The sequence below is a fragment of the Onychomys torridus genome, chromosome X (genome assembly GCF_903995425.1).
Source record: "Onychomys torridus chromosome X, mOncTor1.1, whole genome shotgun sequence".
In the NCBI taxonomy this organism is placed as follows: domain Eukaryota; kingdom Metazoa; phylum Chordata; class Mammalia; order Rodentia; family Cricetidae; genus Onychomys; species Onychomys torridus.
This window is the reverse complement of record NC_050466.1, coordinates 86,238,762-86,301,770: the sequence shown is the minus strand read 5'-3', so window position 1 is coordinate 86,301,770 and position 63,009 is coordinate 86,238,762. Positions and strand designations below refer to the sequence as shown.

The window sequence follows — 63,009 nt, the reverse complement described above, 5'->3', positions numbered from 1 at the left end:
CAGGCAAACATTGTTGCATCATCAGGAGTACAGAAACCCTGTCATGTCTAGAAGACACTATCTAGCAGCAGACATCCTGATACTCTGGGTTTTAGAGTCTTTCTACCCCCTTTTCCATAATGCTCCATAAGCTATAGGTTTAGGAGTTATGTTGTAGTTGGATCAATTGGTCCTGGGCACCACATAGTCACTATCTTTGCATTTTGGCCAGGCATAGATTTCTTTCATGTTTCCATCTTTCGCCAAAAGTGGTTTTGATGAGGGGTGAGGACTACATATATCTGTGTGTATAAAAATAAGTAGAACATAGAAACTATATTGGTTTAGGAATGTTCTAATAATAGATTATTCTCTAGGTTTTATGACCTCTTTTTGCCATAGATAGTGGGATTACTTTACTGTACCTATAAGTTCCTTCATATGAAGTGGACCATATTAATTAGAAAGCTGTGGATGACTCTCAAGGTAAAAATGCAACTGTTGTACTATTGGAGATATATTAGCAGGGCTGTTGAGGTTCATAGTCTATACAGCTGGGTAGGATTGTTTTTCTCCCTTGGCAGTTTGCGCAGCAATTCTTGAAACAATGAGAGTTAGTCTTCAGAGAGGAAGCTTATGGTTAATTTTAGCTCAATTCCTTCAAGTCCTTTTTTTCTGAACTGTTTGGTATCTTCAGCAATAGGAACTTCAGGTTCTGGGACTAAATCATGCCAACACCAGCTGACATACCAATGTGTATTGGAGAAATTTCAAAAGTTCCCATCCCTAGTAGAAGAACTACCAGCAATCAATGGCTGCCAAGAGAGGGAGAATCAGTTTTCTCTGGGGAAGAACTTATTGATAGATAATCTAACCCAAAGTGGTTATCTCTAAACACACTTACATACAATCAACACTAAATTGACTCATAGGATGTACACACACACACACACACACACACACACTCCATAGTATTGGTTGATCTTCTAATGCTGCTATCATAATCCCACATAGAGTTAATATTTTTAAAATAATGAAATTAAAAATTAAGCAGGTTTGTTTATAAAGCAATAATAACTACAGAAGAAAAGGTCATGAGCATGAGAAGATGTGGAGGAACATGGGAGGAGTTGGATGGGAGAGAGGAAGGATGGGATGGAAATAATATGAATATAGTGCTTATATATAAAATTCACAAAAATAATTTCTATCTTTATAGTACCTAATATTGAAAAACCTGGCTGAGATATAATTCTACCTTTATATCTCACTCGTTTGTGATCTTTTGCAATTTTATTTTCTCTATTTCTAATAAATTTTCTTTAATCATAAAATACTAATGATCACATCAATTTTACTGGGTTATGATAATGATTAAGTAAAATAGGCTCTGTGAAAACTGTAAAATTGTACTACAGTGGTTTAGGGATTTGAATACTTGGTTCCCCATTAGCACTGTCTGGGATGTTTTGGATATGTGGCTTTGCTGCAGGAAGGCTATCACTGGAGGCAGCATTTATGTGTTCATATATCCAGTTCATGCTCTCTGCTTCCTGCTTGAGATTGAAGACCTGAGGTCTCAGCTTCCTGCTCCTGCTACAGGGCTTTCTACTTGCTGCCATCCTTACTGCCATGATCAACTGTTATCCCTCTGGAATCATGAGCTAAAGTAAAACCTTCCATAAGTTGCTTTTGGTCAAAGCATTTTTACTACAGTAACAGAAAAGTAGCCAACACAAAAGTGGAGCATATTTTAATACTTTAGTAAAAATCATTATAATCATTATTGTTATCATCACTATTTCTTCTTATAATAATAGTACTCAGATCATAGTAAGTATTTAGTTCATGTTATTGATCATTATATCATCATACTACTAGTTTATTATTGCTTCTATAAATAACCCACATGGACTTAATAGCTTAACAGTGCTGTTTAATCAGGTTTATGATCTTTCATTTCTACTTTTGAAAAGTCATACAGGTGTTTCTAGGCTAAAATAAAAAAAACTTTTAGGTTGCATTCCTTTCTGAAGGCTTGAGGGAGAAACAATTTACCATTTCAGTCTTCTAAAGGCTGCCAACATTCCTTTGCTTGTGGCCTCTTACTGCATATTAAAAGCTAGCAACAACAGGTTGAGATCATCTTACATGGACAAGTCTGTGAGGATTGTTCTGATCATTGACATAAGAGGTCCCAGCCCACTTTCACTGTCATAATTTTTTGTGTCAATGGTCCTGGGATATTTTAAGAAAGCTGTGTTTGGGTTTAGAGAGGTGGCTTAACCGTTATGAGAGCATACTGCTCTTACAGAAGACCCAAGATTGGTTCTCAGCATGGATCATAGGTCACACTCGAAGAACTATAACTCCTGCTCCAGAGGCTCTGATGTCTCTGGCCTCCACAAGTTAGTGGTACTCACATGCACATAAACCCAGGCAGACACACAAACATACACATAATTAAAAATATAATGAGTCTTTAATATGAAGAAAGCTAGCAAAGAATTTGCCTGTGAAAGAACCAGAAAGTAAGCATCAAGAATCATTCTGTGGTTCATAATTCATGTGCTTCCATTTGTTTGGCTATTTGTCCCTGTGCTTTTTGCAATCTTGGATTCAACAATTCACGCTCTTGAAGACCCTCCTCTTTCTCGACAGCTGGACACCTGGAGCTCCACCTGGGGCCTGGCTGAGGATCTCTGCGTCCACTTCCATCAGTTATTGGATGAGAGTTCCAAGACGACTGTTAGGGTGTTTAGTCATCTGACCACCAGACTAGGTCAGATCAGGCTTTCTCTCGACCATTGCCAGCAGACTACAGAGGATATATCATTGTGGATTTCTGGGGACCTCTCCAGCACTCTGCCTATTCCTGTTCTCATGGGGTCTTCATTTATCATGGTCTGTTATTCCTCATTCTCCCTTTCTGTTCTTGATCCAGCTGGGATCTCCTGCTCCCCTAAGCTTTCTTTCCCTCAAATCTTGCCCTTCATTACTCCCACTGTCATCCAGGTTGTTCATGTAGATCTCATCCATTTCTCTGTAATTGGGTGATCCTTAGGTCTTTCCTAGGATCCCGTTTTCTAGGTATAAAATTTAAAACACATAATAATAAAGAAAAAAATTATTTATTAAAAAAAAGAATCATTCTGCCATGGTTCTCAAATCCAGATTCCTGCACTGAGTTCTGATCCTGACTTGTCTCAGTGATGGACTAATTATTAGCTGAAATAAAACCCTAAACCCTCTAAGTTGCTTTTGATCAATCTGTTTTATCACAGCAACAGAAATCAAACTAATTTGGGCTGATGCTGTGAAGGAACTAGACAAGTGGCTTTTTTTTTGTTATGTTTTGACATTCCACAAACAAATATTTATTGAGCGCCTACTAAGTGCCAGGCACTGTTCACCCTCCCCCAGTAGAAAAAAAAAAAAAAAAAACAAGATCAGGACAGAGGCAGCAGAAAGAGACTCTGAAGGAGAAAAATGGGCAGCTGAAGAAAGCTGAGGGAGCTAAGCAGCCTGAGGTGATGCAGAGCTCTGCCTTAGGCCTCTTCTTCTGCCTCCTCCCCAAAATCCTCTTCCTCCTCTGCAGTGGCATCCTGGTACTGCTGATACTTGGAGACGAGGTCATTCATGTTGCTCTCAGCTTCGGTGAACTCCATCTCGTCCATGCCCTCACCTGTGTACCAGTGGAGGAAGGCCTTCTGGTGGAACATGGTTGTGAACAGCTCTGAGATGCCGGTTGTGGTGAAGAAGTGGCTTTTTTAATCCTTTGGACTATTTTTTGGGAAAACTGTGAAGGATTATTGGGAGCTTTGGTATGTAAAAGCCATCAGATGCGCAGAGCTTAATGAGCTATTGTGTGAGAGAAATGTGAACTGCAGAGCTCTTGCTTGTGAGGCTTCAGGGGGAAGCAAAGACTTTATTAGTGCTATATATGTGGAATTTTGAATTAACAATCTGTGGTTGCTGATTAGTTGGAGCTAAAGAAAGAGCTGTCCTAACAAGCAATATGAATCATTAAGGTGAAACCTGTGCATCATTGGGACAATGGCTGCTGGTCAACTAGATTGGAAAATCTGCTGTGATTATAAGAGATCAGCAGCATTGAGGTGAAATTTTCTGGGAAGTATTTCCTTAGGGTCAGCACACAGAAGCTGATGAAGGCCAAGTACCTGCAGAGAACTTCTTAAAAGACAGTGATTGAGTTGCATCCTCAGTTGCAGTAGAGAACCCAGTATATTGGATATGCCAGAATACTTAGATGTATACCAAGGTTAGAAACAAGTGTGGAGTGGAGCTGGTCTAAGCATGAGACAAGTGTATGTGTTGCAGATGGCAGAGCTAGAGAATTTTGAATGTCCAAGGCTGTTTGAGCCAAAATACTATACAATAAGTGAGACCCAGATGCTACAGGCTACAGGCTCCTTAGCCATACTACTTGATTTTGGTTTTGCTGAAGTCTGATTATTCTTATGTAAGGACTTTCCCATGTAAAATAAGAAAGGATGCAACTTAGTTTTATTTTATAGGACTTTGGATTTGTAATGAGACTATACAGTTTCAAAACATGAGACAATTTGGAAAACAAAACCTGTGGGAACTTCATAGTTTTACAGTTTGTGATTTTTTAATAACATATTTTTATGTTTTATTTTCATTATATGTACCCTCCCACTTCTCTAAGCAACTCCCTCCAAATCCACCCAACCACCACCCATTCCTAGCATCTTATTTCCTTCCTTCCTTCCTTTCCTTCCTTCATTTATTTATTTAAGGAAAGACTATTTCTCACCAAATGTGCTGAACCTCTAGCATTTTTGGTTTTTCTTCCCCTCTTTAATGATATTCCTTTAGCCTTGACTAAAAGGGCTGTGTTGTACATGTATTAATCAGAGACCAGAACCCCATGGTCAGATGATCTTTTTATTTTGACCAGTTATGGCTTTCTGTGATGATCCCCTGTCTGATGAAAAATGAAAAGAGGCTTCTTTAATGAAAGGAAGAGAGCTACACTTATCTGAGGATATAAGGACAAGTATTTAGATGCATTTAGAAAATACACTGGTTTAGGAAATTGACAGTAGGTAAGTTCTCATCTAGGGTCCATGACATCACCACTCATGGGTAGTTGGTTAATTTTGCACTGCCAGGAATGACTTTCTTCCTATTGAGTGGAATTTAAGTCCAATTAGATGGCTGTTGGTTACCCCTAGAATTTAAATGTTACTATTTCACCTTTTGGAATATCTCATCATGCTGGTCAGTTTCGGTTCCTTGCAGATACAGATGGATAAAACTATTGATTTCTTTTCTCTTTTGGCAGCTTCATTCCAGCAGCTATTTTGAGAACTAGCCCTCAGTGAAGAGGCTTCCAGTCAAACTTAGATCTATTCTTTCCAGTCCTGTATCCCAAGTGTATTATGTCTTCAACAATAGGGACTTTATCTTCTTTTCCTAGAAGGCACAAAAAGCAATAGCAATACCCTGATTGTTTAGGGGAGTCTCTTGGATTCTCTTGATTTGAAAAGAGGTTTCCCAAAACCAGCACTGGGTTTTTGTTAGATAGTCTATGGTTTTATGGGGGAGCACTGTTACCCCAATCAATATAACTTCATTTAAAAACTATTTGCATATATATAAACATTACATATGTGTATATATATTCATGTAATTTTAAGTAATACTAACAGTATAATTCCCTGTGGCTTGTTTGAAGATCATTAATGTTGTTTCTCCTTCCTTCTCCTTTTATATTGCCTTCCCTACTACCTCCCCACGATAGTCTTCTCTACATGTCTTTCCTGTTTTGCCCTTCATAGTAATTGTGCCCAATTGTTCTCTTCTCTATTGTTCCTGTCCTCTGCCCCAGGGCACCATTTTACTTTCTTGGCATCTACAGTTGCTCCAAGTTACTTATTTGTATCTAAAAATTCAGAGATAGCATCCAAAATAAAAGAAAACATGTACTGTTTTTCCTTCTAGGTTGGGGTTACCTCAAACAATAATATTTTTTAGGCTCATCCATTTACTTCCAAATTTTATTACTTGATTTTTTTTTTTATAAACTATGAGAATGTGAGGTCTGTCTTTTGGTGTGTTCTTCAGTCTCTTCCTTCAGAGTTTTAAAGATTTCATTGTAGATCTTGCATTTCCCGGGTCTCACCTAGGTATTTCCTTTTTCTGAGGCTATTATAAATGGTGCTGTGTCCATGCTCATTTTCTCGGTTTGTTCTTGTTGGTATAAAGAAACAGAGTTTTGTAAGTTGATTTTGTTTCCTGTAACTTGCTGAAAACTTTGATCATTTTAGACATTTCCTGCTGGAAATTCTGAGACCTCTCAAGTAAAATACCTATCATCTACAAATAAGGGCTATCTGATTTATTATTTTATTATTTTCCTTTTTGTATCCCTTTTTATTCTTCTCATGTCTTGTTGCTCCAACTAGTGCTTTGACCATTCTATTGAGGAGTAAGGGTAGTAGACAGCCCTGTCTCATTATTGATTTTAATGAGATTGCTTCAGGTTTTTTTTTCTATATAGGGTAATCTTGGCTATATGTTTGTAATATACAGCCTTTATTATGTTGGGTGTGCTCCCTCCAGTCCTACTCACTGTAGGACTTTTTTATGAAGGTATATTGGATTTTGACAAACATGTTTTCTGATTCTGTTGAGATGATCATGTAATTTTTGTCTTAAGTCCATTTATATGAGTCGTTACAATTACCATCTTATTTATGTTGAACCAGCCCTGCAGATAAGCCCTTGGTTAAGTCTCACATGTTCATCATGGATATCAGCCTTTTCTTTTCTTTTTTTTGTGCTCTTGCAAGCTTTTGTTATTGGAAAGAGTTTAGGAGAGCTCTTTTTTAAAATTTATTTCTTTTAAAAAATGTCATTATCACCAACAATTTAAGTCTTGGTTGTAGATCTTCCTTGGAAATCTGAGAGAATTTTTCTGTGAAGTGAATCTGGAGCTGGACTTGCCTTGGTCTTTTTTTTTTTTTCTTTTTTTCTTTTTTTTTTTTTAGCAGTTTCAATATATTTATTTCTTTTAGGGGGTCTTTTATAGTGATATTTTATTTGTATTGAAATGTGATTTTATTTGCATGTTAATAAAGTTTCCTTGAGGTCAGAGCAAGCCAGAGCAGAAGTTGGGCAGTGCATGCCTTTAATCCCAGCACTTGGGAGGCAGAGCTAGGTAGATCTCTGTGTGTTCAAGGACACAGCCAGCATGGCAGACACACGCCTTTAAGACCTGGAGGTCTGTACAAACCGGCAGTGACGAGGAGGTCATGTGGCTGGGTTTACAACCAATGAGAAAACAGAACAGAAAGTCTATAAAAAAGACAGGACACACAGAAGTAGCTCTCTGGCGGAGAGGAAAGACAGCAGGAGCAGTGAAAGGTTAGACTCTCAGCTATTGCACTTACCTCTTGGTTTTTAACTCTGAAACTGGCTCTATGTTTTTTATTTAACAAGATGGTTACATCTACAGTCTTTAAATTGTTATCTCTTCTTCACTTAACTTTTGTGGTTTGGATGAATTTAGAAATTTGACCATTTCTTTTAGGATTTCTAACTTAATGAAGTGTAGGTTTTGAAAGTGTTCCCTTATAGTATTCTGTATTTTCCACATCTTTTATAAAATTTCTCATTTCTGATCATGTTAATTTGGGTTATCTCTTTCTTCCTTCTGGCTAATTGCACCAAAAGTCTACTGATCTTGTTCATCTTCTCAAAGAACCAGGTCTTAGAATAAGTGTTTGTTTTCTTTGTTTCTATTTAATTAATTTATCCATTTATTTACTTACTTACTATTTATTTACTTACTTATTTGTTTGCTTGTTTAGCCATCTGCTAGATTTGGGCTCAGTTTATTATCCCTTTTCCAAATGCTTGAGTTGCATCATTAAGTGATTTATTTGTGTTCCTTCTAATATTTTATATAGGAACAAAGAACTATAAATGCCTTTACTAGGACTGTTTTTACTTTTACTGTGTTCCAGAGGTTTTGCTATGTTGTGTTTTCATTCCCATTTAGTTCTAACATTTTTTAAATAATTTTTTAGATTTCTTCTTTGATATATCCATCATTCTGTAATTTGTTACTTAATCTCTGTGACTTTATTTTTAACTAGAGATTCACTTGCTATTAATTGTTTTATTGCATTTTGGTAAGAAAGGATATATGGAATTATTTCAGTTTTCTGAATTTGCTTTGTGCCCCAGGATATGATATATTTTAGATAATTTTCTATGAGATGCTGAGTAGAATGTATATTATTTGGTATTTGGATGAAACATGGGTGAATAACAAAATGTTAAGCCCATTTGGTGTATGATTTCATTTAATTCTGATGTTTCTCTGTTTGGTTTTCTTTTATCTAGATAACCTGTCCCTTGAAGAAAGTGAGGTATTGAAATGCCTACTGAGTTTGGTAATTTGTGTCTTTATCTTCAATAATTCATGAAATTGGTGTACACTCAGGATTGTGATGTATTCCTGATTTATTTTCCCCTTGATTGGAGTGAAGTTTCTTTCATTATTTCATTTGTTTTAGTTTGAAGTTCATTTTTCAGATATTTAGATAGTAATGTCTGTTGCTTTCCAGTCCAATTTGCTTAGGATAGTTTTTCTTCTCATCCTTTTCACTTTTGGATGGGACCTGTCTTTAAAGCTAAAATGAGTTACTTGTAGACATCAGGTAAATGTAAATGTATTTTTCTTTTTTGACAGCCAAATCATCTTTACTGAGAGAATGGGTCTCCAGGGGGATGGGCCTGGGGCCCCCACTGCACAGCTTGTTCTTTGGCACTGCCTCCATAATCCTATGGCCTCATCATATCTGGAAGCTCTGGAAGGCTGGAGAAGGGCTCAGTGTGCGTGGCTTCAAAGGCATCATCCGCACCGAAGGCCAGGTCTACTGTGGCTGGGGCCAGTGTCTGTGCTGTCTGGCTAGTGAAGCCATACTCCCCCCAGAGTTTTTCTGTCATCAAAGAGCTGGTCATCCTTGTACAGTAGCTGCTCTTCTGGAGGCTGCTTGAGAATGCCTTGGACAATATGCTTTAACTGGAACAAGGTGCTCGACTCCTTGTCATCTGTAAAGATGGTGGTCTTGTGGCGGCGGATCATGAGAAACACCTTCTCTGATAGTAGTAAGTCCCATTTTGCAGAGCCAGCTCTGGTGCTTTCCCTGAAGGCTTTACAGGAGCCACGGAATTAAGGAGTCATTCTTTCTTCCAAGACAACTGCAATCTCAAGTGAAATGTGGTGACTGTGTACGTCTGGTCTCATTGGTGCCTCTGCTCTTCTCTGTCCCTCTGATGATGCTGAGACAATGAAGTTCTGGTCAAATTCTAGTCTCTCATGCAAATGCAACAGTTAGGAATATATGAGCCTGAGTTGTCACCTCTGGTGCTGGCCTTTTTGATTGCAGATTCCAGATCCAGATATACAGACCCAGGCCCACTCAGGAATGTCACAGCTGTTGCTCACGATCCTGCTGCACACCTCAAACTAAAGAGTCATCCTTGTTGCAGGCTGTTACCTTGTATTTTTGTTTCTTAATCAATTCAATTAATTGTGTCTTTTCATTAAGGAATTAAGTTCATTGGTATCTAAGGTGTTTATTAAAAGGTGTGCATTGGCTGCAGTCATTTTATTGGGGTGAGCTTTCTGTTTATGTTCTTCTGGTTTGTGTTCTTAGTTGGAGTTCGAATTTCAATAATTATGGTTTGGTTGGTTTTCTATACAGTGTCTTGGCTATACTTGCTCCTCTCTTCAGACTGACTTACTGCTTTAGTATTCTCTGTAGGGTTTGTTTGATTGCCATAAATTCTTTTTTTGGAGGGTGGGGTTTGAGACAGGGTTTCTCTGTGTAGCTTTGCACCTTTCCTGGAACTCACTTGGTGGCCTCGAACTCACAGAGATCTACCTGACACTGCCTCCCGAGTGCTGGGATTAAAGGTGTGCACCACCACTGCCCGGCTGCCATAAATTCTTTTAGTTTGTTTTTATCATGGAAACTTTTTTTTCTTTCTCCTTCCACTATGACTGATACTTTTTCTGGGTATTGTAGTGTAGGTTGAGATTTGTGATCTTTTAGAACTTGGAGTATATTCCTCCAACCTGTTTTACCTTTTAATGTTTTCATTGGAGAATCAGCTGTTATGTTGATGGGTTTATCTTTATATGTGACTTGTCTATTTTTCTCTTGCTGCTTTTCATCTGTTGTCCTTGTTTTGTGTGGGTAATATATTTGGTATAATATGCCATGGGGAATTTATTTTTTGGATTAGTCTATTGGGATTCTGTGTGCCTCCTCTATCAGTATAGGTATGTCTCTCATAAATTTGGGGATGTTTTATTCTATAATCTTATTGAAGATCTGGTCTATCTCATTAAAACTGGTTTCTTCCCCTTCATCTATACCTATAATTCAATGATTTACTCTTTTCATATTGTATCATATTTCTTTTCTGTTGCTTTAGTGTATTTAACAAATACATTCTTTGTTTCAGTGATCTAATTCCTCTATGTTATCTTCATGTCCTGATAATTCAATATTCTAATGATCTGTTCTACTTATAATGATTTTCCATGTATTTTCTTATTGGGTTAGTGAGTTTTTTAACTCATTCCTATTTCCAACTTGAGTTTGTTTCAATATTTCTATGTTTTTACTAAATTCAGTTTTCAAATCCTGAACTGTCTTCATCATCTTATTCAACTGTGTATTTCTGTGTTCTTGTACACTACTCAGGTGTTTTTTTTCTCTTCTGTTTAATTTCAATGACTTGATCATGTCTTCTTTAAATTCTTTGAATCCTTTGACAAAGATTTATTGTTCTTTTAAATCCTGTATCCTGAAGTTCATCTAGTCAATTCTCATCAGAGAAAATTTCTATGGGACTAGTGGATTTGGTAGTTTTGCTACCTTGGCTTTTCATATAGTTTGAATTTTTGCAATGATCTGGGCATGTGGACTCTTTTGGTTGTGTGTCTGATATGAGCTTGCCTTAGTTTGAGTCAGTGAAGGAGATGCATAATAGGAGTTGGGCCATAGAGAGTAGGTTCATGAGCTAGCTAGAACTAGGCCTGAAAATGGTGGCAGACGTGAATGGCAGTTGGAGGAGGGACTCACTTGACAATGGTGGTTCAAGATTGTTTTATAATATTAACATGCCATAGACAATGAAAAAGTATCCCTTAAAGTCATATGTTTGTGTATCAAGTTGACAGGATATAGAACGTTCTTATTAGCATTAATTGTCGACTTTCCATAGTCCATAATCATCTGAAGAAAGTCTTAACTTTATTAGCTTGGTCCATCAAAACACCTCTGAAGATATCTTGATTGTCTTAATTTATGTAGGAAGGCTCAACCCACTTTGATCACTGCAAGTTCCTGAGAAGGCAATCTTTGAGTATATAAGAAAAGTACCTAAGCATTAACCTGTGAATGAGCCAGAGAATGAACCAGCAAGCAGTGTTCCTCCATGGGTCCTGACTGGAGTTCCCACCCTGACTACACTTAATGATGAATTATGACATAGTCATGTAAGCCAAATAAATATTTTCTCTTCAAGTTTCTTTTTTCTAGAGTGCTTTATTATGGTGACATAAAAGAAACAAAAGCAACATTTCAATAATTTTCAATGTACAGTTCATTCATATCAAGTACATTCACATTGTTGTTCAATTATTACCACTATAGAACACTATAGAATACTTTTTTGATTTCTCAACCATAGTTTCTAGCAACTAAACTATGAGCTAGTAGTGCAGATAATTTTTTTGGAGTGCTAGCTTAGTATGTGTAAAGCTCTGGGGAGTTCAATCATTACTACTACAAATAGAACAAAACACTTAAAATTTTCAGGGTACTTTTTTCTGATTAGAGTTAGTTTAAATGCAACCATCCTTGTTTTTTACAGCTGTGTAATACTCCATTGTATAAATGTACCACATTTTCTTCATTCATTCTTTGGTTGAGGGGATCTAGGTTGCTTCCAGGTTCTGGCTATTATGAATATTGCTGCTATGAACATAGTTGACCAAGTGTATGATTGAGCATTCTTCGGGTATATGCCCAAGAGTGGTATCATTGGGTCTTGAGGTAGATGGATTCACAATTTTCTGAGAAACCACCATACTGATTTCCAAAGAGGCTGTACAAGTTTTCCCTCCTACCAACAGTGGGGGAATATTCCCCTTGTTCCACAACCTCTCCAACATAAGCTATTGCCAGCAAATGCAGAGATCCACAACCAAGTACCAGGCTGAGCTCCAGGAGTACAGTTGAAGAGAGGAAAGAGGGATTATATGAACGTGTGTGTGTGTGTGTGTGTGTGTGTGTGTGTGTGTGTGTGTCAAGATCATAATGGGGAAATCTACAGAGACAAGGAAATCTACAAATCCTATGAACCAAGCTCATAGGAACACACAAACATTTGACTGACAGCTGTGGAACCTACGTGGGACCAGACTAGACCCTCTGTATACAAGAAATGTATAGCTGGATTTGTTTGAAGGACGCCTGTCAGTGTGATCATGATCTATCCCTGGTGTATGAGCTCACCCTTGATGCAATGGAGAGGGTCTTGGTCCTGCTTTAACTGAATGTACCAAGCTTAGCTGCCCCCCATGGGAAAATTTACCCTTTTGGAAGAGGGGAAGAGAGGTGGGTTGGGGGAGGCGCTGAAAGTAGGAGGAGGGATGAGATAGGGATCTGTGGTTGGTATGTAAAATGAATAAAAAATGCAACCATCCTAACATTGCAGGCTTCCTGTCTCCTGCTGGGTAACTTCCCTTTGGTGCTTCCTTAAACCAGCTCCATTCCCCAAGCAACTCCTAGCATCTGCATTGCTAAGTACATTTGCAACCATTATTTTGCAATATAAAATCTGAAGACACAAAACATTCTTTAGCTTTACTGACTTTTCTTTCTCCCAAACTTTGCTCAGACCTAAGTTCTACCAATTACTTCTTCACTTTGTGTATTTTGTTGTTTCACTTGTTTATATAATTATTATTATGCTCTCCTTGTAAATGATTTACTTATGTTTAAAGGCAATAGTTGTATTTTAGCTCAAAATTGAATGATTGGAGGCTGGGGAAGGTCCTAGCACACATGAGCAGGGTTGACTAAATAAAAACTACAAAATCTAAATGGGCAATCATACAACACTGCGGTTGTTTTATTTTTGACATCAAAAAACAGCTTCTTCCATCTTTGCACGTGGAATGAAGATCAGCAGCTCTTTAAGAATCCTCCACATTGGTACTCTCTCAGAAATGGCCTAAATATTACAACTCTTGTTATGACTTATTTGGCCAGCTGACAGTCTTAGACAGCACACAGTACATTCCTCCTAACTGTCTTGTAAGGCCTTTCCAACTGTCAAGTTGGAAACATAATTATGCTCTGCTAAAGACTAATGAGCTGCCTTTTTGGATGTGCTCTTTCTTTGCTAGAAGAAATCAATAATTCTTTCTTTGATTTCAATTCAGTGATAGCTTCAGGGTTGAAGGGCAAGTCTGTGGGGATCTGCAAACTCCAGGATCATACCCTGAGGTCTTCAAGGAGGCTGTGATTCTGGGAACAGGGTTGGAAATTGTCCAAGGAGAAAACTGTGTATGGACAGGAGGAAATTTTAGTTGCCCTTTTCCTGGATATGTTTTTTATACCCTTGATTTTATTCAGGATAAGTTATTTTCTCACACTTTTACAAAGGAGAATGATAAACACCAAGGCATTTTTTCAAACACAAATACGACATTGCTGTTTCTGCAAACATTTTATTTATGCTCTAAACAAAACCAAAATGTTATGTACAACTGTCACATAAATAGGAAGGTGAAAGCTGTCAGTGCAAATTGTAGACATTCATATTCCTAGCCCAGTTTGTATCACTTATTAGGCAGGTGCCATTGGATAGGGTACCTTATTTGAGCCTACTCTTTTAACCTGTAACAGAAAGATAGTGTTAGTCATCATCAGAGGGTTGAGGTGCAGATTTATATAAGATAATTTTATAAAGCATATAAATATGCTATCACTAGTTAAAGTAAAAAATTATGAGTTCTTTGTTTTTCTTTACCCTTTTTATTGCTATCAATTAAAAGTAAAATAAAAGTATACTGTACTATTTTTAATGTCAACTTGACATAAGCTAGAGTCATGTAAGAGTAAGGAGTCTCAATTGAGAAAATGTCTCTGTAAGATTGGACTATAGGCAACCCTATAGGTAGTTTTCTTAATCAGTGTTTTATGGAGAAGGGACCAGTTCATTGTGGGTGGGACCACCCCCAGCTTGGTGGTCCTAAGTTCTATAAGAAAACGGGCTAATCAATCTATGAGGAGCAAGCCAGTAAGCAGCACTCCTCCATGCTCAACTCCTGCACCCAGATTCCTACCAGATTTGATTTCTGCCTTGACTTCCCTTCATGGTCTGTGACTTAGTTAGTATATGTAAGAAAAATTAACCCTTTCCTCCCCAAGTTGCTTTTGGTCATGCTATTTCCTCACAGCAATAATAGCCCTAGATAAGACATATATATAGACAAAAAAGTAATTGAAAAAGAACACAATCCTGAAGTAAACCAGTTCATATGCTAACTATTATGCTGCCTTAGTGACTTAGCTGATTGGTTACCCTGATATCTAGCATAAATTTGAAGAAAAGATGTTGGAAGGGAGAAAACCTCTCTTCAGGATGGCTGCCTAACAGAATACCCACAATACAATCTCTACCTTCATTATGATCTCATCCATTAGGCTGAGTAACACTTCCCTTCCAGTATCATGACAGTTGGCCATTACCATGACCACAATAGGAAAAAAAATATGTCTGAATGGTGCCACCTGAATTAATAGAAAAGACACACATTCTCAGAAAAGTCAAATATTCCCAAACATGTTTAGCCTACAATACCTCACCAGAATTTCTTCTATCTATGGCTTCTTAAAACCTATAGGCAGAAAAACTGAGTTATAAGTTTTTCTCCTGTTTTTTTTCTACCATATAATTTATTGGTTCTACAACTCTGAAAGAAAAAAAAAAGGACCCAATTTTAGATCATAATTGATGACATATCCACAGTCATCTACTTTTCCAAAAACAACACTAAAACTATGTACTAGAGAAAAGACATTTGCAATAAAATACAGAAAAGTTTGGATATCTACATGCCGAAGAGTAGCACTAACTGTAACTAGTTATTAAATAAACTAAAAATATTTTTGCCACTTAAAAGATTCAAAACTAAAGGGAAACAAGATAAATATTTTTAAAACATTAGAAAGGAAACCGTATCTAATGGCACAGGTCTGTAATCTCAACTTGGGAAACTGAGGCAGGAAGATCACAAGTTCAATACCCACCTAAGAAAACTATTGATTCCTTATCTCAAAGTTTTAAATAAAAATAAATGAAGGCTTTGGACAGAGCTCACTTACCTATTCTATGCTAGGTTAAATCCTTGTTAACACTTGTGCCCTGGAGTGCTTGTACACACACACACACACACACACACACACACACACACACACACACAGACAGAGACAGACAGACAGAGAGTCGAAGATATTGGAATGAACAATGGTGTTCTGTAGACAAGTTGCAAAACACCAGAACTAAAACATTACACAATAGAAGATATGCAAAGAGACAACAGTTGTGTATGAATGCTCATTGACATAAATCATCAGGAAAATTAAAATCAAGACCATGATGAAATAATACTTTAAGTTAGGCTAGAGACAATAAGTGTTGGTATAAATGTAGAAAAAGTTTCCATCATTGAATATTGCTGCTGAGAATATAAACTATCATGCATCTGTTAAGAAAACCAAAGGGAAGAATCATGTTAGAAAGAAGTTAAAGTTGGACTTCCCACACAGCCTCTTATCCTATTGCTGAAAATATATCTAAACTAAATAAAATACATATATATGAAATGTATATTCATAAATATGAAAACTCCCATTTTCATTGCAACACTCATTATTCACAATAGATGTAAATGAAAATAACATAACTGACCATAAAGAACAGAAAAAGAAGATGTGATGCATGTACAAAATGAAATACTATTCAACTATTAAAAGAAGGAAACCCTGATTCCAATTCTTCCAGTATTATCCCCAGTCCTGTAGCAGCCCATGTGCAGAGTTTTACTCTCCTAGCCTTTCTCCATCCCCTGGTACCCTTTCTGAATCTTGTGGTGGACCCAGCTTTCCTCTTTACCTCTGTAACTTTCTATCAGCTGCATATACCTAGTAACAGTCTCTACCTGGAAACACATTGGTGACACTTTCTGGGAATCAGGTAGGCAATTTTCTCTCTCCCTGCTGTCCACCTTTACAATTTTTCTAGTCATATTTCCCAGTCCTATAGCATACTGATTTCAGAAGCCAGCTCTCCCACTCTATCTCCAGTTACTGTGGACTCCACCAAACCTCAAGAGGGACCCTGCCATCCTCCTTCTGTTATGCCCAGATTGCAGGGACCTCCAAAATACCCCCATGAAGACTGAATCCCATATGTAACAGCAAAGTGCCTTTATTTTCAAGCTTTGAACTTGGTCCCTCTGTCTGTCCGACACAGAGGTAAGAGCAGAGAGTCCAGAGCCCAGGCCAGGTGAGGTTTTTGTCATAGCAGAGGTTGAGGTGAGTGGATTTCCAGGGTTCGGGACCCTGATTGGTTGACATTTGTCTAGGGGTATAGGAAATCTTTGGAATATCAGGTATTTCCTCTTAGATGCAGGCCCCACTGGGTGGGGTCTGCCAGAAGCTGTGTCTGGGCCTCTAAGCCTATCATCCCAGCTGTGTGGTCAAGCTGTTTTGAGGCCTTCCACATTTCCACCCTTCACTTTGTTTCAGCCATGGAAACCTAGGAATTAAAACTTGATATCAAAAACAATAGAAACAAAATAAAGTTTACAACTCATGGAAACTGAAAACTCATTAGTGAAGGAAAAGTGAATTAAGACAGAAAATAAGTAATTTTAAAAGTATTAGAATAGAATCTAAATGAAAACATAACATGCCTAAACATGCAAGTTCCTAGCACTAAGTTCCTACACAAAAATATTGGAGAAATCTCATGCTATAAATTTAATTCTTTAAATCTCTAGAATAAAAAGAATAAATAACAACTAAAAGGAATAGATAGCAAAAAATAATCTAACTAGGGGCTGAAATGAATAACACAGAAACAACAATAAGAAAGAATCAATGAAATGAAGAGTTTATTCACTGAGAAAACCCACCATTCCTTCATTATAAAGTTCCTGGAGAAACTAGGGGTACATGGGACATATCTCAACTTAATAAAAGCAATTTACTGCAAGCCCACAGCCATTATCAACCAAATGGCGAGAAATTCAAACCATTTCCAATAAATAAGGTGCAAGGCAAGGTTGTCTACTCTTTCCATATCGATTAAATATAGTACCAAAAGACTTAGCTAGAGCAGTAAGACAATTCACGGATGCCAAGATGGTACAAATATGAAAGGAAAAAGTCAAAATATCTTCATTTGTAGATGATACAGGTTTTTTTGGCATCATGATAACAACTTTATTTTAAGAAGTTTTTTTTTTAAGACCCTCCTCTTCCTGCCTCAAGCCCCCCCTCCCAGTTTTTTTATACAGGTAATATTTTCTTATATTTCCAAATTACAGAGACTATATTCCCTTGACAAATCATGCAGAGAAATATTTTGAAACAGTGTTAGGTAGCCTAGGAAGATGTCAACCTGGTTATACAACTAATGCTGGCTTTCAACTTCTACCCTTTTTGCCTCTAGCTCCCAGATACTAGGATTACTGGAATATTCCACAAGGTTCAGGTAACATATCATCATGTTGAAATGGCATATTAAATGTTTTTTCCTTCAACTATTTGGACCTGGCTGTCATTCAGTAAAATATGTAAGTAGAAGTCTGCCTGCGAAGGGAATAAATGAGAAAAACACTTTAATGAATTTTTCACATTAAGGAGAGCCAAAAGAACAAAAGCAAAACAGATATAGTCAATGAATATTTAGTGAAGAAAATCATGTACTTGAAATTGAGACAAGATGGGTATCTGAGAAAAGTTGGAGAGATAATGGATATGATCAAAATATTCTCTCTCTCTCTCTCTCTCTAAATATATATATTTCTCACAGAATAGATGAAAACATTTTTTAAAACTATTATATTTAAGAGAATACAGAATGAACCTTGCTATTTAGTCTTTATTTTTTTTTTAACATCTGTCTTTCTAGTGGCAAATTAACCATGGCTTATAAATATGTTAAATATTATATAACATTTTAACAAAAGAAATAGTAGCAGCATTTTACAAGCCAAATTTTAGCAGACAATAGAATGATCATTTTTCTGTCTCCCTCCTAGCTTCTTCCTATTTCCTTTTACTCTACTTAAACTTCTAGAATGTAGTTTACTCTTTGTTTCTTCTGAATTACTAATCATTCTTTACCTTATGCTCTCTGACTTCAGTTGTCATTACTCATCTGCAGCTACATTTTGCAAGATTTCTAAGGATGATCTAATTATCAAATTCAATACCTCCTTCATGAGGTCTTTCAGATATCAAAACAAATCACATTTTCTTAGAAAAGATTTTTCTGACCATCTGAACAATGTTTCAAGATAGACTCACACATACTACCATGTTTTCTTGATGGCTATTACTACAGGTTTAGGGCATTAGATTTATTTATTTATTTATTTTTAGCCAGAATCTGGAAACAATCCAGATGCCCTTCAACTGAAGAATGAATAAAGAAAATGTGGTAAATATACACAATGGAGTACTACTCAGCAGAGAAAAACAATGGCATCATGAGGTTTGCAGGCAAATGGATGGATCTAGAAAAAATCATCCTGAGTGAGGTAACCCAGACTCATGGTATGTACTCACTCATAGGAGGATACTAGATGTAAAACAAAGATGAATAGACTGCTACTTGCAACCCCAGGGAGGCTACCTAGAAAACAGGACCCTAGGAAAGACCCAAGGATCAACCAATGACAGAGAAATGGATGAGATTTACATACACAAACTGGACATGAGTGGGAGTAATGAAGGGCAAGGTTCGAGGGAAAGAGAGCTTAGGGGAGCAGGAGATCTCAGCTGGATCAATAACAGAAAGGGAGAACAAGAAACAACAGACCATGATAAATGAAGATCACATGAGAACAGGAATGGGCAGAGTGCTGGAGAGGTCCCCAGAAATCCACAATGATACCTCCACTGTAGACTACTGGCAATGGTCAAGAGAAAGCCCAAACTGACCTAGTCTGGTGATCAGATAGCCCAACACCCTAACTGTCATGCTAGAACTCTCATCCAGTAACTGATGGAAATGGATGCAGAGATCCTAGGCCAGGCCCCAGGTGGAGCTCCAGGAGTCCAATTGGTGAGAAAGAGGAGGGACTGTAAGAGTGTGAATTGTTGAGACCAAGATTGGAAAAAGCACAGGGACAAATAGCCAAACTAATGAAACACATGAACTATAAACCAAAAGCTGAGGATCCCCCAACTGGATCAGGCCCTCTGGATAAGTGAGACAGTTGAATAGCCTGAACTGTTTGGGAGGTACCCAGGCAGTGGGACTGGGACCTGCCCTTAGTGCATGAGCTGGCTGTTTGGAACCTTGGGCTTACACAGGGACACTTTGCTCAGCCTGGAAGGAGGGGACTGGCCCTGCCTGTACTGAATCCACCAGGTTGAGCTGAATCCCCAGGGGAGTCTTTGCCCTGGAGGAGATGGGAATGGGGGGTGAGCTGGGAGAAAGATGGGGGTGGGGGCTGGAGGGAGGACGGGGGAGAACAAGGGAAACCATGGCTGATATATAAAATTAAATTAAATTATAAGATACAGTTTCCTATATGGTTTACCATAAAAATTCCACCAGAGAAATCTACAGCTGCTAAGTATTTTCATCAAAGTAGAAGTATACAAAACCAACACACAAAAATCTGTAATCTTCATATATAAAATGACAAACATGTGGAGAAATAAATCAGAAAAATAATACCTTTCACAATAGCCTCAAAAATATCTTGAGTATCTCTAACCAAGCAAGTGAAAGACTTGTATAATAAAAAGTTATGACATTGAAAAAAATTACAGAAGAAATCAAAAGGTAGAAAGTTCCTCATGCTCATGGGTTGGGAGGATTAATATTGTGAAAATGGCCATCCTATCAAAAACAAGCTACAGATTCAATACAATCCCCATCAAAATTTCAACACAGTTCTTCCCATATCTTGAAAGGACAATTCCCAGATTTGTATGGGAATAAACACAAAAGACCCACTGTATTTAAAACAATTCTGAATAATAAAAGAACTGCAAAAACTTTCACCATTCTCAACCTTAAATTGTACTACAGTGCTACAGTAATAAAAATAGCATGATATTAGCACAATGAACAGAATGTCAATCAAAGTAATCAAATTGAAGACCCAGACAAAAATCTACATACCTATGGACACCTGATGTTTGATAAAGAAGCTAGGAATATTCACTGGACATGAAAGACAGTATCTTCAACAAATGCTGCTGGCCAAACAAGATGACTGAATGTAGACGAATGTAAATAGATCCATATCTATCAATCTGCACAAACCTCAAGTCCCAGTGGATCAAAGACATCAACATAGAATCAGACACACTGAACCTGAGAGAAGAGAAAGTGGGGTACAGTCTTGAACACATTGGCACAGGAAACATCTTTCTGAACAGAACACCCATAGTGCAGGCTCTCAGACCAATGCTTAATAAATGTGACCTCATGAAACTGAATAGCTTCTGTAAGGCAAAAGACACTGTCATTTGGACAAGGAGACAACCTACAGAATGGGAAATATTTTATCAACTCCACATCTAATAGAGGTCTAATATCCAAGATAAACAAAGAACTTAAGACATTAGATATTACAAAACAAATAATCCAATTAAAAATAGGGTACACGATTAACTCAAATTCCCAAAAGATGAAACACAAATTGCTGAGAAACAATTGAAGCATTCAGCATCCTGAGTCATCAGGGAAACGCAAATCAAAACTACTCTGAGATTTCATCTTGCAGTCAGAATAGTCACGATCAGTATAACAAATGACATTTAATGCTGGTGAGAATGTGAGGTAAAAGGAATACTCATCTACTGCTGGTGGGAATGCAAATTTGTACAGCCACAATAGAAATCAGTATGACAGTTCTTCAGGAAACTAGGAATATGAATCTATCTCAGTGACCAGCTATGCTACTCTTAGGCATATACTCGAAAGATTTTACACCATATTCCAGAGACACTTGCTTATTCCTGTTTATGGTTTCTTTGTTCATAAGAGCCAGAAACTGGAAATAGCTTAGATGATATCAACCAATGAATTGTACACTTATACAATGGATATTACTCAGTTATTTAAAAATGAAATCATGAAATTCACAAGTAAATGGATGGAGCCAGAAAAGTATCATGCAAAATGGGGTAGCTCAGACCCCCAAAGTCAAGTATTATTTGTGTTATCTTATATGTGGATGTTCACTTTTAAGCTTTTGATAGGCATGCTGCTGTCCATGTAACTACAGAGGCTGGGTATAGAATAATTAATTAGGTGGGATAGATGTTTTCATTAAACCCTTCCCCAAATGGTTGGGAACTATGAAGAAAAGGAGACAGAAAGATTGTAAGAAACTCCTAAGTTTGGTATATAGAATATATAGTTATAGAGATAGATGACACCAGGATGACAGTGTCTTCCAGACTGATGCACTTGGGAACTCACAGAGACCATGACAGCATGCACAGGGCCTGCACAGGTCCAAGCTGGATGAAGTCGCAGCACTGAGAGGGGAAAATTGATATAATTTAATTACCCATTCCTAAGCCAGAAGTTATCTCCAATTGACAACTGCTTTCCGAGAAAAAATTATTTGTGTTCAGTGGAATCTCACTGGGTATGCAAAGCACACTTAATGAAGGCCCCATGTCCAGCAACAGGTGACCAACACAAAATGAACTCAATGGTATTTTTGGAGATGTGTTATCTCATAATGCTTTGTTTCAGCATTTTTTAAACCTTACTTGTCTTTTGCTTATCTATTATGGTTTCTGATTTTTGTTTTTATGATATGTGTTTCTTATGCTTTTTCTTTGTTTTTTTCTCCTCTGTGATTGTTTGCTTTGTTTTATTATGTTTTTTGTTTGTTTGTTTATTGGCCTATTTGTTTTCTAAATAGAAAGAAAAGGAAGGTATGAAGTTGGATGGGTGAAGAGGTATGGAGGATCTGGGAGGAGAAGAAGGAGAAGAAACTGTGATCATAATATAGTATATGAACTATATTAAAAAATATCTACAATAAGAAAGAAGGATCTCATTTGAAACATGGCTTTTAGTAGAGATAGTGCTAACTGAATACACTAAGCACTTAAAGACAAATGCTGCATACTAATACCAAAGACTACTCAATCCTCCCCTCCATACACCCTCCCAAACCACCAGATATAGTACCAAAATCAAACTCTAGACTTCTCTAGGATACCCTTACCTCAGCACATCCCATAGGCAGGAAAGATTATAGGTCAAAGGTTATGTGGCTGAGTTGGTGTCTCACTCCCTCCACTTGATATCTTGTCTGGTCACAGGCGATTGCCAGTTCAGGCTACATATGTGCTATTGCTAAGAGTCTTAGCTGGGATCGTCCTTGTACATTCCTAGGAAAGTCCCTTGCATTAGGATTTTACCTGACCCCAAAATGTTTCTCCTTTCCAGTACTCTATTTCAGTATTCTCACCTTCCATTCTCCTCTCTCCACACTGCATGGGACTCCTAACAATGGAAGCAGGGGCTGTCTCTGACTCTTTTACAGGCTTTGGGGACGCTACTCCTCATACTGGATCACTTTGCCCAGCCTTACTATACGAGGGGTGCATAGTCTTACTGCAACTTGATATGCTATGTTTTGTTGATACTCAAGGGAAACTTGCCCTTTCCTGAACAAAAATGGAGAAGGAGTGGATTGAGGGGTGGGAATAGAGGGGACATGTAGGGGAGAGAGACTGCCAGGAGAGGAGGGAAGGGAAACTGCTGCAGGGATGTAAAAAAAAATACAACTCAATTCTAGACTTCTACCAAAACCCACCCTACTTTCCCCTGACCTACATCCTTCAAAGACACCTTGTATCTAAACTCTCCATCCATGCTGATCTACCCCTACACTCTGGGCTTTGATCAGGGTGCACATCCTGCATACCATCCCAGTTCCTTCTGTCCATTTCATATAATTATACATAAGATATTTCCACCATCTGGCCTAATCTTCCCCCATGTCTTCTCTTCTGCCCCAACTTACTCTGTATATATCAAACTTAGAACTAACAAAAGTCCACATGACCAGATCTCACTGAAAAATACAAACAATGTGAAATATCAAGCCAGTCCCTCCCATCAAAACCTACAAGTGCTATAGAAATGTTTGCTTGTGTGAATTACCAAAATAAAACCCCATAACACAGAAATGAAAAGAAGTATTGTAAACTTTATCAAATAATTCAATGAATTTATAGAAAACACAAAGAAACATATGCTGTGGGATGTTCTGTATGTCAAATGTGTTGCTCGGATTGGTTAATAAACAAAACACTGATTGGCCAGTAGCCAGGCAGGAAGTATAGGTGGGACAAGCAGAGAAGAGAATTCTGGGAATTATGGAAAGTGGAAGGTTGAGACAAAGAAGCGCCGCCAGCCACCACCATGAGAAGATATTAAGATACTGGTAAGCCACGAGCCACATGGCAACTTATAGATGAAGAGAAATGGGTTAATTTAAGATACAAGAATAGTTAGTAAGAAGCCTGCCATGGCCATACAGTTTGTAAGTAATATAAGTCTCTGTGTGTTTACTTGCTTGGGTCTGAGGGCTGAGGGAGCCAGGCAGCAACAGGATAACTTCAGCTACAAACATAACAATGAAATTAAGGAGAAAGAACTTATGGAGTATAAATATATGAGTTATGCCCCCTGCAAGAAAACACAGCAATATAAACTTAGAAACATGAGGCTGACATAAAAGATGAGGGTAACCCAGAACTTGAAATAGGAATTCAATAAGTGATAGAAACATTGAAGAGGAATTAAGGAATTAAGCTGAAATGAAGATGGAATTGAAAAATCCAATGACCCAACTAGAAATTGTCAGGTTCAAAACAAACTCTACACAAATGGCTATCTGTGGTGATTATTAGCACACCAAAGTGCATGCTGGCCTCCAGGCTTCCTCAGCTTCATAACTACCTGTGGTTCTTCTCAACTGTTCTCACCTCATGCCCTGCCCTAAACTTCTCCAGCTCATGAGCTTCCCTCCTCCAGCTTCTCAGTCCTAATAATCCTGTCATTTTGACTTTATGCTGTCTTGGTCCTCTCTTTTGTCTTCTTCTATTGCTCTCCCCTTGCCTCTATCTCTCTTGGTCATCTTTTTCTCTTCCTCTCTCACTGTCCCCTTCTCTGTCTTCTCTCATAGTACGCTGGCCATGTTCAACCTACTGCTTTCTCTGCTCTGGACTCTTCCAGATGCCCCTAGCTATAATCTTCCTCATATCTACAATAAAAAAATCTTCTCCTAACCCTTACCTTAGAATGGTCATATAGTCACATAAAACTTCTGGTGCTGAAAATTCTTGGTAGGGCTGATTTGACTCTCCTAAGGTATAGATGAATTGTTTCTGCTGGCTTCTGCAATGCACTGTAGTTGACTCCAAATTGTAGTCTGCCTCTTCAGCCACTCTCTCTACCTCTAAGCTTCTACACTGTGATTCCATTTTTCTGGCTACTGGAACCTGCTATGCCCTGGGACAATCACACAAAAGGCTCTGTCGCTCCCTCTACATACTCTCTCCTCATCTACTGAATAAGTATCACCCTAGAGAGCCCTGCTTTGTCTCGGTCAGACTGAAAAAAGAAAGAGCCACACCAGTGTGCTAAGAAGCTCTGTTTTCCCTACTTGGCCACTATCACATGGGAAAGGATACCTATCCTCTGTGATTTTGGCACATTTCTCTTTGACGAGTCTCTTGAAATTCTTGTCACCTGGACACTTGCCTTTCTCTTCCCCTCCCTGTTCTCCTCTGTTTCTCAGCCCCCTTTTGGAGTTTCCTCATCTCCCTCTAGGAGCTGCTGTTTAAGTCCCATAGCATCCTTTTACCATCCTGGGTCTCTAGAATATTGGAATCCTCCCTTGTGTGGAATTTTGGGTTTGCAACTCTTGTCCTTTCTGTCTCTCAGCTCCCCGTGTTTATTGGAACCCAACCTGTGGCAGATTTCCAGTTCTGTTAACATTCCCTTCCTTCTCTAAACTCTTTTTCTCCTCAGACTCAGAGATTTCATTAAAGCCTCAAACTTAATACAAACTACTTGGCTTCAGTATGGCTCAATCAATAGCAGACTTGATTTTCAAATTCTTATAAATTATACCAACTTCTTCCACTATACAATTAAATGATCCCAAAGTCTCTCATCTCTACATTTTTTTCTGATTTCCATTTTAAAAAATCTCTTCTCTCTATGCTTTCACTCTCTGCTCTCAAAAATTTCTTAAAACTATTGCTTAAAATCTCATTATCTCAAAATTTTTAAGTTCATTTTTTTGTGTATGTTTTAAAAAAATCTGTAAAATCTGTATCAAAAAATCATCTTAAAACTTCTAACAAAAGGTTGATAGTTAAAAAAATCTATACATAGATAATATTAATTTACTATAGTATACTGTAAATTTAACTTGGATTCAACTCTTGTTTATGAAAATAGATGTTTTTAAGAAAAAAGGGGAGGGTTGTGTCTGATGGCTCACCTAGGATTAAATAGCAACCATGTAGCTCGCATCCACCGTGGCTAATAATCTCATCAGGATGGAACCAACCACATGGCTGGCAGCCATCTTTAATAAGGTTAAAAGAGTCCATGCCATGTAATTTCACCAACATCTTGATTAAGATGACAACATAGCATAACCCAACTAGAGCAGTACACACACATCATCTTAGTCCAACTGAGGCCTCTGCTTATCATTGCATCTCCTTTGTAGACTAAGGAGGCAACAGCATCTCTTCAAGATATGTTGGATAATGATGGATTTTTGTATGATGATTTTTGTCCTGAGAGTAAAAATTTTAGATAAGGAATAATATATTTTTATGAACACAGTATGTTTAATAAATAAGGGCTATAAATTCCTAAGGTTATAAAGATCTACTCAGGTAAACAGAGACTTAGAGATGTATGACTAACCATTTATGTCTTTGCTAACTGTGTTCAAGAAAATTTTAAGTAAGGAACAACATACATTTGATAAATGTGGTATGTTTGATAAATAAGTTTTATAGATTCCTAAGGTCTCCTCAGGCTAGCAGAAACTGACTACAAGATATATGTCTAACCTTTTTGTCTTGTCTAAATTTGCTAAGCTTTAGCTATTTGGAAAAATCAAGACACTCAAGAAACAGTGATATTCTATAAAGGTACACTGTAAAATGATCAGGAAAACATAAGGTTCCCAATCCCTCTTTGGGCTGTATATATGGTCTTATAAAGTTTCCAGTCTCTCTATGGACTATGTTTATGGTTGAAAGTTTTATTTTAATGCCAAAAAATCTTCAATTAAATTGTCAATGCAATTTTTTAAGGTTCAGACTTAACAGAGATAAAACTGTAAAATATGAATCTTATAAAACTACTAACTTCTAAACTGTTAAAGATAATTAAGACATGCAAGTTAATTGTCAGTTACCTTATACATGATTAAATTCTTTAATGTGCTTAGAACTACTACTCTTTTAGTCTTTCTAAGTATAAATGTAATTCACATATAAGGACATGCTTTATTTAGCCTTTTATATATGTTTATAAGGTTAAGCCTGAAATTAGTATATAAAAACATGTAAAGTTTATTTAGAAGATACACTTAATAGAATATGGTCCTCAAAACCTCTCAAAGATCTCCTAAATATGGCATTTAAAGTGTTTAATGAAGAAAGCTTCCCATGTTAGACAAATGCCAGCTACAAGTGACCCTAAGGTCTCCTCCAAAGATGATGGGTCAAAAATGAACTCCATAGGGAACCTGATTTAAATGTAGCAAACTTGACTGTTGGGCAAACTGCCCCATGCCTTGCCAACCACCAGGGCCTTGCCCAAACTGAGTACTGTTGGGTTAAAGGTGCTACTCTTCCTCGCCAAGATAGATCAGTTTCCCCAAGTTCTTCATCTCTTGATCTTCTTGGTGTAACAGCTGAAGGCTAATGTCCTGTGTGACAGCTGAGGAATTAATGCTGACCTGTGTCATAGTAAAAAATTAATGACTTCTGCCCCCACATCATCAAAATCACAGTGAAGGAGCCTAGGGTAACCTTCCAGGTAGCAGATGAATCTCTATCACTGTAATTGACATAGCAGGCATTTGGATTATACTTCTTGCTCTAAATATCCTTTTCAGATCACATCAGATGTTGATATCTAACTGTAGTTTTATCAGTTTAACAGCAGCAAGCCTCCAACTACTCCCCCAATTGCCACAGCTGCCTGGTCAGTCCATTTCATATGTAAAAATCAGGGATTGCTTTTTCTAGAGCCACTAGGTTTCCTGCTGAGAAAGGCAGACTTCCACACTAAAAGAGATATACTTGCAAAACAGGTTTCAGTGTAATATTTTTACTATTCCTTTATTTAAAGGGACTTGCTTTTCAATGAATGCTCTCAGTAATCTACCACCTGTGTCTCATGGTAAATGACTGGATGGAAAAAAAGGTTTAAAGTTTATGTAAGTTGTAAGGGTCTAAGAAAGTATTTTAAGGTATATAAATCCAAATTTAAACAACTGAGGATGTAAGAGCTTAAGTAAATTGTGATGGTCCAAGAAAGTGATTTAAGACGTATAAGTGCAAGTTGTAAAGGTCAAGAAAGTGATGTAAGTGTGAAAAATGAGAAGTCTTTCAGATTTCTTTCCCCCAACTATGCTATTGTTATGTCAAGACTTCAAAATATCAGAGTTTTAAACTTAATAAATAGAGTTTTGATAAGCTAATTTACCACTGGTAAAGAACAGACTACTATTATGATAGTTACTAGGTCAAAAATTTAAATTTCCTCAGCTTCTCATTTTCTTATAACTTTGCTACTTTTGGCTATGTGCCCTCTTGGTCCTCTCTATTGTCTTCCTCTTTGGTCCCCTATCTCTTACCTCTGGATATTCTCATGAGTTTCTCATATCTACATACCATACCTTGGAGGGGATGTGTACTCACTTTTTGCAGAAATCACAAAGAAGAGTCTTACAAGTAGACTGCATCAAACAGAAGATGGAATATCAGGATTCAGAGGCAGAGGATCTAGAAAAATATGCAAGGAATATGAAAAAATGAAACACACACACACACACACACAAGGAGTATACAACAAAAGTTAGATAACATGAAAAAAATCAAACTTTTGAATAATAGGTATAGATGAGGGAGAAGAACTCCAAGTAAATAGTAAATAGCATAGACTATCTGTTCAACAAGAACATAGAAGAAAACCTCCACAATCTAAGGAAGAAAACACACACATACAGATACAAGGAACACACAGAACACCAAAAAGACAAGATAAGTAAATTCCCATGGCATATAGCAGTTTAAAGACTAATTATATAGACAGACACTATCTTAAAGGGATGGACAAAATATTCTAATCAAATGTGACCATGAACTGAACAGGTGTCACTATGTTAGTATCTGACAAAATAGACTTTGAATTAAAACTAATCAGGAGAGATAAAATGGGACATTCCATTATAATCAAGGGAAAACAAGAGATGATTTGAAAATACTGTAATTGTAAATGAATAGAAGATTACAACATATATGAAAAAGCTTAGAATATTTTAAGCAAATACTTTAAGCACCTGTACTCCATTAAGCTGGAAAAACTAAAAGAAATGGACAAATTTCTGAATTCAGCCAAACTACTAAAGTTAAACCAAGAAGTCCTTAAAGTGACCCAAACAAATGAGGCAGCTGAAATAGTAATAAAAATCCTTCTGTGTTTTAAAAAAAATGTTCAGGGTCAGATGAATTCACAGAATCCAAACAGGCCAACAATCCAGATGAACACAGACTAAAAAAGAAAAAAATTCTCAATAATATTCTTATAAACAGAAGACAGAAACACACACACACACACACACACACACACACACACACACACACACACAATCATACATCTATTGGTGGATGAAATGCAGTGATGGTTCAATGTACACAAGTCACTTAATGTAATAATCCACTTAAATAAATTTAGACAAAAGTCACACATTTTTCTCAATAGATGCATAAAAAGCCTTTAACAAAAATCAGTTTGACTTCATTATAAAAGTTCTAGAGACTGTGGGAACACACATCATCATATTAAAAGCTATGTATGAGAAATCCACAGACAACATCATCCTAAATGGAGAAAAGTTTGAAGAAATTCCACTTTAATTAGGAATGAGAGAGGGAGGTCTACTCTCCACATTCCTTTTTCTTAGTGTCTTCTCAAAGTAATAGCTGGAGCAATAAGGCTAGAGAAGGAAATGAAAGGCATACAAGTAGGGAAAAAGAAGCAAAATGTCCTTATTTGAAGATGACAGGATACTATATATTAGAGTTTCAAAAATTCTACCAGAAAACTTCTAGAAATTACAAAGCAATTCAGCAATGTGGCAGGATACAGAATCAACTTGCACAAATCAATAGCATTTCTGTACACTGACATCAAACATACAGAGAAAGAGATTTTGGACACATTTCCATTCATACTAGCCTCAAAGCAAATAAAATGTCTTGGTATAAGCATAATTAAGAAGATGAAAAAAGCTACGATGAATACATTAAACCTCTGATGAAATAGATAAAGATATTGGAAAATGAAGAATCAGAATGTGCATGGATTCATAGAATTAATATTGGAATAGTGACCATTTTACCAAAAACCATTTACAGATTCAATGCAATTCCTATCAAATTTCCCATCTCATTCTTCACAGAAATAGAAACATTATCCTGAAATTCATATGGAACCACAGAAGAACTCAGATGCTTCCCCCCTCACTGAAAAAAATCTTGAGCCAAAAAACAATACTGAAGAGATTACAATTCCTGAACTTAAGAGATATTACAGAGACCTAGGAATTAAAAACAATGTCTGGCACAAAACCAGACATTCAGACTAGTGAAACAAAATTGAACACCCAAAAACAAGTACATGTAATTTCAGAAATTTAATATTTGACAAAAAAAATTCCAAAACACATGCTTGAGAAAAGAAAGCATCTTTAACAAATGGTGTTAGGAAAGGTGGATTTCCATATGCAAAAGAGTGAAATTGGACCCAGATCCATGAACTTTCACAAACACTAACTCCAAATGGATCAAAGACCAAAATATGACACCTAAACACGGAAACTGCTAGAAGAAAGCATAGAGGTAGCACCCTATATGATATTGATGTAGGAATGAGTTTCCTGAAATAGACTGCAGCTGGCCAAGATGGAAGGCCAAAAATAGGTAAGTGGGATTCCATAAAACTGGAAAGATTTTGCACAGATAAAGGAACAACCCATAGAATGGGAAAGCATCTTTGTCAGCTGATATCTGACAGAGGATGACTCTGCAGATTATATGAAGAACTAAAAGCCAAACATTCAAAAGAACAAATGATGTATTAATAAAATGAGCCTGGTCCTGCACCTAGCCTGGGATCCCTGCACCTAGCCCGTGCAGTAAATTTGAGTCAACCCTGTTGGCATAGGTGTGAGTGAGCCAGCCCTGAAGTCATGAGCATGCTGTTCCCATGACTCATCTATCTTGTGGCCCTGCGGGTAGGGGAAAGATGCCTTCTACTCCTGCCCATCATTGCCCAAGGTAGGTAGGAGAACTTGCTCTGAGGTCACAAGAATGGGAGAGGTATCCGTGCCTCCAACCAGCTGCAACACTGGGAGAGCAAGCCATGCACCTTCCTTTTAGACAACACAATAGAACCAACTCTATTAGTAGAGGTGTGGGTGAGCCAGCCCCAAAGTAGGGAGCACAGGAGACCTAGCCCTACTCTTCATCTATCATATGGCAGCATGGGCTGGGAAGAGATGTCCTTCCCTGCAGTCAATGCTGACGCAGGTGGGAGAGCTGGCCCTGTGGTCAGAAGAGTGGGAAAACTGTCCCTGCCCCCTACTAGCAACAACACTCAGGAGAGCAGGCCCTGAACCCCACCATGGTAGCAAAATAGAGCCAACCCTGTTAGCAGAGGTGTGTGTGTGAGCAAACCCTAAACTTGTGAGCATGGAAGAACTGTCCTCATTTCTTGGGGTAAGGAAGAGTTGCCCTGCTCCTACCCCACCACCCATCAATACCTGAGACAGGTGTGAGAAATGGCCCGAGGTCACAAAAGCATGAGAAATGTCCCTGCTCTTCACCAGTTGCAACAGTTGCAGAGTGTAGACCCTGCACCTCACCCGGGTAACACAATAGAGCCAATCTTGTTGGCAGAGGTGTAAGTGAGCCAGCCCTGAATTTGTAAGCATGACAGAGCTGTCTCCAGTACTTATCCATCATGTGGTGATGTGGGAGGGTGAGATATGCCCCCTTACCCCTAGCCCCTTACTCCCTACAACAGACGACAGACCTGACCCTTCCCCTTACTGGATGGCACACTCAAGAAACGGGCCCTGCCCCCCACCTAGGCAACACAGCAGAGTTGCCTGGTGGTGGGAGGTGAGGGTGAGCCAGCCCTGATGTTATGAGCAAGGGGGAGCTTTCCCCATTACTCATCTGACATATGGCAGCATGGGCAGAGGAGAGATGACCACTTCTTCACGTCATGCCCATCAATGCCTGAGACAGATAGAGGAGGTGGCTCTGGGGTCATAAGAATGGGAGGGCTGTCATGACCCCTCATCAGCTGCAGCACTTGGGAGAGTGGTCCCTATATCTCCCCGGGGCAATACAGTAGAGAAGGCACTAATCATGTAGGTGGAGGAGAGCCAATGCTGAGAGCATGAAAACAGGAGAACTGGCCCCACCCCTTCCTCATTGCTGCAAGAGATGAATTAGCTCACCCTTGTGGTGAGGACAGGGAAGAAATGGTGGGCAGATCAACCCTGCAGCTACCCAGGCCCAGAACTTGGGTTAGGAATTGAACCACCCCAACATCAACCCCATCTATAATCTGCTGGAGCTCATGAAGGGACCTGACCCGCAGACCCAAAGCTGGAGGATCTTATCTCCACAACACAGGGCAACAAAAAGATACCCAAGAAGAGTCCTGGTGAGGGCCCAGCATCAATAGCATAGTAGAAACCAGAAGTCTCAATCCAGACCAATGACTTTTTGCAATGAACACTTGAATACACAACGCATTTACTAAATGACTCACTGTGTCACACTGCAGCTTCCATGATGAGGTTTTTAATTTTTTCCATTTTATTCCCTTTTTGCATATTAACATTTGTTTCATTTGGGAGGGGTAGTGCAGGGGTGGAGGGCAGATGTTAAGGGATGTTGAAACAAATGGGATCAAGATACATGGTGTAAAAGACACATAGAATAAATAAAAGAACGTAAAAGAAAATGGGCCTGGGATCTGAATAGAGAGTTCCCCAAAGAAGAAAAAGAATGGCTAAGAAATATCTCAAAAACATTCATTATCCCTAGTAATTATGAAAATACAAATCCAAACAAATTTGAGATTTCATCTTACTCTACTTAGAACAGCTAAAATTGGCCAAACAACTGATAACACTTGTTGGCCAGGATGTGGAGAAAATCAATCTCTCATTCACTGTTGGTGTTGCAAACTGGTCCAGCCATTCTGGATATCAAGGTGGAATGTTTTCAAAAACCTAAAATTAAATCTACTGTATGACCCACCTATACCTATACTACTTGGTATAGGCCCAAGGACTCAGCATTGTAGTGTACAGGCACTTTCTCAGCCATGTTTACTACAGCTCTATCTATTCACAATAGCTAAGAAGGAGACAACATAAACATTTTCCAAATGACAAATGGATAACGGAATTACGGTACATATACATTATGTAATACTAGTCAGCTGTAAAGAAAAATGAAAACATAAAATTTCAGGTAAGTAGATGGAACTAGAAAATCTTATATTAAGTGAGGTATCTCAAAACCAGGAACACAAACATCAAATGTTTTCTTTCATGTGAGGTCCCTAGCTCTAAATCTTCAGATGTGATTTAATATCCCGTAGTAAATGTAGAAAAAAGAAAAGTTAAATAGAACCATTGTAGGAATAGGATAAGGAGGCTAATAGAGAGGAAATAGCAGGTTACAAATGATCTGATGGGGAGAAATTGGAAAATTTGGAGGAGGCTGTCAGAAAAAGGGAGGAAAATAAATACAATAGAAGGAGGAAGGGTTGTAAAACAACAGTGACAGTGTCTGAAAAAGTCACAAGGAGGCACACTTTACATATCCTCTTCAATATCTATGATACACATAAGCTCATGCATAAATATACATGTACATCTATTTTTCCCATATTGAATGCTGTCTTCAAGAACCAAAGACCATTTAGCAAAACCTCAACACCAGGCATGAAAATCCCTCAATCAAGTTATTGGTCAGGGTTGTCCAAGAGACTGCCCAAACCTCACAGGCTATCACTGTTGCCCCTTGGTAGCTTCAGGAGGTGGAAGATGATCCATTCACATTATGTACAGGATCCACAAGCCCATGAACTGAAACTGACCTGAGATCCTCCCCATAGACTAACTTTCATGGTTCCAAGAAGTGCCATACAAGGTTCCAAAGAAGAAAGTAAACAAATCTTACCCAATTATACTGCCTATGAATAACAACACTAATTAACATTTCATTTGAACTCTAAGGTGCAATAATGGCACACATACTTTGATGCTAATCAACTGTTTTCTATGTGGATATACCACCCACTCAATAAGAAAGACTTCATTCCTGATGCTGGAAACCTAGGAAACATCAATGGATCTTGGAAAGTGAACCTACAACTGCCACTTAAACCAAAATAATCCCCAACTACATTCTAAATATTTGTTCTTCTACCCACAGATAAGTGCAGTCCACATCCTTCATCAAGGACATTTCTATTTGTAATAAATGAACACCATTACAGAAAACCTCACCACAACAAATCCAGGGCTATGGAACCCATTCACAATGGGTATGTATACAATATAACTCCTGCATCTAAGGCTCAGGGATCATTTTGAAGCAGGGGCTGGAAAGATTGTAAGAACCTGAGGACTGAGGGAGTTTGCTATGTAATTGTGATTCTGTTTCCTATGACTGTCATGAGCTACACCCATAAGTTCTCCCTGCCATGACTCTCTAAACATGAGCTGAACAAGGACAATAATACTACACATGATAATATGAATGGGAGAAAGCCCATGAGGCCTCAATCCTACACACAAAACTACAGGCAACTAAGGAATACTGAAAAAGGGAGAAATAGTCTTCCCTAGGGAAGAGCACACTAATTGGGTATCCAATACTTAGTGGCCAGCCTTGAAAACATACCTACTAGTACCATTATGTAGAATGTGCAGGGTAAAATTATGTATTTTGCAAAAAAAAAACATATATGTATGCATGTAACAACAATTAGTGAAGAAATAGGCCATGGATTTGAAATAGATTAAGTAAAGGTATATATGGGAGAACTTGGTACATGAAAAGGAAGGGAGAAATGATGTAAGATATTATAATCTCAAAAAAGTTAAATAATTGAAAAGAATAGCAATGATGATTGAAAAAATAAACAAGCAATCATTAGTTTATATTTACCTAAAATTACATAAAATAGATATGAGTATATGTGTATTTGGAGTGATAATGCTTCTCTCAAGGGCCAGAGACTAACACTAGAAACCTCCTTTAAAATTGTTGGTTAGTGGCAGTCCAAAAAAACTCCAAAACCATTGTATGCTACTGCTGTTACATTTGGTTACCTCTCAAAGATGAAAGTTAGTCCCATTGCTGAAGACACCACACATTTTGGACATAGGACTCGGAGGATTTAAGCTGGATCTGATCTGATAGTTTCCTCCTTAAGGACTGTCTCTCAGCACTGGAATGTGGTTTTGCAAGTTGCTAAGTGAGGAAAACAATCCTCCCCAGCTGTGATACCTGTGAACTACAACAATGACCAGCATAGTAAGATATCACCAAAGTTGCAATAGTGGTGCATATAGGTTCATATTAAGCAGCAGCTATCTAACTAGAGTCAAGGCCTGCTCAACAGGAGGGAAATCATGGCAGATATTGTAAATCTAATAAACTAAATGTTGCTAGACCTTACAGAACTTACTACCACTAATGTAATAAACCATTATAATTCCTAACTGCACTCTAAACACTTATTGTTATATCCACAGATGAGTTTAGATCTCTTCATGAAAGAAGCTTGTTTTTGTAGTGGGAGACCATTAGAGAAAGCCATAGTTAATCAAACTGTAGAGAATCACAGACCACAGAGTGCCCAACCCCAGTTGATATACCTACCACAGAACTCTTGTACACAAAAAACAGAGACCTCGAGTAAGAGGGGACAGAAAGATTTTAAGTACCAGAGAACCAGCGTGTTTGCTGTGAGAGTGTCTTCTAGTCATGATAGGGAAGATCTACCCATAAAATCTCAATAGCATGGGTGCCTAAAGAAGACTTTAAGAATTCCAACAGCAGTTGACATCCCAAAATCATAAGGGGAAAGCTTTCAGGGTCCCACACACAGATGAAGAGCTAAAAGCAATTAAAAAACTGCTGAGAAATGGAGAAGTAGTCTTTCCCAAGGATGAACTCTCATTGGTATTCAATACCAAATGGTCAGTCCTAGAAATACATACATGCACACAACACTGAGCACACTCAGCAGGCTGTATTTGTATGTTTATTCATATATACATATATAACAACCATGGTTTAAAAAGAGACCATGAATTTGGGATGGGGTACAGATAAAAAGGGTAGGAGGGGAAAGAGGAAGGGGAGAAATTATATCATTATATATTAACTAAATTATAAAAAGAGATAAACAGATGAATAAAATATGGTATATATAGACAACAGAGTCTTATTAAGTCATAAAGAAGAACAAAATTTGTTATTTGTAAGGAAGTAGATGAAAGTAGTTAATTAATTGAGCAAAACAAATAAGCTTGGTTTAGAAACACCAATATCACAAATACTGGCTTAAAATTATTATACGCACAAATACAAGATGAAGAGAGACAGGGGATTATGTTGGGGTAAGAAATGGTAAAAAGTGATGAGTAACAAGAAAGGGTGATTCAGGGCACACAGACAAAGATCAAATTTTCTCCCACATGAAATCTAAATATATCTGGACAGATCTATCAGAAGGGGAACCACTTGGGGAGATAAAAAGGGAACAATGTGACGGTACGTATGAACAAAATAAAATACACATGCATGGAAATTTCATAATAAAACCTTATTTTGTATGCTAACTAAAACATAATTTTGAGACCAAAATCTTATGACTGAGCAAATAAAATACAGAACTACAGCATAACATAGGCTGTAATTTGGCCTTTACAATACTGATTTAGTTGAAATGGATTCATCACTGTCTTTTTACAACAGAAACGAAGCTTACCAAAAATAGCAACCGCAAGCTCCTGAACTAGGTGTCAGGTGAACAAGATGGATTTGTTGATTAGACTCCCTGGACTCTGACGCATGCTACAAAAATATCACTGGGTTTAGAAGTTGGAAAGTGTTTGTTAGCCCTCTCTCCCACATATCTGTCTTCTCAGTAAAATCAGTGATTGAATTAAACCAGGTTATACTGATCATATTTGGTTAGCCCAGAGCTAGCCAAGTTACTTTCTTAGGATCTGGTGATGGTGATCTGAACTGATTTTTTAGCCCCCCCCCCCAAGAGCCTAGAAAACAATTTAATTAGAATAGATTGGACAGTGGTCATTAGATTACTGGTCTACAGATATTTTACTATTTCAGTAAGGATTACTTCAGCTTAAATTACCATTTTATTGCATCTTTAGTTACTTGGTGATCCAACCATTGAAAAACTTTCATTCACTTCTCATGAAATAGGATATATTTTAGGAGAAAAAGAAATGTACTGGGTCTATAGCTAGAAGTGAAGCTCTTAGAATTAGGTATGTGCTCAAATTGTAGAACCAAGCAGAATTACTGTGATCTTCTAAAACTGGAAAGATTTTATTCATATACATCTTTATATCTTGAGAATTCAAAGTAGAAAGTGTATAACATAATTTTTTTACTCTCTTAAATTCAGTATCTTGTTCATAAAAACAAGAAATCAGGACTTTAGGTAATGTTATATCTCTCTCAATGAGTTGAATCCTACAAGTCAAATATTTGTTTTGTATATTAAATAATATATTTTATTCTTTGGTCATATCCATCCAACCCTATCTCCTTCTAATTCTCTCTACTACTCCAAGCCCATCTCTTTTCCAGTTATATGTCATTATTTACTTATTTATTTGTTCATTTGTTTGCTTATTGATATTAATTAGTCCCCTAGCCCAATCCCAATTAGTGCTGTCTGTATGCACATGAATGTACAACCATCTACCAGGGTATATAAAAAAAAAAAAAAAAAAAAAAAAAAAAAAAAAAAAACCAACTACCAGGAGCCACACCTGCGAAGGAGGGTGACTCTTCCTCTTCTAGTTGTCATTGGCTGCTGAGGCATCCTTATCCAATAACTTGTATGAAGGTATTCCTTGTCTGGCACTGAGATGTTAATATAGTGACATATGTCTTCTGGGAGCATCATTGTCGATTTGTGATATTATCCTACAAGTTTTGCATCAGCTTACTAAGTCATAGATTTACATAAGGATTTTTCACGTATCGTATCCCATATTTCATTTAGACTAATGTTCTCCCTTCCTTGTCCTCTTTCCAATACTCCTATCAACAATTAAACTTTTAGCCCAGTATTGCCATCTCTCCTTTAATGCCACCTGTGCTCACCTATACATTCTAGTTTAGTTTATTTCCTCTATTTGGAAGATCATAACTTTCCATATAGCTTTTACATGTACTTTTCACTTTGGTTAAACCATCAACTAATAACTCATTTTTCCCTTTCTTCACTCCTCTCCAGGCTTCCCTTCTTAACTGTTTCTTACCCAATATTCTCTCCCTTCTTTTATCTTATATGTATTTTACTATGTACCTCCTTTAAAGTTTCCAACTCCACTGGCCTGTTTCCAGTTTCCAGGCTTTCACATGTACTCAACATTAAATATATAAAACAAGATTTGAAGCTAGGGTCGACACATGAGAGAACATACAGTACTTGTCTTTCGGGACCTGGGTGATCTCACTCAGTATAGGTTTTCTAGTTCTATTTATTTACCTGCAGATTTCATTTCTCTTTTCATCTTGGTAATACTCCATTATGCACATGTATCATGTCCTTTAGGTGTATTCCCAGTGATACAGCTGTGTGATATATTTCAATTCTCTTTCTAGTTATTTTTTAGAAATATCCATACTGATTTCCATAGTGACTGTACTATTTTATACTCCCACCAGCAGTACATGAGAGTTCCCTTTTCCCTATATGCACACTAGCATTTTTTTTGTCATCTGTGTACTTAATAATGGCCATTCTGGCTGTAGTAAGATAGAATCAATAAAAGAGGCATTGATCTGTGTTTTCCTGATAGCTAAGCATAGTGAACATGATCATAAGTGTTTGCTATCCATTTGTATTTACTGTTTGGAGAACATTTTGTCCAATGTTAGAGAAAATTTTTTTAAAAATTTGGTTGAATCAAACATATTTGTACACCTATGATTATAATGCCATCAATTACCATGTACAATTTAAATGCTCATACTTAATTAAATGGATAAACAAAATATTATTTATTGTTAATATTTGTATACACAGTACAACATACATGAACCTTGAAGCATTATACTGCACAAGGTAGTAGAAAATGGAAATTCTTGAGTGAGTTTACTTATAATCCTTACCTAAAAAAGTCCAAGTCACCAAGATTGAAGTCATAGTTATCAAGGATTTCTGGGGAAAAGGAAGAACGCATTATTATTGGATTGGTATGAAAACTCAACATAGGTAGATAAAAAAAGTTTTAGAAGAGAATTGTGGTGGTAGTTGTATAGCAATATTATTACTGAATGATCCATTTAAATATGGTTAAATTGTGTGTTTTAATATATGTTTACCACAATGACAAATAACTACAGTAACTTGGAGAAGAAACAAGTAGAGAGGGAGAAGGAAGAACTAGGAGTAGAAAAAGAAAAATAATCAAGACTATCTGAAGTTCTTTGATAATAGAATTCAGGAGCACTGTGCAGCATCTTAGCTGTTTTATTTAGCATGCATTACAGGAAATTAGATTAAGTTCCAAATAATATACCTTCCCAATAATATTTTCAATAAAAATTTGTTAGTGTCTTTCAAGCAACCCATACCCTTGAGACATTTGGGGGTGGAAAGAGAGGCTGGGAATGACAGACATATAAACAAGCAATTACAATGGTAAGATCAGGTTTTAACAAGAAAGTGTATGGGGGAATGAAAAGAAATAAATTTTGCGTGGGATGTAGAGAAAGTGTTTTGCTCCAGTGCATTGAGAACAGGCTGGGAATAGAAGAATACTCAGGAGCAATCAAAGATAACATCACAGTGATCTAGCATATGCAAGATTAATAGTTATAAAGGTAAAAATCATTTTTTACAAAGAATGAGGGTTTGAGTGAAAATATTTTAGGTTCAATAAAAAATGCCTATTTAGGAAACTTGTCATGGCTGCCAATAGCTGATTTCAAATATCAGTCTTATAGCTAGAAATGTATATTTGTGTCAGATCCTGAAAGGGCTAGAATGTAATTGAACTTAAAGTACAGTGAGGCAATTAAAAATCTAACAACAATGACTTTGTCAAATATGCATTTCAGGAAAATTACCATAGGTCTAACTATAGAGTTTAAACTTAAACTTCCATCAAATTTATAATAAACAGCAAATAGAAAATTAGGGTTCTCCTCCCTATTCTCTTAGTTTTTCTTCACATCCTCTTCCATCCAGATCTACTTTCCTTCTTTCTCTAATTAGAAAACAAAATGGCTTCTAAGGGAAAATAATAAAGCAAAATATAATATAATAAAATATAATAAGATAAAGCAAAAACTAGCACATCAGAAGTGAACAAAACAAACAGAAAGAAAAGATACCAAGAAAAGTCACAAGAAACAGAGACTCACTCATCTGAACACCCAATAATACCATAAAAACATTAAATATGGAAGTATATATATATATATACACACACACAAAGGACCTGGTGCAGATCCATGGAGGCCCTGTGTGTGCCATGGAGGCCCTGTGTGTGCTCTCTCAGTCTCTGTAAATTTATATTAGCTTTGATCATGCTGACTTAGAGGCCCTTGTTCTCTTGGTGTCTTCATCCTCTCTGACTCTTACACTCCTTCTGCCTCCTCTTCTGCAGGGTTCCCTGGATACTGAGGGAAGGGATTTAATGGAAATTTTCCAGTTATGGCTGAGTATTCTGAGGTCTCTCACCTTCTAAACCAGGTCTCTGTATTTTTTCTCCTCTGCTACAGGATGAAGGTTCTTTGATGATGGCTGAGTATAGCAGAGTAGAATTGCTGTGGATGTTCTGTATGTCAAATGTGTTGCTCTGATTGGTTAAAATAAATAAAGTGCTGATTGGCCAGTAGCCAGGCAGGAAGTATAGCGTAGGTGGGAAAAGGAGGAGGAAAATTATGGGAAGTGGAAGGCTGGGTGGGAGACACCATCAGCCACCGCCATGACAAGAAACATGTAAGGTACTGGTAAACCACAAGCCACATGGCAAAGTATAGATTAATGGAAATGGGCTAAATATAAGAGTAAGAGCTAGACAATGGTAGGCTTGAGCTAATGGCCAAGCAGTTTAAATTATATAAGGGTCTGTCTGTTCATTTTATAAGTGGGCTACCAGACTGCGAGGGCTTAGTGGGACCTGGAGAAAAGATCTCCCACTACACAGAATGTCATTAGGAGTCATTTCATTCGGTAGATTTTTTTCAGAACAGTAGTATTTAAATTTGCCCTAGGTTTCCAGGCTATCTATTCTCAGTTTTTTGGTCATCCAAGCAGTTTCAAGTATGGATTCCAGCTTGTTGAGTGGGCTTTAAGTCAAATCAGATGTTGGTTGGTTACTCTGGCAAGATTTATGCAGATATTGCCCTAGCATGTCTTGCTAGCCTACCACCATTGTAAATCAAATGGTTTGTGGCTGGATTGGTGTTTATGATTCCCTTTTGATAGCATGCAGAATATCTCCCTTTACCAAAGATGTTAGAACATATGGGTGAAGGCTCTTTGTAGGCACCAGACCAATGTCTCCATGTTCAATAAGTTGTGCAGGTGCTGTCTTCAGCATTGGTGCCTGCCATCAGTTTGTGGAGGGCAACCTACAGTCTTGACAATAGCCTGGGTTGTTTGGGGGCTCCCATGAGACCACTTTAGCCAATAACTCAGATATATGCAAATGAATTCTGGTACCGGCAGCTTCATTTGGTGACAAGAGATGGCTAGTTGGGGTTCTGTCTCCACCATTATTTGGAGATTTCACTTATATTGCCTTCATATATGTATATATTTTAAAAAGCTTCTGCTTCATTAGGTTTCCATACTACCCTTCAAATGGTTCTTAATTTTACCTCTTTCCCCATATTACCTCCCATTTCCATTATGAACATAGATGCAAAATTTCTCAATAAAATATTTGCAAACAGAATGTAAGAACACATAAAAAACGATCATCCACCATGATCAAGTAGACTTTATCTCAGAGAAGCAGGCATGGTTCAACATATGTAAATCAATATATGTAAGCTACCATATTAAAAACTGAAAGATAAAATTGATATGATCAAGTTGGGGATTTAGCTCAGTGGTAGAGCTCTTGCCTAGCAAGCACAAGGCCCTGGGTTTGATCCTCAGCTCAAAAAAAAAAAAAAAAAAGGAAAAAAAGAAAAAATCCATATGATCATTTCAGTAGACATAGAGAAGACCTTTGACAAAATATAAAACCCCTTCACTATAAAAATCCTTGAGAGATTATGGGTACAAGGGACACACCTCAACATAATAAAGGCAATTTGCAACAAGTCCATAGCCAATATCAACTTAAATGAGGAGAAATTCAATGTACTTCCAGTAAAATCAAGAACAATACAAGATTATTTATTCTTTCTATATGAATTCAATATAGTACTTGACAACTGAAGGAGATCAAGCAGATACAAATGGGAAGGGAAGAAGTAAAAGTACATTTATTTGCAGATGATATGCTAGTATACCTAAGTGACTCAAAATTCCACTGTGAAATTATTACAGTTGACACACACTTTCAGCAACATAACTGGATACAAAATTAACTTACAAAAATAAGTAGCCTTCCTACATACAAATTGCAAATGGACTGAGAAAGAAATCAGAGGGACAACAGCTTTTGCAATAGCCTCAAATAATATAAAATATCTAGGGGTAACTCTAACCAAATAAAAGACTCATATAATAAATAATTTAAAATGTTGAAGAAAAAATGAAGACAGAAAGTTCTCACATTCTCATGGATAGGAAAAACTAATACTGTGAAAATGGCCATCCTACCAAAAGCAATCTACAGATTCAATGCAATCCCAGCAAAACTCCAGCAAAATTCTTCACAGTTCTTGAAAAGACATTTCTTTACTTCATCTTGAAACACACACACACACACACACACACACACACACACACACACACACTCCAAACAAACAAACAAACAAACAAACAACAACAATAACAACAAAAAATAGAGTATAGCTAAAACAGCCCCAAATACTAAAACAACTGCTGGAGGTATCATCATCCTGACTTCAAAATTGTACTATAGAACTATAGTAATAAAAAACTGCATGGTATTGACACAAAAAATAGACATGTTGATCAATAGAAATAAATTGTAAACCAAGATAAAAATCCATACACCTATAGACATCTGATTTTTGGTAAAGAATACAGGAATACCCACTGGAAGAAAGATAGCATCTTCGACAAATGATGCTGGTCAAACTGCATGGTTGTACTTAGAAGAATCCCAACAGATTTGTATTTATCACCCTGCACAAAACTGAATTCCAACTTCACTAAAGACTGTATACGTGAATCTGGTAAAAGAGAGAGTGGAGAATAATCTTGAACTCACTGGCACATGAAAAGACTTTCTGAATGGAACACTGTTAGAACAGGCATTGAGATAACAATTAATAAAAGGGACCTCATGAAACTGAGAAGCTACTGCACGGCAAAGGGCAAAGACACCATCATCCAGACCAAACATCAGCCTACAGAATGGAAAAAAATATTTTTTGTTTTACCAACTCTATATCTGATTGAGGGTGAATATCTGAAATTTACAAAGTATAAAATCTGGAAATCAGAAAAACAAAGAACCCAATTAAAAATAGGATATAGTTTTAAACAGAATTCTCAAAAGAGGAAACTCAAATTGATGAGAAACCATGGAATAACCAAATACTTAACATCCTTAGCCATCAATGAAAGGCAAATCAAAACTACTTTGTGATTTCATCTTACACCAGTCAGAATAGCCACAATCAATAAAACAAGTGAGAGCTCATGCTGGCAACAATGTTGAGGAAGGGGAATGATCATCTCTTACTGGAAGGAACTGCAAATTTATATAACCAATCTGGAAATCAGTGTGATGCTTCCTCATGAAGATAGGGATTGTTCTACCTCAAGATGCAGCTATACAACTCCTGGGCATATACCCAACATATACTTTATCCTATCACAGAGACTCAACCATATTTGTTGATGCTCCATTCATAATATCCAGTAATTGGAAACAACCTAGATATCCCTCAACAGAAGAATGGATAAGAATGGATAAGAAAATATAGTACATTTATACAAGGTAGTATTAGTCAGCCATTTAAAAAAAGAAAAGAAAAGAAAGTCACAGTTAAATGAATAGAACTAGAAAAAGGTCATCCTGAGTGAGTTAACTCATACTCAGAAAGACAAATATATAGGTATGTAATTGCTTATATGAGGATAATAGCTGTTAAGTCAATGATAGCCAAGCTAGAATCCATAGAACCACAGAAGTTTGGTATCAAGTAAGGGATTTTCGGGGAGAGACAGATCTTGTTAAGAAAAGAAAGTAGAATACATAGTTATAGATAGATGGATGGGGCAGCTGGAACTGGAGGATCAAGTGTTGCAGGAGAGGGAGAGGGAGAGAGAGAGATAGAGAGAGAGAGGGGGAGAGGGAGACACACACACACACACACACAGAGAGAGAGAGAGAGAGAGAGAGAGAGAGAGAGAGAGAGAGAGAGAGAGAGAGAGAGAGACACGTTAACAATGGATCCTTACCTTTATAAGTGGCAGGGCTGGATCTCAAATATAGTTCTGTTAGCTCTAAAATACATGCAAGAGTGAGACCATGTCTCAAACAATACCACAAATACTGATATGGGTCTATTCTAAGGCATTTATGTCTTTATTTTTAAGAAGCATGCTCTATAGCCTTACACAAAATTAAAGTCCAGTAAATGTGAACGTCTCTAATTTTGCCCAAATGGACCGGCAGTGTTTCACTCAGGTCTTTGTTCTCACAGTTGAAATATGGAGACAAAACTAGTGCACTAAGAATATCCTGTAAGATGCAAAGATGCTGAGCTACCTAGATATATTGAGACCTGAATTTGGTAAGTTTCATGTACTTCATTTTCATTTCTAACATATCAACATAGGACACTTGGCAGGTCCCCAATCCACAACTGCTTATGAGGACAAGATAAAAGAAAATCATCTAGAAGTATGTTCTCCCAAATCAAAGAAGCTAGAGAAGGGTAGCCTAATATCAGAAAAAAAAATTAGTGGTCTATATCATATTTCATCCACACATCAGCTAAAGATTTCCTTATCTCATTCTTACAGGCCCAAATAGAAAACTGATCAGAAAAATTTATTGTTGTAGTTGTTGCTGTTATAGTTATTTTTATCCACCACTCCCTTTGTTATGTCATTCAGTTTCTAATTCTAACTCCCAGCTGTTTTTTCAAACTGTAAGCAATGATCAGAGTTCCTAGCTGGATAGTATCAGCTGTGACAAACAAGAAACTGATCTTTCATCCTGAATCAAGCAATGAGTGGGCTGATTTCTTTCCAGAACCATGCTGAGAGTGTGGTGAATGGTGTGCAGAGCTCTATTTTTTATGGGAAGGAAGTAATTAGTATTCTCTTATCCTCCCAAGGATAATATCAGTGGGATACAATACAAAATTAAGCTTCTGCCGGGCAGTGGTGGCGCACGCCTTTAATCCCAGCACTCGGGAGGCAGAGGCAGGTGGATCTCTGTGAGTTCGAGGCCAGCTTGGGATACAGAGTGAGTTCCAGGAAAGGCTCAAAGTTACACAGGGAAACCCTGTCTCGAAAAACCAAAAAAAAAAAAAAAAAAAAAAAAAAAAAAAAAAAAAAAAAAAAAAAAAAAAAATTAACCTTCTATTTCTATTCACTATCAAAACTATACAAATGTTGTGTCTTGTGTCTTTGCTAGACTGATTCATGTTCAAAATAAAATAAGTGAAATATATCAACAAGCTAAAGAATAAAAATCAATAGATTTCTATCAATTATAAAGAAATGAAATTTAATAAAATCTATTACCTATTCAAAATTAAACTTTCATCCAACTTTCTATACATTCCCTCATTTATATAAACAATATTTAAAAACAAATTTTGTCATTAACACCATACTATATGATGAAAAACTGCTTCTTCCCTCAAATAAATAAGAATATTCATTCTTATTCAACATAGAATTCAAGATCAAGCCACCACACTAAGGGAGGACATTAAGTTAAAGATAAATAAACCAAGAAACTCTGAATGGAGAGATGCATCACATTCATGGATTAAAAAACTCAACAATATCTTACAACTACTCAGAATTGAGTATATTGTTTCATCTCCAATGGGTTCACAGATCTAATAGCCTCTTCTTCCTATGCCCTTCCATATCCCATTTGAGAGAACAATTTGTGGTTGTAACAGCATAGCATCAGTTTTTAGACAGATTTGAATTACTATCCCAACTCTTTGCCTTAAGCAAGTATCATTTATTTCATTTTCAGAAACTAAATTTCCCCCTGTCTATAAAATGACACTCAGGGTCACTGGATAGAGGTGTCACCGAACAAGTCTTATGAGCTGAGTTCAATACCTGGGAGTCCACAAAGTTGTTCATTGATTTCACTATATCTGTACACATACAGAAAACAAAAAATACATAAATATAAATTTTTAATGAAAATCAAAATCTCCTTTTACTGAATTTTAAAAATATTATATAACATCTAACCTTTATTTCCAAAATTTGTCAGAAAATAGTTTCCTTTTCTTTTCTCATCTTCAGCAGTGTCTTTCCATACTTCACCTAAAAATTTGAGATTCAAATTTGAGTTCTCTTATAACAATTTCAATGATAACTCCTGTAATATTTATGATTTTTCAAGTAGTATTATCAATTCTTTATATCAACTTAAATTTACACAGACATTAAATGATTTATCTAGAGCAGTAAAAGACAGAACTGTGATTCAAACCTGGCAATCTGGTTTTCATCTGACATAGTGCGTCTTTGCTAGCTGCAAAATGCTCAAGTTACTATGCTGATTTGCATGATTTTAAATTTAAGTTTAATTTTATTTATTTTAAATTTAAATTTAAACCTCATATATTCAAGTTTCCCTAATTAAATTTAAATTTAAATATATAAGGTTAAGTATCATCTCATATATTTTAAATTTATTTGATATTCTTCCTATATAGGTTTCCTAGTTTTGCTTTTTAGCAATTTTTCATTAAGTTATGATGATGAAAACAAAACCATGCTTTTTATTATCATGATACTTGAGGTTTATTTCTCCCATGTCAATTGATCATTTTCATGTAATAATTGAAGAGTATTAGTTTCCTCCGATTGTTTCTGAAATTAGGCATGGAGTTAAATGGGTGAAGATGTGGGGAGAATCTGGGAAGAGTTGAGGGAGGGGAATCATGATCAGACTATACTGTATAAAAAATATTTTCAACAAAAACCAAAATATTAAACTTTGGCCTGATACTTCTGAGTAAAAACTAAAAAAAAAATGAGCTGGTGAAGTGGCTTAGGTAAAATACATACTATGTGTGCATAATGATGTGAATTTAATCAATAGACCTCACATAAAGATAGAAGAGAACTAACTCATGCAAAGTTATTTTTTCCCTTCTTCCCAATTCCTGATTTGATTGTCTTGTCAGATGATTTAATGCATTTCCTGAAGCCCTGCTACCAACTCACTTTCTAGGCTTAGTTATTCTTTGTCAGGTGCTTTTGTCAGACACAGAGGACTCTGACTGAGCCATCGACATACTCATGCACTGATTTTTATACACATATGGACCGGTCACTGATTTCCATGACTGTGTGAAAAAGTCTCCAAATATATAATCATAACTTAACAATATGCTCTAATATTACATGAGGATTGTATTCTGTCATTCTTTATAGTAGTTCGAATTATTGTTTCTAATTTTATAGTCTTTCCTTGTTTTGTAATTGTTTACACAGTTTATAATGTAAGTTTGTAATATCACCTACTAGATAGAGTATTATTATTTAATGTTGTGTTTGACTACATGAATTATTTGGACAATGGAATGATGGAGGATATGCTGTAACCAGTGACTTTAACGGTAATCGTGTAGTTTTGTTTGCCATGTTTTGTTCTTGTGAGTTACCATGAAGAGGCTATAACCTAGACAGGACAAAAACAAAAGAGGTCACATGGAGAAAACATGTACTCAAGCTACAACTTAAAGCTAAGACCAGGACAATAGCTGACTCAATGTTCCACATCAGTGAAAATTAATGTTGGAGTTTCAAGAGAGACAAGGTTTTGAGACTACTTATTTTGCAGAATTGCTGGAGCACTAGCAAACTAATACATTTCAGTTTTGTAAATACAATGATTATTTCCTCATAAACTTTAGAATTAGACACAGTGTATATTAATTGCACAATTTATATGTGTACACATATATACACAATATATCCAGTTATGATTATTAAATACAGATTAAGCTCAGTAAAAGTTGTTTTAAAGAAACATTCAGTGGATCCTCAGGAGATATCATTACAGAACTGAGTCTTATCATCCAAAAACAAATAAGACACTTTATATTTATTTAGATACTCTTCTATGTTCATTAGTGAATTTTGATTTTTTTTTGTCATGTAGCTATTGAACTCTTTGTTGAGTTTATTTCTTGATAGTTCAACATTTACTTGTCTTGTTATCACTATGTTATCTACAGTCCTAAGAAATAATTTCTTAAATGTTGACCATATGGACTGAGGTTCTGAAAGCAAGTCATCATTGAGGAGTAAAAATAATTTTATACTAAAGAAGAGAATGGCCTCATTAGCATCCATATTTTTCCATTATCTCAGCTCTGCATTTCAGCCTTAAAGTCACCCAATGCCCACATTTTTGATATTGTGATGACTGCAAACGTTATATTCTCTGTCTCTGCACACAATTGTCTGACAGAATATATTTCTGTTCCATGTTCTTGACATGTAAGACATGCAGGTAAAGTATCTCTTCATTTCTATGACACTTTCAAGGATAAATCACAAGTAGGGATGACAATACTTGCACTATATCTTTGTCATATAATATGGTATTTGTTCCATAATATTGACTGTTTTCCAAGTGTACCCCCTCTTCTCCCTATTTCTCACATACCTCACTCTCCAAAATGTATGTTCCACCCATTACCATGTCTCTAGAGCCTAACACAGAATTTTTCTATAGCTGGCTTTCTTTGAGGCCACCAACCATAAAATAAAGACATGGAGACTTAATATTAGTTATCAATGCTTGGACTTAGCTTATGTTTTCCCCACCTACTAGCTCTTATAACTTAATCTAATCTGTCTGTTGATCTATGTTTTGATGATTCATATTTTTTTTGAGCTGAGGATTGAACCCAGGCCCTTGTGCTTGCTAGGCAAGTACTCTAGCACTGAGCTAAATTCCCAACCTCCCCTTTTTTTAAACTAAGTTTTTTTTTTTCTGAGCTGAGGACTGAACCCAGGGCCTTGTGCTTGCTAGGCAAGTGCTCTACCACTGAGCTAATTCCCCAACCTGATCTATGGTTTTGCTTCAGGGCTTTTTAACCTTTCTTTCATTCTGTTATATTCTACTTCATGTCTGTCTGTCTGGCACCTGCCTGGCTGGCCCCAGGCATCTCCCTCTCTTTCTCCTTCATTCTTTTCTTTCTCTTATCCTCTATATTGTCTCTGCCCTCCAGTCCTACCATTCCTTCTACTGCCATTGATGACTCAGCTTTGTATTAGACCAGTCAGGTACCTTAGACAGGCAAGGTAAAACAGCAACACATCTTTACATACTTAAACAAATACAGCATAAATAAAATCAACACATCTTTACATAGTTAAATGGAGCATAGACAAATATAATAATACACTTCTACATAGCTAAAGTAATACTCTGTAACATAAAAAAATGCAATACATCTTTACATAGTTAAAGTAATATTGTACAACACTTTCCTGGTTAGTTTTATTGTCAACTTGTACAATTTGTAAGAAGGAACCTTAACTGAAGAATTGCCTCCTTTAGCTTGTCCTGTGGTGTTGTCTGTTGTGCATTATCTTGATTAGGAATTGACATAGGAGTGCCCAGTCCACTGTGGGTGATACCATCCCTCAGGCTGGTAGGCTTTGCCTGTGTAACAAAGGTACCTGTATGTGAGACAGAGTGAGTAAGTAAGCAGCATTTCTCCAAGGTCCATCTTCAGTTCTAGCCTTCAGTCTTCTGTCTTAAGCTCCTGCCCTGATTTCTGTTAATTGCAGATTGTAACCTGAGAACTGAAATAAACCTTTTTCCTCCCCATCTTGCTCTTAGTCACAGTGTTTCTTACAGTATCAGGAAGCAAAGTACAATGCCCAACATACATTTTCAATTAATAATGAATACATAAATAAATAAATGAAGGATAAAATGTATTCTGGTACATAGGGAAACCTTGAAGAATATATTACTTAACCCATTAATTGTATATATGAAGTGAAGTACCTAGAGAAATTTACCCTTCATCATATAGAAGTTAAATTTAAACTTATTTAACTCCTGGACAAAAGGAATAAGGGAAAGCTGGGTACTAGCCCTACTTTCTATGACTTATTTCTTCTATAATTATTTTTCTTCTTCAATGCTCATCATGCAATATATTCAATCTATTATGAGTTTATATCTTATTTTTTCCAACTTGATACAAGCTAAAGTTGTCTGAGAAGAGGTAACTGAGAAAATGCCTCCATAAGATTAGAATGAAGGCAAACATGTGATGTGCCAGGGCCAAGTCCACTGTAGTGAGTGCTACTGGATGGTATAAGAAAGCATGATGAGCAAATCCATGAAGAGAAAGTCTGTAAGAAGCGCTCCTCTAAGGCTTCTGTTTCAGTTCCTGCCTCTGGTTTTCTACCTTGAGTTCCTTCCGTGACTTCCCTCAGCAATATACTGTTATCTGGAAGTGTAAAATGAAATAAACCGTTTTCTAACAAATTTACCTTTTATCACAGGAATAGAAACCTTAACTAAGAAATTCCCTTATACTCAAGTCAACTGGTTAGTACTCCTATTGTCCAACACCATGGCTCCTTTTTAAACTAACCTGTAAGTTTCTTATTTCCTGTATTCAAACACTCCAAGGCTATTCTTATTCCCAGTTCTGTAGTTCTTTTACTGTGTTTCCTCTTTCCTCCTTAATATTGCCCCTTACAAAATTTGCCTGCCTGGTTACTTTATCTGGGATTCTTTGTCTAAAGCACATTTCACAAATTATCAGAAAGCTATATTTCTTTCGAATCACTACACTTCAAGAAATTATAAGAGGACCCTCCCCTTAAAGTCCTACTGAGTCTGGGTCTGATATTATCTACTTGAATCAAGGCCTATAGTTTAGAAAAGTGATATTTTGAATGGCTAGAAAAAAGTATGGATACTAATCCTGGTTAGCACATGGGTTTTAGAAGCTATGTGCTGTAGTCAGAATATTTCCTGTGTCCTGCTTGGCTCACAGTAGGGACAAATCTCTCACCCACAGTCCCATAGCCTTTCATAAAATAACCACTCAGAGGCTTAATATTATTTATAACTTCTTGGCCATTAGCTCAGGCTTATTACTTAAATTAACCCATAATACTTATCTATGTTTTGCCACATGGCTTGGTAACTTTTCTTAGTTCTGCCTTGTCATCTTGGTTCCTCTGTGCCTTGTTGGTGACTCCTGACTCAGTCCTTCTACTTCCCAGAATTCTCCTTGTCTGCTTACCCTGCCTATACTTCCTGCCTGGCTACCGGGCAATCAGCATTTTATTTATCAACCAATCAGAACAATACACATTCACAGCATATAGAGTGGCATCTCACAGCACTTCCCCTTTTCTCTCTAATCAAAAAGGAAGGTTTTAACTTTAACATAGTAAAATAACATATAATAGGACAGTTATCAAGCAAGAATTAGAATTACAATATCTAGTCTATTTGTATTTGGCAAAATTAAAGAAAATATTCTATCTATCCTTTATTTATGAGTCTAAAGTTTCATATCTAATTTATCTTTTATCATAAAAAAGGAAAATTATAACTATCTAGTCTTCAACTACATCAAAGACTCCAGAAGGATATAATACTACTTAAGTAACAGGAAGAGCATTGTAAGAAGCTTCCAAAAATCTAGAATGACAAAGACAACTGCCTTCCTGGACAGTCATCCAAAGTTCCTCTGCAATGTTGGGGCATCCATCTTCAGCCCATAGGTCTAGAGTCTCTCAGTCACTTTTCTCTGGGCCCTATAGAATACCTGGCAGTTTCTTTTATGAAGCAGGAACCTGAAGGACCATTTCATCATGCAAAGTTCCATGGCCATTTTCCTATGGGTCCTGTTTGTCCAGTTTATATAACACATTATCAGCAGTACTGGCAAGAGCAGTTACTTGCCCAAATGGCTAGCTTTTGCCAAGAAGAAGATAAACTCCATATGGAGTGTCTTCAATGCCCATCTTTTTCTTTGAAGTAAATCAGTGCTGCCAGGAACAGTCGTGTCTCACTGTCCAGAAAGTCTAAGTTTTTAAAACATTTTAAATGCTGTATTCTGTAGGTCTTTGAAATGCTTGAAGATTACCTACCTAAGTGAATTATATCTATGTATACCTAGAAAACTTAACATGACCATAAGATTAACTATCATAGAAGACTAATTATTAATCTGTATTTTTAATTATCCATTACAATTTAGATGAGATGCACAAACATAATACCTTAAACAAGAGTAGAAATATACATACAGTATAACAAAATTAACTTTAAATTTGTATCAATACACTAAAATATATACCAATGTAAAATATTTTAAGCAAGTTATTGCTCTTTAAAAGTAGTTTCAATAATCTACCCTTTTATCCCCTCATATCCATATCCTATATATCTGTATCATATCCCCATTTCTTCTTTTAGAAAGATTGACTATGACCAATAACAATTTGTAACCAACAACTTAAATAAAGACAAATATCCATAATCCATTTTTGGGGAATGTAGGTGTAGTTTTCTAGACTACTTCCTGCTGATAGAGGACATTGGTAATCTTATGGGGATTGCGAGGAAATTTGGGGTAATAATCAAATCTTGGGAAGACCAGCTATAACCTTTGTTGATAGGTACCATCTGTTAGTTAAGCAGGTCTGGCTTGATCAAATCTGACCCATGTTAACCTGGAACAAATCCATAGTCTCTTGCTTCCAGTGGAAACAAAAACAGAGCCTCGTTTCCAAAGCAACATATCCTTAGATCCACATTTTGAAGTCAAGATACCTTTAAAATATACATATTGGTTTAACTGAGCAGCCTTTACAATAAAATGTCTCTCTGTAGTTAAAAATTCCAAAGACAGTATAATCCAGACTCTCTGTGTGATTTCCATCTTTACATGGCTTATTTTTTATATTGCTTTTACTTTCTCTTTAAAGACTTTATTTTTTTAAACTTTGTATTTCTTGATATGTCTATATTCCTTTTCCTCTCTCTTCCAAGCCTACATATGTTTTTATACATATTGTAAACCGTTTATAGGTTTATTTCATCTGAATCTGTTTTATTGTGAATCTATTGCTTTAAACTGCAGTATTACTAGGGTTGAAATGGCAGCTTTGGCTGCTGGATCCATCCACCTCAGCTTTCCAACAGGGCTCTCTCTGGAAGCCATGTGTACTACCAACTCTCGGAAGCAGTGGGTCTATGCCTCCATTAAAGCAGTGTGTAGCCCAGAAACCTTCTTTTGTCTGTACTAGGAAAGGCTAAATCCATGCGCACCATGCTGTGTGGTTTGCAGATGCCTCTATGTACAGGAATCTGCCATGCTGCACTCAAGCCCAAACACTGTGAACCTGCCATAGTGTAGCTCAAATCCTCATGCCATGGCGTCTCTGTTCCTTGGCATCTCTATTTCTTGACCCACATGAGACATGAAGTAGAAAGTTGATTTTGCCTCTGTTATTGTGTGTTTAGAAGCCCTTTTTAAACTCTTTTAGGCCTTATGGAAATTCGAGAGCCTTACATTGGATGCCATTTGTAGTACAAACATTTCCTGTGTCCTGCCTGGTCTGTCACCCACAGTCTCACAGCCTTTTATAAAATAATCACACAGAGGCTTAATATTATTTATAACTGCTCAGCCATTAGCTCAGGCTTATTACTGACTATCTCTTACACTTAAATTAACACATAATTCTTATCTTTGTTTTTTCTCAGTTCTGCCTTGTCATGATGCTTCCTCTGTGTCTGGCTGGTGACTCCTGACTCAGCATTTCTCTTCCCAGCATTCTCCTCCTCTGCTTGCTCCACCTGTATTTCCAGCCTGACTACTAGCCAATCAGCACTTTATGTATCAACCAATCACAGCATACAGAGCTACATCCTACAGCAACATGTTAAGGTTCAAATTTCACCTGTGTGTGTGTGTGTGTGTGTGTGTGTGTGTGTGTGTGTGTGTGTTCTCATGATTGAGTTTGTGTGTGCTAGCATATGAGACAGCAAATGGGCTAAACCATGAAATTCTTAATATTGAATAATTTTAAAATTGCATAAACAGAAATAGTTCGATATAACACAATCTACACTTCAATTTCACCATTTTAAATTAAAACATTAATAGTAGTATTTGTTTATGGTGTTTTGAGGAATAAATAATATTCTTAAAATTATGTTACCCATAGCAAGCACTCCATAACTGCTATAAATATTGTATTTACTCTTTTATTGTAAAATTAAATTTTGCAAGTTTCTATTGAAGAAATATAAGCCATTCAACTACACAAATGGTTTTTCAAAAACTATTGGTTCATTCTTATCACATGCTTGAAACTATACTAAATAGTTTGGTAAAAGAAACAAAATTCTAGGCCACTAATTGGGTAATAATTATCAAACCTATACACTGACATCTTTAGAGAGCTCTATCATATCCCAGCAGTTTGATTTCACTTTATATATGTCTTCTCTTCTAGCTCTTGATCTTACAAAAAGATTGAAGTGCCTTTCATTTAAAACACACACACACACACACACACACACACACACACACACACACATACACACACACACACACGACACACTTTATTCTGTCTTCTTTTCAGTTAAATATAATTAGTTGACATTATAGCTGTTTCCACTTTTGTAGTTTCTACTCTAAAATATCTTAAGGTAAAGATAACTGCCATAGCTCTTACCATGTCACATAATAACTGTGTATTCATTATTATTTTCCTTTCTAAATTTTAAACTTCCTGAATCATTGATTAAATTGCATTGATTTTTGCACCTCCAGAGCACTGCTTACTGCCTGGAACTTGGCAAGTGGTCAGTACACAGTTATCAAATAAATAATAGGTGTGATGGTTATGCCAGTGCTCTGATATAAATAAGTGGGACATTTGTTCTTTAGTTTTATAATATCCGACTACTGAGATATAATGAAAAATCTTTTACTTTTTTCTCTTTATTATTGGTTATATGAGAATTCCACACAATGTATTTTGAATATATTCACCCCCTTCCTCAACTCCTCTCATGTCTATCTTCTTTACTTTTCTTACCCATCCAATTTTGTGTCCTATTATTTTTTAACTCAACAATTGTAATTTGTGCTGCCCATATACTGGATCTGTGGCCTTATATTGGAGCACAGTCAACCTGCCAAAAGCTACAACCTTGAAAAAAAAGACATTCTTGCTTTCCCAACATCAGTCCTCAGCTAGGACAGGGATTCCATGCACTTTTCCCTCCTTGCTGGAATTTTGTCAAGCTTCAGTTTGTACACATCTTGTTGATGCTATCACAACTACTGTGTATTCATAATGCAACTGCCCTGCTATGTCTTAAAAACACTGTTATAATAAACAATATTTTAAAAAGAACATCATGTAGTCATAGCCACTGTGATGTGTGTGGAAGTCTCTCATCAGTAGCTGAATTATATAAAAGAATCCCCTTCCTGATCCTAATTTTTGTCATATTGTATACATTCAGAAGCTTCATCTCTCTAATAACGGGATTGTCTGGCCTATCTTATCTTTAAAGTTTATTTCAAATTATAGTTTGAAGTGGTAAATATTTATTCTATACAAAGCACTGAAGGTAAACATTGAGCATGACAGTAGACACAGTTGCTATCTTATTTTCTACCCCTGAACAATGTCAGTTGATGCCTTATAGAATCACAATATGATACATAGAAAACTGTCTATTAGTAAGACCATGTTTAAATAGGCCAGTTGACCTATTATGTAGACCAAACTAAATTTATTAGATTGTTTCATTGATTAGTTCACCATTAGTGATACAGTTCCTTCTTGCAATTTGCCTTTGTAATTATTCTTTTCTTTTATAAAAACAAGGTTTTTAGCAGTGTTATTGCATAAATTACATAGTTTTACAGCAATAGTTAAAAAGTTATACAAATCTATATCTCATGAGAAGAGGTTTAGAAAAAGGGGTTTGTTTCATCAGTGAAGCTGTAATATCTTTCAATTTGGAGAAAAATATACTGAATTTTAAAAAAATTTAGCTTACAAGGACATATATTTCCCTGTGGTATTGAAAAGGGAATCAGATGATATAAATTACTAAGTCAAAAGAGATGAATTTTCCTTTAGCATTTATTGTCTCACAGTAATTCTTAACTAAAAATGAAGAAAAATATGGTGTCTTCTTATGGTAAGGGCAGAAGAACTTGTCCAGTGACATTCCTGGGCTTTAAGGGACAGATCATAACGTCTTACCCCTATCTCCTACTCAGAACCACCAAAATATGTTCTTCTCCATTTTCATGTCCAGAATCATACCCTGAGCCTCTGAGCTGCCCTTGTTCTATTTATTACATAATGGTATGGAATGGAACCCACTTGGTCTGTCTGGTGTACTTTTTTCTAGTATCTTTATTGTGGACAAAGAACAAGAGAAATCGAGTTCTCCAAATATCTAGAGAATGGATATAGGCAATAACAAGCTGGTAATTCATGGGAAACTGATTCATTATCTATAGATTTCTGGCTAGTAAACAACTGCTGCCACTTCTGCTGCCTTCTCCTCCACTTCTCTCAGGACATGTGGCTTTCTTTCTTACTTCATTTTCCTTCTTTCTTTTCTTCCTTCCTTCTTTCTTTCTTATTTATTTATTTGTCTGTTTGCTTGAAAGTGCTTAGAATGTAACCAAGTATAAACTAAACAATCATTCTACTACTGACCAACATCTCAAGCTCTATAATTTTTTAATCTTTCTTTTCTCATTGAATATTACATCCCAATCACAGTCTGCCCCCCCACTCTTCCCAACCTCCTTTTCTCCTCTCTTCCCCAGATCTACACTTCTTCCAGTTCCCTACAGAAAAGAACTGGCTTCCCTGGGATATCAACAGAATATGGCATAAAAAATTCTAATAAGACTAGGCACAAACCCTCATTTTAAGTCTGGATGAGTCCCAGTAGGAGGAAAATGGTCCCAAAAGCAGATAAGAAAGTCAGAGGCACCCCACACTACCTCTGTGCGGAGTCCCACAAGAACACCAGCTCCATAGTATATTTATTTTTCTTATACCTTTCTCCTTTTTTATATTTGTACTTTAATAATTTCGTAGAATAGACACTGATTATATTTCTCCTACCCCAACTCCTTCCAGATCTTCCCACTTCCCCTTAAAGAAAGGGGACTTTATGATCTTTCTCAAACAAACACCATATGTAGTATTTGCAAATTTTGTTGGGAAGTCTTAGGTTCTTGGATAGAGTACCATCAGCCCAGAAAAGAAAAGTTTATTAAAATTACATGTGTGTTTATATACAGTTGTACATGTATTCTAGGTTTTTTTAATTAGGTAAATAGTTAATAGTATGATTCTTGTGGTTTTGGGGCATAATAGGCATGAGAAGATCTTTTTTGAGTTGTTGGCCAGGGTTGTTGAAGAGACCTCCAAAACATATAGGTTAGTGATATTCCCCTTGGTAGCTCCCCAGAAGTAGAAGGTAAGTCCTTATTGCTAATTGCACCACATACTTCAGAAATAGGGCCCAGAGGCATCTGAGCTAGGAGTGGCCTGAATTCCACATCCCTGTAGCTTAGCTTCCATGGAACCAGAAGTTTCCATAAACTCTTTGAAATGACAGATGTAGTGAACAATCCTACCCATCTATGACACCTATGAAGCATATCAATGACCAGCATGGCAGGATAACCTCAAGTGTGTAGTAGTGGCATGCATACTTTGGAGGTAACCCACAGCTTGCTAATTGGCCTTAAAACCAGCTCAACAAGAGGAAAACCATTCCTTTTAGTCATGGCTACTGAAGGAATATCCATAACCTCTAATTGCTAAACAAGAATAATCTCTAACAACAATCTATAAACATTTGTCCTTATACCCACAGGTAAGTTGAATCTTCACTCCTCATCAAGGGAAGTCATATTTGCAACAGATAGCGACCACTACAGGAAACCACAACTAATCAAAATGCAGAGTTGTAGGGCCTAGTCCCGATGGATACACCTATAAAATATTCCTACTCCTAATGACTGTGGAACATTGTAGAGGGTGGTGCCGAAATATTATCAGAGCCAGGGAATCAGGGAGTTTGCTGTGAGATTCTGTCTCCAAGTAATGTCAGAATGTATACCCATTAAAGTCTAAACAACATCACTGACCAAATGTGAGCTGAACAAGGATGACAACAATGGACATGCCATCATGGACAGAAAAAAGCTCATGAGGCCTCAACTTCATGTAAATAACTATAGGCAACTTAGGAAAGTTGGGAGTAGGGAAGTGTCTTACCCAGGGAAGAGCATACCAATTGGTTGCCCAGTCCCAAAATGGTCGTCCCTGAAACATATGCACAAGTTACATTATATGGACTAAGCAAGTTATAAATAGGAATATATATGCAATAGCAACAATTTTAAGAAGGTAATGAATTTGAAAGAGAGTGGGGATAGTTTAGAAGGAGGAAATGGAAAGGAAATTTTAATTATATTACTATCTCAAACACAAAAATAAAACACAAAAATTGAGTACTATTAGTGTAGGCCAACTACTCCTCAGAATGGAGCATGCCCTAGAGTGTAGTCAATATACTTATTTTCCCTCTCCTAGTAGCTATCAATTATAAGTATACTTGTGGTTAGTGGTGAGATATTGTGCCTACTTCCCATGATGTATGGTGGGATTTTTTTAATGGCTTTATCTTGCATAGATCTTGTACATACTGTCATAAACTCTTTTGAGTCCATACATGTATCAACCTGTTGTTTCTGGAAGACACTGTTTCCTTAAAATAATACACTATCTCTGGCATTTACAGCCTTTTTGCCTCTTCATATATATATATAAGTTTCAAGGTGAAAGGTATGGAAAAGACATCTCATTTGTAGGTGAATGCTCCAAAGTCTCCCGTTCTGCACATTGTCCAGTTGTGGATCTCTGTTTTATCTACTATCTACTGCAGGAAGAAGGTTCCCTGATGAATTTTCAACAATGCATAGATGTATGGGTATAGCTGTATGTCATTAAGAGCTCTTTTACTGCTGTGTTCATGCAGCAGAATAGTATCAGTAGGTTTTCTCCTAGGAGCATCTGTTTATGGGTTCCATCTCATGGTGTAGACCTCATATAGCCAATTAAAAAGTCATTGGTTACTCTCATAGCATTCATGCTACCATTGCACCAATGGGCATATGTTACAGTAAGCTTGCTACTGTAGCTTGCAGGATTCATAGTTGGCTGAGATTTATGATTACTTTTCACCTCTAGGTAAGCATGTATAGAATCTTCCCTCACTGCAAACACTAGTCAGTAGGGGTGAAGTTTCCAAATGAATGTCATTTTAATTTCCCCATGTACTATGACAAAAAGATGTAGTGTCCTCAGCAATACAGTATTACCATCCATAAGTTTGTGGAAGACAACTAATGACATTGGCAATAGACAGTAACGTTTTGCAGGGGAGCGAGGATCTAAGGAAATCCTTTTGACAATGACTCAAAACAATATAATTCATAGCTGGTACTGAAGGTTGTATTGGATAGTGTATTATGTCTACTTGATGCATTGTCACCCCCACTATATGGTTACTCCATTTATACACGTGTATATTTTAGCAAGCTTCTACAGTAATAGGTTCCCATATGGAATTTCAAATGGCCTTTAGTGTTAGTTATACCCCCACATATTGTTTTTTCTACCCTTTCCTCCCATCCTCTACCTCATTTAAACTCCTGTTCTGATTTGTCCTTCATCCCTTCATGACCCTATAGTTTATCTCCCCTTGTGTGGAAAATTCTTATCCCCTCCTCATCCTTTACTAGATGTTTATCCTCTGTGGATATTCTAAAGGAAACACATATATTGAAAGTTAATGTCAACATATAAGAGAAAATATACAATATTTGTTTTCCTGAGTGGGGTTACCTCAATCAGGAAGATTATTCCTAGCTCCATTTATTTACCTGCAAATTTTATAATTGCATTTTTCAACAACTGAATAATATTCCATTTTACCTGTAACATATTTTCATTATTCATCAATTGATGGACATCTAGGCTATTTTCAACTCCCATGTATTTGAGTATGTATCACTACAGTAAGATAATAGAGTCCAGTAGTCAGTACTACCAGCAATGAATAAATATTTTACATTCCTGGCATCTGTTGTCATTTGTTTTACTAACCTTGGCCATTCTGACTAGGGTAATATGAAATCTTACCACTAATCCTTTACTTCTTTCTTGAATGGTGGCTAGTGGGTATTGAAGTGTATTCATAATGCAATGTTATTCTTAACCCTAGAGAAACCCTTAGTTAAAACTTTCTAAAAGCTTCATTTAGAAACAATCTCAAGAAGGAGGAGGGGGGGGAAGATCCAGAAATTTAGGTGAAACACAAAGGAGTCTCTGTGATTAGGAGTCAACATAATGACTGGTCTGAGATGGGACTCTGAGATGTTAGAACCCTTCGATGGCAATCAAATGACAAAACAAAAGGCTGTCAGGATATAGAAAGAACTATTGAAAGAGGGACAAAAAACTTACTCCATGGTCCCAGAGTAGTCAAACTGATCTGTTGGTGGTCTCAGGCACTGGATTTAGGCAGAGGCCTTATCCTTCCTAAGCCTGAAGTTTTTCTCTTTTCTGGAGGGACTGAGTGGTAAATGTCTGGTTAATTTTTTAGACATCATCCACTTCCAGTCCTGTCTTCTACCCAGGGAACAATTTAAAGACTTGAGATGACATTATTTGCTTAATGTTCCACTCTTAGTAGAATTGGCTGAATTAGCTTGTTAGGTGGAAGCACCAGCAGCAAGCTAATGATCAGTGAGTCAGCCACTTCTGATCTTGCATTTCATCTTTCAAAGTTCTAACTGGAGTGCACACTGGGGAACTTTGCACCTCATCTCTATCCAACAGCTTGTCTATTATATCTTATCTGATTTAACCTTTTCATTAAAAATATTTGTTAAATTGGAAAAGTACAGAGAAATCCAAAGAACAAAATATAAAAACCCTGCAACTGGAACACAAGCCACAGCTGATTATTCTGTTTATTTCATTTCAGTCTTTCCTGAGCGTGCATATACTTTAAAATAATTGCAAAATGCAAAAAAGCTTGGTTGATTACATTATTGTAGCCTTTCACTTTTCTACTTTCCATATTTCTGTTTCATCTTTCAATTATTTTATTGAAAACAGTATTTACATTTTAATATCAGATAATAAATTGCAGTTCAATGGTAATTTTTTCTTTTTTTAAATATATTTATTTTATTTTTTCATATGGATATTTGTGTTTTAATTTTACACATTAGTCATGGGTTCCCCTGTTCTTCTCTCTCCTGCCCCCACCCCTGCCTTCCTCTCAGCCTCTCCCCCCACATCCCCATCTCCCCTGGGGATTCATCTCAACCTGGTAAATTCAGTACAGGCAGGTCCAGTCCCCTCCTTCCAGGCTGAGCAAAGTGTCCTTGTGTAAGCCCCAGGTTCCAAACAGCCAGCTCATGCACTAAGGACAGGTCCTAGTCCCACTGCCTGGATGCCTCCCAAACAGTTCAAGCTAATCAATTGTCTCACTTATCCAGAGGGCCTGATCCAGCTAGGGGCTCCACAGCCTTTGGTTCATAATTCATGTGTTTCCATTCATTTGGCTATTTGTCCCTGTGCTTTTCAACCTTGGCCTCAACAATTCACACTCTTACAGTCCCTCCTCTTTCTCAACAATTGGACTCCTGGAGCTCTACCTGGGGCCTGGCCTAGGATCTCTGCATCCACTTCCATCAGTTATTGGATAAGAGTTCTAGCATGACAGTTAGGGTGTTTGGCCATCCGATCACCAGACTAGGTCAGATCAGGCTTTCTCTCGACCATTGCCAGTAGTCTACAGAGGATGTATCATTGTGGATTTCTGGGGCCCTCTCTTGCACTTTGCTTCTTCCTGTTCTCATGTGGTCTTCATTTATCATGGTCTGTTATTCCTTGTTCTTCCTTTCTGTTCTTGATCCAGCTGGGATCTCCTGCTCCCCTAAGCTCTCATTCCCTCCAACCTTGCCCTTCATTACCGAGACTCACGTCCAGGTTGTTCATGTAGATCTCATCCATTTCTCTGTAAATGGGCGATCCTTGTGTCTTTCTTAGGGTCCTGTTTTCTAGGTAGCCTCCCTGGAGTTGTGAGTAGCAGTCTATTCATCTTTGTTTTACATCTAGTATCCTCCTATGAGTGAGTACATACCATGTTTGTCTTTCTGAGTCTGGGTTACCTTGGTAGATTATTTTGTAGCAGGGAGAGACCTCCAGCACTGCCAAGAGAAAAAAAAAATTAAAAAAAAAGAGAAAAAAAAACACAGCCTCACTTACCACGCTGATACTGGGGTACAGCAGGTTTCTTTCTAATATTATGTTACCCACAGAGAGAATACCTTTTATATAATTATAATACCTTCAGAACATTATCTAAGGTGCTACTGTCTTTTGTATTGATGAAGAAATTGCAAATTCATAGGTAGTTTTCATCAATATTCTATATTTTGAAAATTTTAAGAGCAATAAAATAACATTGTTCAAGATTTTTAACTTTAAAGCAAGGATAAAAGCTTCTTTTAATCTACCTTTCAGAATAAAACCTGATTGGAACATATATTTCTATGCTATTTTCTATTT

At 36.9% G+C, this 63,009-nt stretch overlaps 1 pseudogene; it reads right to left on the bottom strand.

Annotated features, from left to right (window-relative positions):
- Positions 1–3,527: 3,527 nt before the first annotated feature.
- Positions 3,528–39,166, bottom strand: LOC118574721 (annotated as a pseudogene).
- Positions 39,167–63,009: the final 23,843 nt, after the last annotated feature.